This window comes from Dermacentor andersoni, chromosome 2 (genome assembly GCF_023375885.2).
Source record: "Dermacentor andersoni chromosome 2, qqDerAnde1_hic_scaffold, whole genome shotgun sequence".
NCBI classification, from domain to species: domain Eukaryota; kingdom Metazoa; phylum Arthropoda; class Arachnida; order Ixodida; family Ixodidae; genus Dermacentor; species Dermacentor andersoni.
Window position 1 is genome coordinate 173731848 of NC_092815.1, and position 72089 is coordinate 173803936.

At 45.9% G+C, this 72089-nt stretch overlaps 1 long non-coding RNA gene and 1 other non-coding gene across 2 annotated transcripts; one reads left to right on the forward strand and one right to left on the reverse strand.

The window, feature by feature from the left end:
- The first annotated feature begins 35649 nt into the window (after positions 1-35649).
- LOC129380144 (uncharacterized) lies at positions 35650-46474 on the forward strand. Its single transcript, XR_008614644.1, has 3 exons — positions 35650-35918; positions 41833-41919; positions 46140-46474. It is a non-coding gene; the product is annotated as an uncharacterized lncRNA (long non-coding RNA).
- Positions 46475-62421: 15947 nt separating this feature from the next.
- TRNAS-CGA (transfer RNA serine (anticodon CGA)) lies at positions 62422-62494 on the reverse strand. The gene has a single exon. It is a non-coding gene; the product is annotated as a tRNA-Ser (tRNA).
- Positions 62495-72089: the final 9595 nt, after the last annotated feature.

Consider the following 72089-nt stretch of genomic DNA (forward strand, 5'->3'; position numbering starts at 1 on the left):
TATATCTCAAAACTGTTGTCATCTTGAAAATTCGTTCCAAGTGGATCCGCCTTGCCAACTCCACGACCACCATTTGTTAGTTGCAATGTGGGCCACGTTGTAATTAGTTAAAAACGTAAATAGTTATCTATTATTAATTAGTCGATTTGGCAGCTCAATATATTGTACAAGCATTGTCTGCCGCTTCGCATAGACCAGCTCATGAACTAGAATTGTCATATCTGCCACAGGCAACTCAAAGATTTTTGAAATTGTTCGCTGAAACTCCCTGTATATCAACAGCTAGCAATATTTAATGCTGGACTACGGTTATGCTTGTCTGTTGAACTTATACAGAAATAAAACATTACCAGTTTCCTTGTTCAAGACCATAATCGCTAAATGTATGTGTTGTAGATACCTTGAAAATATGCCACCTTTTTGTCACATGTATTATTATTATTATTATTATTATTATTATTATTACGAACATATCCAGACATGACAAAAAGAAGGAAAAGCGGGCTAGCAATTCTCTCCTAATAGGGACACCACATCGACACGTTTACAGGGGAAACAAAAATGAAGAGAAAGAAAAGAAGGAGATGAAGGAAGAAAAAGAAGAGAGGAGTAAACAGTCACACAGAGAATAGCAGCATTACAGTCGAGGGTCTAGACTCGTGGTTGACAAGAACTCCAGGGCAGCTTTGTAAGCCTTATATGTAGCTGACCGCACGACCGCTCAAAGTGAACATATCTTAAAGCACTGTTCGTGTGAAATTAAGTGGTTGCAATTTTCTCAGGAGCACACAGCGAACTACGGAATGATGGACATTTTAACAGCAAGTACTCAAGTTTTTCCCCGTCGTAGCCGCAAGCGTGGCTCGAAGAGCTCGGCACACGTCCTTGTCGATGAAGACGACGTGCGACCTTAGCACTGCCGATGCGCAACTTGAGCTAGATGATGATGATGATGATGTGTGGCGTTTTATGGCGCAAGGGCCAGTTATGGCCAAAGAGCGCCATGACAAATGTAATGTTTAAAGTGCATTGTGAATGGTGTAGACAATGAATTCCTCATGATATATCTAAGATGGCTGTAAAGAGGCCTAAAATCTGTTGCTGTGAATGGCGTAAAATGTATTGTTGCTAAAATAATGACACGTAGTAGTGCTGTGGGCTATGGCAATGATGAAAGGCATGATGCGATAAAACGTTGATACGTTAAAGGCATGATGCGATAAAACGTTGACACGTTAAAGGCACGATGCGATAAAACGTTGATACGTTAAAGGCACGATGCGATAAAACGTTGATACGTTAGAGGCATGATGCGATAAAACATAACGTTGACACTTTAGCTTCAAGAATTTCTTTGAGTACAGGGGCTGTTATAGTGCGCCAAAAATTCCCTGGCCAAATTATTTCGAGAGAGTCTGTTTAAGCTAAAAACTCTAAAACTAGTTTCGGATTAAAAAGCGGTTTATTGCTGAGAAAAAATTTCGGGTGAAGAGGAATATTGTTGCGATATGCGGAAATGAAATACTTTTTCCTCTGTGCTTCTATTGCAGGGCATTCAATAAGAACGTGCACGACTGTGAGACTTTGGCCGCACTTACTACAAGAGGGCTGTTGCCCCCCAGTCAAGAGGTAAGAGTGAGTGCCGTAGGTGTGTCCTATTCTTAATCGGCAAAGGAGCACTTCGTTATATCGTGATGTTCTCTCCGATACCCAATATCCTAATTTGCGTTTTATCAAGTGCAGTTTATTTGATATCTCAGCATTCCACTGTTGCTGCCAATGGAATTTGAGCTTGTGACGCAGGTATGCTTTAAGATCTGTGGCTGGGATGGGTATGTTTATATCCGTGTCACTAAAAGCTACTGAAGTAGCTTTCTCGTCAGCAGCTTCGTAGCCCTTTATGCCACAATGGCCAGGTACCCAGCATAGGATGATCGTTTGTTTAGCACTATAAGCTGAGCATAGCAATGTATATAGTTCGTTAAAGACAGTGTTTTTATGTTTACATACGTTCATAAGGGCTCGCACTACACTCAGTGAGTCTGTGAATACTATAGCCCTAGTAAGATTCGTTTCCCTGATGTGCTTCACTGCAGAGAGTATTGCATATGCTTCCGCTGTAAAGATACATGTGTTGAATGTACCGGATATTAAGAATGCTGGTCCTAGTGCTGCGTAAGCAACCCCAGAAGAAGACTTAGAGGCATCTGTGTAGAATTCAGCACAAGAATATTTCTCCTGAAGCTCAAGAAAATGTGACCGTATGTGTGCCTCAGGTGCTCCTTTTGATATTTCTGCAAACGACACGTCACACTCGATAGTCTTCCACTCCCAAGTCGGTGGAAGCCGCGTAGTTGCCATTATGACATTCTCTAAAATCGGCGCACCTGTTTCTTCGGACAATGTTTCCAACCGAAGGGACAGAGGAGGTCTAGTGCCTGGGCGGTTACGGAAAAGCCTAGCCGTAGACAAGTCGTAAATAACTGAATGGCATGGATGATGGAAATCTGATTTCGCTTTGAGGGCGTATGAGAGACTTAAATATGTTCTTTGAAGATGTAGGGACCATTCGTTAGACTCTGCATACAGGCTTTCTACGGGGCTAGTCCTGAACGCACCAGTAGCGAGACGGATACCCAAGTGGTGAACCGAATCGAGCATCTTCACAGCACTAGGCGTCGCAGAGTTATACACAATGGCTCCGTAGTCAAGGCGTGACCGTATTAGGCTTTTGTACAAGCTCAAGAGGCATCTTCTGTCACTTCCCCAAGATGTGCGGGACAAGAGCTTCAGTAGATTCATTGTCCTCAAGCATTTCATTTTCAGATATTTTAAGTGTGGGATAAAAGTTAGTTTGGAGTCTAAAATGAGACCTAGAAATTTATGTTCATGACTAACAGATAGCCGTTCTCCATTAAGATCAATAGCGGGCTCCGGTATTACCCCTCTCTTATTGGCGAAAAGAATGCATGTACTTTTTTCAGGGTTTAGTTTAAAGCCGTTCTCGTCTGCCCACTTAGACAACTTATTCAGGCCAAGCTGCACTTGTCGCTCGCAGATACTAAGATTACATGACTTGTAACCTATTTGGATATCATCCACGTATACGGAATAAAACATTGTACGTGGTATGATAGTATGGAGCGAATTCATTTTTACAAGGAATAAAGTACAGCTCAGCACTCCACCTTGTGGCACACCTGTTTCCTGAGTAAATAGACGAGACAGGACATTACCAACACGAACACGAAATGTGCGGTTGCACAGATAACTTTGAATCACCTTCAGCAAGTTGCCTCGGACGCCCATTCCAGCTAGATCACGAAGAATTCCGAAACGCCAAGTTGTATCGTATGCTTTCTCCATGTCTAAAAATACCGATAGGAAAAACTGTTTGTGCACAAAGGCATCCCGGATATTTGTCTCGATACGGACAAGTTGATCTGTTGTGGATCTATGTTCCCTGAAGCCACACTGCAAGGGATCTAGTATCTTGTTACTTTCAAGAAAATGCACCAAGCGACGGTTAGTAATTTTCTCAAAAAACTTACACAGGCAGCTTGTTAGGGCTATAGGCCTATAGCTGCTGGTCAAAGACGGATCCTTGCCCTCTTTCAGAATCGGGATTATGAGTGCTTGCTTCCAGGCTGACGGGATGTAGCTGGCAGAGAATATGGCGTTAAAAAGGGAGAGGAGCGTTTTGTGTGCTTCGGGATGCAGGTGTTGAATCATCTCGTAAATTATTCGATCGGTGCCTGGAGCTGATTTATTAAAACTATGTAGTGCAGCCTGAAATTCAGCCATATTGAAAGGACGGTTGTACGATTCATTGCTCTTTCCTTTTAGGTCCAGAGGCCGTCTCTCAGCTTGTTTCTGGTATCTAAGGAATGCATCGGAGTAATGGAATGGGCTAGAAATGTTTTCAAAATGTGCCCCAAGAGTGTCAGCTTGGTCCTGAAGGGTATTTCCTTGCGTGTTTACTAATGGTAGAGGATGAGTTTGCCGACCTTTGATATTATTCACCCTATTCCAGGCTTTTCGTTCGTCAGTATAAGAGTTGATGCTAGAAATATATCTTTGCCAGCTCTCCCTTTTGGCACGGCGCCGCGTTCTTCTACCCTCAGACTTTATTTTCTTGAATATGATCAAATTCTCCGTAGTTGGAGTGTCTCGAAGGTTGTTCCAAGCTTTATTTTGATTTCTACGCGCTTTCTTGCAGTCATCGTTCCACCATGGAACACGTCGCTTACAGGACGATCCATTTGTTACGGGGATACATACTGACGCTGCATCAACTATGAACGCCGTGAAATATGTCACTGCATCTTCGATAGATAGATTACAGATGTCGTTCCAAGTCAAATGTGTCAGCTCCCTGTATCGTGTCCAATCGGCACAATCGACTTTCCACCGGGAGACATGTGGAGAGCACTCGTCACCTTTTGTTAGTTTTATGACAACGGGGAAATGATCGCTCCCGTAAGGATTCTTAATTACGTTCCACTCCAGATGCGGCAAGAGTAAACTCGATGCGATGCTTAAATCGATAGATGAGAATGTTTTGTTTGCGACACTGTAAAATGTAGGTTCTTTCCCATTAAGCAAGCAAGCATCTGTAGTGAGGAGGAAGTTTTCAACTAAGCGTCCTCTGGCATCACAACGACAGCTTCCCCAAAGGGTGTTGTGTGCATTAAAATCTCCAACGGCAATGTAGGGTTCGGGCAGTTCATAGATAAAGGTGTGAAATTCTGTTTTTGAAAGTTGGTAGTTCGGGGGGATGTATACACAGGTAATTGTGATCAGCTTATCAAACAGTACCGCACGGACTGCAACTGCATCTAGAGTTGTTTTAAGCTGTAGTTGCCGGCAAGCAACACCTTTATCTACTATTATTGCCACGCCGCCAGACGAGGTGAGGGCGTCGTTGCGGTCTTTTCGATAAACGGTATACTGCCGGAGAAAGTTCGTGCGTGAAGGATTAAGATGTGTTTCTTAAACACACAGCACTTTTGGACTGTACTTATGTAAGAGTTCCTTTATGTCGTCTCGGTTGTGGAGTAAACCCCTGACGTTCCACTGTATTATTTGTGTATCCATGATGTATGTGTTTTGTGCTGTGTGTCTAAGAAATATGGATTAGATTATCTCACGAGACCTTTCCAGGCCCCGTGAAACGAGATCTCTCTATCTTCCGGGCGCGCTCGAGGGAGCTGCGCCGTTCCTTCGGCGTCTGAGACGCCATATTTGTATTTGTATCCATCACCTCATCTGAGGCGGTGGATAGTGCCTGCGCAGCGGGCACGTTCGCAGGGGTGGTGGGCCTATCTGCGCGCGCAGTGGCCTTGTGTCCAACAGGCCCGAGGGTCTGCTGGTCCTCCTTTGTGGGGGCCGGTACAGCGCTGGCTGTTCCAGCCGGGGGGGCTGATGGCGTGACTGCCGTCACACTCCGTGTGACTTGGGCGGCCGCCGAAGGATGTAGCGCTGCCCCCCGGCGCGCCACATCGGTGTAGGACGGACTAAATTGGTTCATCGAGAAGCGCTTGCGCGCCTCTTGGAAGGAAAGGTTCATTTTTACTTTAATTTCGATGATTTGTTTTTCTTTTTTCCAGGATGGACAAGAACGAGAGTACGCGGGGTGATCCCCTTCACAGTTAGCGCAACGGATGGTGGAATTGCAAGTGTCGGACGAGTGCTCATTTGATGCACATTTTGCACAAGTAGTGCGCCCTCGGCAACTTTGAGAACCGTGCCCGAACCGCTGACACTTGAAGCATCGGCGTGGGTTAGGAATGTATGGCCTTACACGGAGTTTGCAGTATCCTGTTTCTATTGAGTCTGGTAAGTTGCTAGTTCCAAAAGTAATGATTATATGCCTGGTTGGTATTTCTTTGTTATCGCGCCTTATTTTTATCCTTTGTACCTTGACGACGTTCTGTTCTTGCCATTCTTCTAGCAATTCTTCTTCGGTAAGTTCGATAAGGTCATCTTCCGAGATGACACCGCGCACTGTGTTCATCGACCTGTGCGGGCCGACAGAAACGGGAATGTCTCCAAATGCAACAAGTTTCGAGAGTTTGTCGTATTGTGGCTTGTCGCGAACTTCGAGTAGAAGATCGCCACTTCCCATCTTCGTCACTTTATAACCTGGGCCTATTGCGTCAGTGATAGATTTGGCTACAAGAAATGGTGATATCATTCTGACTGTCTTTGTTTCGTGCTGACTGTGGACAACGTGGAATTTAGGAAAGGACACTTTCGGTTGCATGAAAAAGTTGAACTGTTCATCGGTGCGCCCCCTCTTCAGGGAGCGATCAGGTAATGGGGGAAAAGCTTCTGCCATAAAAAATTGGAAAATTCGGCGGCGATGGTGGCCACCCTCCACGGAGCCCAACAAGGGGACGCTACAGGATTCGAAGCCTGAAGACGCCAACCATGCATCGCCACTATAACCTACTATAAAATACCCAAGGTTGGATAATTACACCAGGTTAACCCTTGCCGCCAGGAAATACGGAAGTAAAAGACGTGAAAAGAGGACAGGAAAGATGTAAATGTGGGAGAGAAAGACGAAGATTGGAGAGGAGGACAGGAAAAGGCGACTGCCGATTTCCCCCGGGTGGGTCAGTCCGGGGGTGCCGTCTATGTGAAGCAGAGGCCAAAGGGGTGTGTTGCCTCCGCCAGGGGGCCTTAAAGGTCCAAACACCCAGCATCAGCTCAACCCCCAGGATCCCCCTTTCCCCAGACACGGCTAAGCCGCGCACGGCTACACGCGGGAGGGTCCAACCCTCGTGTGCTCGGGTACGTGGTGTCGCAACACACCAAACGCCTGCTGACGCAGACGCCTCTGCGGGGAACTTGAGCTAGAGAGACCCACTGCGGGTAATTAGAGCACGGCGAGTTAGAACACGGATACTTAGAGCACGGCCAACGATTTTCTTAGCGTACGACCGCGTCGCTACACTTTAATGTGGGTGTAAGCATTGTAGGTAGAGGCATGTACCCGCTAGCCACCGAATACCACACATTGTCCACTAGTAGCAGAACGTTTCCCCCATACATGAGCCGGGAACCGCACAAAATCCGGTTGCAGATTTTGGATAAATCGATGCCTCATACGCGTTTTCTTTTCAGTTGCCTTCCCACTTTATTAGGATAAAGAGTGAACAACAATCCCAAAGAGGGCTCCTTAAAAGAAGAGTCTTCAGTCCTTTGTGAATTTTTAGCAGCCCGGGGCTATTTTGAACATTCCCATGCGTATTGTACATCGTTGTTCTTGCACATTCTCTGGAAATTTCCATAAAACCACCACTTCTGCCCCCGAGTGATAAATAGCATAACAAGTATCCGCCCACGTTATTATTAGCTTCCTTAATATTTAAAGCACTAGACTAAAACGTCTGCCCTAAGCCACTGAAATGTCTATTCCTGAAACGCTGGCCTGGCTAGAATTCGTTACGAAGTTGAAGTATTCCATTTTTCTTCACTCATTTTCATAGCTCTACTTTTATGGCCTGCATTGTCGTTTTATCTATCACTTGTCAAAGTTCTTATTGCTACTCAACACGAACTTGCCTAAAACTAACCTCCCTTGCATTTACAGAGTGCATTCGCCCTTTTTTTATGCCAATCTGTAATAATTTTGTGTTAATCACTTCCACAAGGATGCCAATGAGCAGTGTCTTGTTCAATAGATCCAGCTGCTTGATCTAATGGCATATCATTCGGATCGAAAGAAACGTTACTACAGAAAGTTTCATTTCTTTTTCCATTTATTGCTTATTTTTAGGGCACAATTACTTTTTCTCAATGTTTCGCGCATACTGTCAGATGCAAGAAAAATTCCGTCATCGCCTGACAAGGCGGCGCCTTGCCCGCTTCAGGCCGATCGGGTAGCCCCATTAATAACTTCTTCGCTCTCTTCATCGGAACGTAAATTGTGTTGTAGACTTTCGCTGTAATGTTCGGGCGTTATCTCTGGGTTTTTTTTAGAAACCGTTCACAACATCGAGTGATGAAAGCCTAGCGCCTATGGTCACACGAAGGGGAATTCGTGCTATCACTGCAGCGGAATGGTGGCACTGTCTCTCACCCAACAGCAAAAAGGAGAAAAAAATACGGTTATGGCCATTGCGCGGTGAACGAATGCGCCACTGTTCTTTTCCCGATAAATAGCTATCTATTGAGCTAACATGAACGCCCCGCCCAATGCTTTGAATTGTAGTTGCTTAAGACGGTATACACCCATATATGCGTTCCCTTCACTCATGAATTTACGCTCGGATGTGCAGAATCAGTTTGATAAAAATTGCCGCAAATGCTGTTTTCCTTCAGGTATCCCGCAGACATCCGTTTCGCGGTAACTACATGGGAACCCGAGATAGCAAAACGCAAGACAGCGCAAATACATCTCGACATCTTCTACGCAGAGCCATCTCTACTTCCGCTACAGGTGTGCCAGTGCCCGGCATTGTTTTTTGGGAATCATGCAACGCTGCAAGCAACACTACCTAAATGCATTCACTGGAAAATATATGGGCATTCCATTCCATAACTCTTTCAAGTAATGAACTCAATTGATTTCCCTGCTTCTTTCTGTTGTGTTAAGACGACTAACATTCTCATGCTGTTTACGCGTTTTCGTAAGTGGGCTTTCTCCAACAACGGTCTATGCCTTCGTGCAACATTTTCGAGATGTGATCGTCGTCAAGCCCCAGCTGACTCTTTAATATGCACGTGATACGCAGGCGCCAAGGTGCACGTGCGCGAGACTTTTATGGCGTATGAAAGTCAAGATGTCGGTAATAGCACGCCATCGCATACAGCAAAAAAAAATGAAAGCACAACGAGGAAGCTACGCGTGGTAGTTTTTAAGATTAGTCACAAAAAGTTTGAAAGAAAGGCAGCCCTTGGTAACGTGGTAGGCAAGTGGTATCTTCTTTCACCTCGCTTTCTTTGCAGCGGCTGCAGTGGGTTCATCTGGTCCCTTCATAGGTGGAAACGCCGAAGTGCTACGACTGATGTGACGAAGTTTGAGGAGTGTTGAAAAAGTTGTGACACGGTCGGGCGTTCTTTAAAAGCTTCGTGGCGATAGCGTTTTCGACTGCGCTAACCGCCGAGGTAAGCTCAAGTGACGGCTTGGAAATTTCATGTCTGCGCGCCAGGCCAACGCCTCCTAGATTGATGGCCTGAGCACTGTATTTTATGATGTCATGCTACTTGGACCGAAATGCCAACTGTCGAGCATGGCGTGACGAAAGCGGTGACGTCAAAACCAGCATGGCTTACTCTGGAGCATGTCCATTAGATTCCAAGGCAGTCAGGCAAGCTAGCATGACGTCAAGGATCGAAGTGCTCCTGCTCATAGCCTTCTCACCACCTGCTCATGTGCTTGTGCTTGCTATGAGGCGTTGGCCGGGCGACCTGACTTTTACCCATATTTCAAGACTGCCCACTTGTAGCGAAATGCGACGTGTAAGGCTAGAACAATCGGCCGGTACCTCCACGAGAGATTCTTGTTCGTATTTGCCCCTGCGTCATGTGCATGCGAGAGAGAGTCGCGAGAAAAACTTGTGCGGAATTTTCTATAGAGCTTTGCGAGATCTGGGGACTTTTTGGTGCCGACTCTTTCTTATAATACGCCTTTGCCTAGGTGCTACAGATGACGACGTGCTTTGCTCACGTGTAAGCGCTGCTCGATCTACCTTAAGTTAGCATACCTTGAAGGTTCAAATTCTTACGAACTTCTGCTGATGTCGGCTTTTACACCTCACCACACAGACCACCATGTGCACCATCCTGGTTTGTATTTCCCGCCAACAAGCTATCAGGGAAAGTAGAGGCACTAATCAAAGTGATGCAATGGTGGGACTCAAATTGAAAATTTTTTCTCATTGAAAACGCAAATTACCTTGATAAAAATTTCCGTGATAAATGTTGTTATTCTTCTCAATGATATACGCTCTTCTACTTATTTTTTCATGGACCACCTTAGAGCGTTACTAGCTTCTAAACAAAGACAAAAATAGCGTTTTTGCAGAATTCAGGCTTTTATTTTGGAGCCTTTGAGCATCATATAGGCGAAAACAGAATTTTGGGAGATAGTAACGTGTAGTGACAGTTCTATAAAAGTAATTCCAGATTTTCTTCCCTAACCGTTATTTGTGAAAAATTGCGCAAGAACTATGGAATTTGCTAATTTTCACCTCGGTGCTAAGGAGTAAGAAACGTAAAATTATTTTGTGAGACTGTATTATAATGAAAGAACACTGTTCAGTTAACGCAAAACTCCAAAATTTGAAATAATATGCAAAGCGGTCAATTTTTCGCGAATTTCTTTTTTTTGCACCTGGTTTTTCATCATTTCCTGAAATTCAAATGGCGCTCATGTAGCCAAAAATGTTTTCCTGTTCAATATATTTTGCGGAAATACTGTTGATGTAACCCTTATATACGTGTAATATTTTCGTATTTTCTTAGAGAAATTATTTCTCTCGAGAGCCACGGTTGGGGCAGGTGGCATGGAATGATCCAATAGTGAAGCGTCATATTTCTGTCGTCAATGGTTGGCCCGTGTCATTGGTGACGCGCGTAGCACAAGGTTCGCCGGTTCGCAGTGCGTCTTCTGCGCTATGCCAGTACCGCAGTCCTCTACGACGGCAGGCGAACGCGCCCCACGGGCCCGCCTGCGTATGCACCGCCCAGCCATGAACAAGAGCTGAAGTATAACGTGCAATTTAATATTACATAATAAAGGACTCGCAGTAATGATATGCCATTATTCATAGGTCAGCAGATCAATCATCTACCTAAGTTCCGTGGAGTACTTAGTTGGGCGTCAACGGAATTCGTGTACGATTTTGACTGGACGCTTGTGTGAACGTGCCCGACTTGCAGAGACTTAGGTACAAGTGAGCTCATCAACGCCTCTTCTTGAGTCAGCAAAATTCCTCGTCGGACAATCTAACGAACAGTTGGACATTATAGGCATGATGCAAGGAACTGCAGTTCAAAAGCGTGTGCCCGCGTTGGAGAAGTTCTACGTTTTATAAAATCTAAATGCGCGAATTTTTGGCCTATGCCTCATCGAGAAGTGGGGCATAGTGAGTGACCTTTCGGGAATTCATAACCCCGACGCTCTACTGCAGAAATACTCGCAAGATTTCTCTGGCCTCAGTGAAATTAAGGATCCCACTTCGGATACAGTGTATGACAGTGATGCGCCATAGCCATAGTTAAGTGGTTTTATTCCAGGTACAGCATGTAGTACAGCCGCGCGTACATAGAGACCAGCGCTGGAGTCGCATCCAACTATGACTATAACGCATAAAGGGCCTATAATGCCACCGCTTACAGGTTATAACGCTGATGATATTTTGCACTTTTAATATTTATTAGTCTGAGATGATTCACCAGAAAGGCATGCGCTGCGATTCTGATGTTTCATGACATTTGTTTGTGGACTCCCATTCCAAAAATTTTGAGGAATAACTTAGTCAATAACGTAAAACCAGGTATAAGCGAATTTAGTGATTGAGTAATTTAGCAATATACCCGACATATGTGGCATCGATAAGCATATAGTATGTTCATACATAAACATATGAAGAGCCCAGCGGCGATGGCTACGTCTACGAGGACGGTGAATATTCACTTGCAGCGTCATATAATTGGTATCACAACCAGAAATAGCTCAACGTGGGAGCGGTGTCCTGTTCTACCCGCTGTCTACTTATTTTTAACTTGTCATGTCCCTTCCCTAGTGCAGCACAGAAAGCAGCGATCAAACCAGTTAATAACACCGCCTAGATTGCGCAACTCCTCGTTGTCTCTCTTACTTTGTCGCTTCTATATTTCATACATATGCAGTTTATAGACTTATGTTTTATTTTCCTTCATGCAAGATATATCCTCTGTAGCATTCTATAGCCCCAGAAGTGTGAGTCTTCGTGCTATGGCGAAGCGAGCGTCACCTTTGAAGCTACTGTGTCACCCGTTGTCTTGCTTTCTTTAGTTAATTTGTTGACTGCGTCCGTTACGGAGTTACGCGAGAATTTCGCAACCCTTAGGCTGACATTCTCATTTCTACTGCAAAGCCTTTATTGTTCTATACGAAATGGCCAGTCTCTGGAGAGTTGTACTGATAGTTCAGCTGAGAAGGGCGTGTAGAATTGCTGCTAAGCAATTAGTATTGTTTATACGGTTGACCATAAGTGACTCCAAACTGATGCTAATGGCTTGATGGTTTGAATATAAAGAGAAAATTAGAAACTCCGTCCTCCAATAGAGTGCGTAGTGTGCGATTGACAACGTGAGCTTTTTAATAGCCGAAGCAGAAAAACCCAAACAAGCAGACGCATATGCACACACCCGGCGCTGACTTCCAATAACAGTTTAATTCAAAAAAGTGCTGGGCATTATTGCTTCAGCTTGAAAATAAACTGCGTTTGGAAACTGTTGCTTCTAAAAATAAATTCCTCTTAAAAGTTGGCTCCATGTGTGTGTGTGTGTGTTTATGTGTCCTCTTGTGTCCGCGTTCTTTCATGCGTTAGCAGAATACCGTCATGCCCGCATTCAAAATACTGTTTCGTAATATTTTCGTAATTTTTTGAGAGAAATTATTTCTCTCGAGAGCCATGGTTGGGGCAGTTGGCATGGAATGATCCAATAGTGAAGCGTCATATCTCTGTCGTCAATGGTTGGCCCGTGTCACTGGTGACGCGCGTAGCACAAGGTTCGCCGCTCATCACATCACACACGCACATTGCGTTTGTGATGTCACCTAATTGCGACAGTAACAGTGATGAGTTCTCTTATTCATATTTTACAATTCCTGAATATTACATCTGAAGGCAGCAGGAAGCAAGGTGAGGAACCAAAATTGTTAGCCAGAATAGTATTTGAAGATGTTCTTGTCTTTATTGCTTACGCGTTGTTTCCACCAATTTAAGCTCGGCGAGACTACAAGATGTAAGTACGTTCGTTCTTATTGCAGAAAAACGACGTATAAACAGCTCTTGAGAGAACCATGTTAAGGATAATTCTGCACTTATTGAAACAATAAAGCGTGGGACCATCGTCGTCTTCCTCTTCAACTTTTCTTCTTGACGAGAGACAGTCCCCGTTTCGCAGACGAAGCCCGCTGTGAGAGCCATTGTTCTGCGACGAGATAGTAGTGTTTAAGGCGTGGAATACCTGCAAATTGGGTTTTGCTAGACTGCCGGCATGTACAGAAAAGACGTGCCAAAACGCCAGTTAGGTCACTCAAGCGATCTAAAATTGACAACGGGACAGCTTAATACGCAAACGTTTGTGGCACAAGCAGCGCCTGCACTGTTTCATTCAAAGGTACACTAAATCGCCTTTACTAAACGAAACCGGTTGATGAGTGCTATTGTACGACTGATTCGAGCATCGTTGCGATGACACCGTGCGAAGACTTACTATCCGGCGGACTTCTTCCGCGCAGCGATTTGTGGTAGGTCTTGGTGATTGATATCTTCGCTGTATAGGGATAACGGTAAAATGGGGCCAAGGAAGGCCTTCAGCGATCGAGGACACGTACATAGCCAACATGTTCGTCAGCATTTTTTTTAATCCTTTCAACGCAACCGTTGGTCTTTTGACGATATGGCGCTGAGTGCCAGAATTGTGCACCGCATATGAAAAACAACAGCTCTACAGCTTGGTCGACCAATTGGCGACTACCGCCACTTAAGACAACGGGGAGGTGGGTCATGGTCACAAAACAGCTGCAACACAAACAGCATGAGGTGACGGTATTGCTTCTGTTTCTGCGTAGCGGTTAAGGTGGTGAACATATATATTGACCCATTGGTTGTTTTCCAATGAACCTAAAAAGTGCAAAAGGGCCCGGGAAGTCAACACCAACTCATTCAAAGTGTGTATTCGCCGAAATGAGTGGGTGAAGGAGGCCTTGATGGAGCGCCTGAAGTTCGCCTATAAGGCAGGCATTGTCCGACGCTGACCACGTACTGAACTGTTGAGTGACGCATCTGTGGCCAGTGAAAGAGCTCCTGGACAGGCTGCAGCGTGCGGGCGAATCCCGGTTTACTTGTTGCTGGGAAGGTAAAAGCATGGCAGATATAGTTTTTCACTGCTTAGATTTTCCGGCACAACACGGAGGAAGCGAGCACCACTCACTGGGAATTTGGTTTTGCAGAGCAAGTCGTCAAGAATAGGAAATCGACAACTTGGTATCGAAGGGGTGGCGGCAAAAAGTAGAACTTAGAAGCTTAGGACTTTACGCTGTTCCTGCTCAACGATTACAACATCGGCTGATAAAGAGCAATAGCAGACTGACAGTCATCGACGCCGTCTTCACCGCAATTTGTCATTGCCAATGGCGGGCGAGAGATGCAATCTGCGTCAGCGTGACGGCAGCCATTCCTGTAGGTTTCTACAAAATTCCATTCTATAAGTCGTGAAGACCATTGTGCGAGACGAGCAGACGGATGTCGACGACTTACAAGGCAGCGTACAATATGGTGGTCAGTTATGATTTTTAATGAGCTACCGTAAATATAACAACGAAATAAAGAACAGCGGCAATATATTCTGCTTCCCTTACATACTTTTCGCTCCGAATTGCTCAGGCAACGACTGGAATAAGTAACAACACGTTCTGATTCAGTGTATCATTGTCCGATACTTATGCCAATGACGCCAGTATGGGATATTTCTCGCCGCGTTGCAATTTGTCACCAGAAGTGCTTGTCACTCAAAAAGTAAAAGTTGACAACGGAGTAATATAATTAATTGGAATAATGTTAATGTGTTGCTCTGAATTTATTTTTTACTTGGCAGGTTTTCGAGGGCCTTCGGGCCGGCCTTGCACTTTCCGACATCGACAACGACGGTGGCCTTGACTGTGTAACGGCTACGCAAGAGGATTACAATGCCAGCGTGCCAAGTGTAACATACGCCTGGCATCTCCAGGCCGTAAACGGACATAAAGCGTAAGCTTAATTTCGGCTTAGCCAGGTATTAAGTTATCACTGAACAGCAGACCGAGAGAGTGTTCATAGTCTAAGATGTAGAGTGTCGTAGCTTCACATGTATATCATACAGAGGCAGATTTACTTTGCGGTTTAAGACATCGAAAACATTTTCAGATGTCAACAATTTTTCACCCTGCATTAAATTCAACTTGTGGTATCTCCTTATTTAACTTCCCTAAGCAGAAGGGATCACTCTAGGTTAGTCATTGCTTATCGCGATACGAAAGTGCTTACTGTCGAATTTACCGATAAGGTTCGCAGTGTTCGCTTTCAATGGCTCTTCTTTCTTTATGATGGCTCTTCTTTCTTTACAAATATAATCGTGATCTGCTTGAGCCGCAGGCTTTAAATAATAAAGGCCACTCTTTAATTAATATATTGGGAAAGGCAACTACAGGCATAAGAAGTGCACAATAACTGCTCCAAAAGTTGCATCTCCCCGTTGGTGGTTTCTCGACAGGCGGCCTCCCGCAAGTTTCCAGCCGGCCTCGTCGTGAAATTCTTCGCCCATCACTTGCACATGCATGTAGGCATCCGAGCTTGTTGTCGGAGCGGACGACTCCATCTCCGAACTGCGCGACAGTCGCCGGGGTCGGCGGGCGCGAAGTAGGTGCCGCTTGTAGGCCTAGCTTTGGCGGAGCGCGCCTAGGCTATCGCATTCGGTCGCACGGCGTTGACACGAGAAGTTCGATAATTCGCCGGAAAATGACTTGCCTTCGGTGCTTTCGGTGTCTGTCGATGCCGTTCGACTTTAGGAACACATTGGTGAAGAGGAAACTTCGGTATTTGCTAATTAGCACTGCGAGAAGGCTCGAAAAAGACGGAGCCAATGTGAAACGCGTCCATTTGCCTCGGCCACCGCAGCGCCTCCCTCGGCATGCGACAAAAATCACCCTTTTGGAACGACGAAAATCAAACCCTGTGAAACAGGCTTTAGGAATCCTTTCAACGCGAACGCGGAGTGCGGTATCCATCGTTGAGGCAATTGGCACACTGACGTCGTCCTCGCACGAGTGAAAATAAAGGCATCGTTTCGTTCAAGCCTCCGAAATTGTGCGATTTCTTTTGAGATAGGTACGACGGTAAATACGCTGCTCATACCACACGGTAGAGAAACAACACACGCGCAGCTATCCAGTACATTATAATGCCGCAAAGGGATAGCACAGCAAAAGTGATCGGAACTATAGGTTGCCAACAGCGCTCTTATATTTGCGCTGAATGACTAACCACAATAAAAGCCTAAGACCTCACGTGCGGTGAAGCCCCGCATACGGCAGGGCATCGCGACCGACGCCGTTTCGAAACATCGGAACGGAGGTCGTTGAGAGGGAATTAGGTAGTATTTAGGCTTGTCCAAGGCTTTTTTTAAAATAAATACGTAATACATTCCTAGCAGCCCGCATACTCGTTCCTAGGCGTTGGGGGTTATCAAGAAAGTAGGTTCAGTGCCCCTCTAAGAGTACTCTGAATTCGGACATTCTGGTGTACTTTTTCTGAATTTGAGCTACAATCGGCCGCTTAATTTTTTTCGAAACATTAAACTGTAGATTTGGCAATCAAGCCGTCAGGCCCTGTCTTTTGGCGAACTGAACATAATGCCAAATTGAATTATTTTTATGCATGTCTTTTTCATATAAGATTTTCCCGATGATTGCAGGTGAAATATTTACTTCTATGTCCGCCCCGGCGATGCCCCTGGCCAGGTCCTTTTCAAGGACAAAAATGGTGAATATCTTCTTCCGGTCAAGAAGAAACGCATTACATAACTAGATGCTGTTATTAAAGAAAGAAACAAAGAAACGAGAAAAATGGTGCTGCCTAATCGCATCTGATTATATGAATAAGCATCGCTTGAAAGAAAAAACAAGTTTTGCGCGAAAGGTCAACGTTCCGCTAAGAATAACTGAAAAGAAACCGATAAAGAAACGTACTAAATTTGTGGAATTTATGAAAGATTATTCAGTGAACGAAGTAAGTAAATATTGCAGTAAGTAAATATTTTCCAATTATCTGCTAATGTGCAGTGTCGGCAGATAAAACAAACAATAACTTAAAAGAAAAAGGCGTCCCTTTTTTGTGAATTGCTTACCCAAAAACACATATGTCACAAAACAAGGTTTCACGCGTTGTATGACGAAGTGCCGCAAGATGTTGCTACCAGCTTTGTCACTGGCGTCCACATTTACCGTAATCCGGCGCGTCTCTAAAGAGTGATATGTGTGGGGGCAAGCTCAAGCGTTCCCGTGTTAGCCGAAATGAATATTTCACACTCAGCACATAGTTCTCGTATTCTGCAACGTCTGTATCTTAGGCGCTATCGTCATTATAACGTTACAGCGCGCATTGAGACACACAAGCAACTAAAACGTCTTTGGACATCGCAGTGTGTTAGAACGGAACGATAATACCGTACCGTATACTGCGCTTTACGTACGATGACTTTGCACTGCTACTCTCTAGTCTTGTAAGAGCCCGGCGTAAAACACTTTCGTGTTAAATAAACTTGCTTGGATCCCTGTGTTATAACGACGAAGCTGGTTATGCCCTCAGCTTTGTAATTCTATCTTCCATACTTCTGCGGGAATCTGCTCATCTGAAGACCCCGTGTTATGTTTTCTCGCGTAAAGACCATCCACCTAAAGTTAGGCCGTGCCATTGTAGGACTGATCTCCTTGATTATTATTTTTTTTCCAATGACTATTCTCGCCTGGAATTAGCTGGCGCATGAGGTGTACGGGCCCACCGTACACCACTTTACCACTCACCGCAATCGCCTTAATGGTGCTGCTGGTCATGTCGAAATGCACATTAAAGCTCAAATAAAACGTAAAACACGCGTATATTTTCATTGGTTAGCGTTTTTCTCTTACGAGCCATGTCTTATGCTAATTAGTAACGACGTCAAGGTCAGACAGCACTCACTTGCTATTTTTACGTGTTTTTCACCGCTCTATAGTCAATTGAATCATCAGTCAAGAGATGAATGCTGAAGAATTTTTACGTAATCGCAATATCGTGCCTTGCTTAGTGATTTCAAGCCTGACTCTCTTGAGCCGCAGTTACACGAACAAAATCGGCGGATTCGTACTTGCTCAAATACTTCGCAATTTAAACCTGTGGTTAGCACTTGCCAAGTTTCACCTTTCATCATCTTATTGGCCTGTTCCTTTGTCTTTCAAACAAGCAATTGTTGACTGACACTTTAAAGGTTGTTACTGGCTCTCCGCCATGTCAGCAAGAAACAAGCGGCCAAATGTGTCATCGGTAAGTCTAATCTCAAGCTGAGGTCAAATCATCCGTGCATTTTGTCGTAATTATTGAGATCGGTTGTTAGTTTTCACGCTGCTAGGATACAGACACGGCACCAAGCCGCAAAAATGGTTTGCTTTCTAGTTAGCAGATGGCGCAACAGCCTTAGCATTGGTGATGCGTTGTCGATGCGAAACGCTATAAAAGCCTAATTATTCACTGCATCATTACTTTACTACCACGCTCTAGCGTGGTACGTGATGATGGTAGCGATCAAACTCCAAGTAGACGCCGAGCAGACGCTGTGGCGCAGGTGAACATTTGTACTGGCATTCGTCGAGAAACTTGGTAAGGAGGTTGAAAGGTAACTGCAGTGAAAGTGCACCGGTAAAGCGAAGCCCCGCTGCCGCATGCATTTAAGCGAAGTTCATGGTTACGGCGACCAAACATTTTTGCATCATTACACCAACCATATAGCATGTAACACGATGCCATTCAGATGCTGAGCAGACGACGCGGCTCGGATGAGCACATCTCGAAGGGCATTCGGCCTTCCTATTGGCTAAGAATGCGTGTAGCTTCCACAGTGATGCAACCAGCTTGTCAGACGGAGTAGTATCTAGCGATAAAATTGTTCCATGCATTTATTATTCAATATATTTTGCTCCATACGTACTGCAACTTCTGACAAACACACAACAAGCGCGGCTTCTCGTACGTGCCAGCGAACTCCAGTGAGAACCAGTGCACTTACAGCACATATCAGGGCGCCCCGGCATCATGTCAGTGCAACCGGTGACTCGTCGAATGTGACTCAGATAATTTCAAGCGATGTCACTGGTGTTCCATTGACGTGCCAGCGTCCCCGGTGCAATCTAGTGCTGGTTTCACATTGGAACTCAATGTATGGTATGATATGGTAAAACTTTAATGAAGTCCTGCAGGTCGTGTGTCTTCACGAAGCGGGCCGCTCCCACGTGGGAACCGGAAGGCCGAGCCTCTCGGCCGCATCGTGGGCCTGCTGGACAGCCCAGATTTGGTCAGCCAGAAGAGGGCTGCGGAGAACCGCCTCCCATCTGGCCGAGCTGTTAGCGATGATAGAGTGTCACCGGGCACACCGCCAGAGCATGTGGTCTAACGTGGCTATTTCTCCACAATCGTGGCAGGTAGCATTGGTGTAAATATCCGGATAGATTTTATGTAAAAGCGACGGATTGGGATAGGTATTCGTTTGAAGTAGACGGAGCGTTAATGCTTGAGCTCTATTGAGGCGCGGATGAGGAACAAAGTAGGTTCTACGGCTGAGATAGTAGTGTTTAGTAATTTCGTTGTAGGAGGAGGGCGTGTCCCTGTTCTTTGGGAAGTCGGCTTCCGATGGGTCGAGGGTAGCGCGGTGGGCAAGTTCACGCGCAGCCCCGTGAGCCGACTCGTTGAGGTTGGGAGGAGCACCCTTTATCTGACCCTGTGTGCGGGAAACCAATAAATGAAGTGGTGCGTGATTGCCTTGCCCCCAATGTAACGCGCTGGTTTTTGCAATAGGAAACGCAGGGCGCATAAAGTGACTACCCATTTCAGGTTGCCCTTATGCTTTGCATGCGCTGCAGATTACCTCCTAGATATGGCGCAGGGACCATGAATGCGTTCGGCCGCGTGAACAGCCATACACAGCCACGATTGTGCTAGAGGAGGAAACGCGTGCTCACCTGACCCACCCCCAAGCACCTGATCGCTTTAGTGCGTGCTAACCTCATCTGCCCCTTACCATGAGCTTGTTCACGTGACCTTGACTTTTTCACGTTCCCGTGATTTGGGCGCACGGGAAGGGGGCGTGTCCAGCCGGGAGTCAAACCCCATCCTCCTCGTCTCCGCTATCTCGTGCTTTCCTTCGCATCCACAGCAATGGCGAGCTGAGAGATTCTTAACGCACTTATATGTTATACGGAACATCAGGCAGGCATCAATGGAGAAAAGTCGCCTGCAGCGTCCAGATAATTGATATCGCAATGAGACTGCGGATGTCAAACGAAAGTAAAAGAATCACAGAAGTGGAGTAGGTCAGTAAGAACACAAAAAGTTCACTGAAGGTGGCGGTGTTAAGAGAATGTCGGAAAGGGCACAGAAATATGAAAGAGGTCTTGCCATAAACGAGAAATCAATATAATTTCTTCAATAAAGCTAAGGAGGCTAGGATAAGCAAAGTCGAGATACACAGCTACAGCGTTGTGGACACACATCGAGGGTGGTACACTGCAGGCCAATAAAGAAATAGTCCCTTGATAAGGACTAAAGCTATAACGAAAAGAAAGCACCATTTTCCTTCCTAAGCGCGCTTATGTCAAAAAGGCTTCATCCATATGAGCAGAAGTTGGAATGGACCCGTAAAAATAATTTAATTGTGGGCTGTTACGTCCCAAAACCCCGATCTGATTATGAGGCAGGCTGTAGTGGGGGACGCCGGAAATTTGGAACACCAGGAGTTCTCTATCGTGCACCTTAACCTAAGCACGCGGGTGTTTTTCGCCTTTCGCCTCCATCGAAATGCGGCCGCTGTGCCAGGAATTCGAGCCCGCGACCTCATTCTTAGCAGCCCAACACCACAGCCACTATCCAACCACGGCGGGTTAGAACGCACCCGTAGCGGCACCACGTCTCAAATTGCAAGGGTTCCAAGACCAGCTTGTGCTGTGCCACAATGGCGCGACTTCAACTCGCCGAAGCGTGCAAGACATTCGAGAACTGGATCGAAAAATTCAGCCATACTTCCTTTGCAAACGCATACAAATTTATGTAATGCTCCGTGATTTTTAGTCCAGTAGACGGCGACGAATCTGAGACGACGGCGCACACCTCCGAACTACTATTTTCTCTCATGGAGTACTCGGTTCTCTAAAAAAATATTCACGGAATTTTCTGCTAGGGATATGCATTGAAAGTGGTCACACAGGACATTATATAAACACATGCAGCCCTGTGTGATGCATGTACTTCATGAATTTGCTGTCCGTTATCCAACAGATATAGTCCTTTTCAACATTATGTATTACATTGGCCTCAATGATCGAGGTTTTTATATTTTACGAGTTATTTAAGCTATTAACAGAATTTAGCGAAGACACTCTATGAATGTCCTTCATTTATGCCCTAGTCCTTTGAAAAGCGCTGATACCTCACTATAGGTAATGTGTACTGTAAACATAATACGGAACTGTTCAAATTAATATTTGTCCTTGTTGATGTCCACACAGCTGACGATTCCATCTATTGATTTTATTTTGGTTTTCTTGTTTCGATTCCTACGTACGTGTACAAAAATTTTATGTCTCCATGTATACTGCCTTTTTGTTCTGAGTAAGGTATTTGATAATATATTCACTAGCATTGTGGAATGCTGGCATGAGTACCCTGGCAGTTGAGGCTTGCCTGCGTTCATTGCTCCTTAACCCGAACGCAATCAAGCCAAACAATAACACCACATTTTGCCATAGTCGCACTATCAGACACGAGATGGACAACGTGTCATATGTAGGCAGTTGGTCGAGCAGGTACTTTTCAAACCTGAGTTTCAATCTGACACTATCAGGCACGAGAGGGACAACTCGTTGTTCGTTTGTAGACAGTTACTTCGAAATGTTGTTTTCTAACTAGAGTTTCAATCTAGAACTATCAGACACGAGAAGGAAATCTTGTCGTACCAAGAGAGTTATTACAAAAGCTGACCTCCCAAACTAGAGTTTCATTCTGCCACTGTCAGACACAAGTGGGACAACCTGCAGTAAATACATAGTTATTCCAAAAGGTTGGTCGGGAAGCCCGAGTTTCAATCTGACGATGTCCCCTTTTGAAATGCAAGTGCATTTTTTTTTCATATGGCGAGCTTAGCTAACGTAACACACGTAGCAGAAATGGAAGCAGTTCGGGGCAGCGGGGTGAATTCTTCAGGTCAACATAGTCGGCGTGTACAATTATTCCTCCACTGATGTTTTTATTAGCTGGGTTTTGGTGCGTGTGGGAAGTAGATAGGCGGTCCCGGTGAATCAGCCCTTCAGCAGCAGACGAAAGCGACGTGTCCACCTAAGGAGGACGCTTACAGAATAGCACCCTCCCTCATAACGACAATATTGTTTTTGATATCAAGACAGGATGACATGGGCGCTATGGCCAATATCGAAACACTGCGAATTCTGTATAAAAGGTCGGCACAATTGTTCCAACACTATACTCCGCTCTAATGGTAAACATGCAACGACTTCCTAGAATATCTGTTGTTATCGGAGTGTTTTGTCTGCCTCTTATTTTGGGCAAGGCTAAGAACCAGCTTCCGCCCGAATTTCCGGATGTGGGAAAGGTGAGCGATTGATATTGCCTGCTAGCGCTCATGTCCATTTAGTCTGGAATATCACTCGCTTTTGTGCCCACCGTGTTGTGGGTAATGGCCGCACAGCATTCTTTCAGCTTGTTTCCGCAGTGTCATTTCCTGGAATTTTGTCATGATAACCACGATGCTTATGATTAGTTCGTATGAAATTTCTTTAGATTTGGTGTGTAAACAATTCACCTAAGCTGCGTGAGCTAATTGGGTTTTCATTACTACTACACTACAGAATTGAGCCTCTATCCGCTTTCTCCAGGGAAGTTAGCCATGCATGTGGTGGCAACATCGTTCCTATGTCTAAGAACTGCCGGTACCTTCACGACAGATTCTTGTTCGTATTTGCCCCCGTGTAGTGCGCATGCGAGAGAGTCGCGAGAAAAACGTTTGCGGAATTTTCTATACAGTTTTGCGAGATATGACGACTTTTTGGTGCGGAATCTTCATTATAATATGCGTTTGCCTAGGTATTACGGACGACGACGGTCTTTGCTCACGCGTAAGCGCAGCTGAACAGTCCGTCCAAACGGGATTACGCCAACGGTCCCAAACGTGGCGCTCGAGAAAATTAATTTCTCTCAAATTATTACAAAAGAATTACCAGTCTATAAGCATTTCTTGAACAGTATTTCCTCAAAATGTTTTGGATGGAAAAAAAATTTTTGCCCACGTGAGCGCCATTTGAATTTCACGAAATTACGGAAAACTAGGTGCAAAAAAGAAATTCGCGATAAATCTACCGTATTGCGCATTATTTCAATATTTCGAGTTGTGCTTTGTCTTAACATTATTATTTCCTTATAAGCAGTTTCACAAAAATCTTCGTGTTTTTTCCCCTTAGCGCCGAGGTGAAAACGCGCAAATTCTAGCGTTCTTGCGAAATTTTTCACAGAACACAGTAATCAGCGAAGAAAATTTGAAACTACTTTGGAGAACTTTCCATAAAACGTACTATGTTCTAAAATTGTATATTCGCCTATGGGATGTTCACAGGCTCCAAAATAAAAGCCTAAATTTTGGCAAAAATGCTGTTTTGGCTAATGTATAGGCGTTAGTGCCGCACTAATGTGGTCCATAAAAAGAAGTAAGCAGAAGAGCGAATGTCATTGTGAAGAATAAAACCTTTCTCCACGGAAATTTTAATCGAAGTAATTTGCGTTTTCATTGCGAAAAAGAATTTAGAATTTGAGTCCCACCATTGCATTATTTGGGATGGTCCTTCCACTTCACCTGGTAACATGTTGGCAGGAAATGCAAACCAGGGTTCGGCACATGGTGGTCTGTATGGTGAGGAATGAAAACCGATATCATCAGGAGTTAGCAAAAATCTAAATCTTGAAAGTACGCTTACTTAAGGCAGATCGACCTCCCGAACTTCTGTATATGGCTCCCTCAGGTAGCCAAATACAGTAACTTTAGTCACAACTTGACCTGCGCGCTGTGTAGCGTCGATACGTGTAAATTTTGCATTGCAGTTGCATTGTATTCCACCAGGTGTCCCGACATCTAGCAGGTGTATGTAGTCGTTGCATGTTGCATGCAACTGGGCCTGGTGAACTCACGCAGGCTAGGTGACTGTGACCGCTTCGTTTTAAAGGGGATGCAAATAAATTATCATCGTCAGAAGCACCAGCATCGCATTGTACCAGGGGTCAAGGGATGTGAAATGAGCGCCGCGTAGTGTGGATACCTGTGTTTACTTTTCGGCACACGTTATTGGGCCTCTTCGTAAGGTACGAACCCTCAAGTGCGTGCTGCCGAAAATGAAGCTCCTGACGAGGCGCTCCTCCAGCTCACGCTGTGACTGTGCTGCGTGTGCCGGGCAGTCCTGCGACTTTCTATTACGCCGCAGCCATATGTTTAAAAAAAATGTGGACAAGCTTATGTAATAGGCCTTCCCTCGTTCAAGCTATGGCTTCAGGAAGCTTGACACGTGCGTTGAATCGCGTGGCCACAACTTACATGTAAAAGCTGCAGACCACCACCAGTCATCTTTTCCTGGTATAATCTAGCGCTTTGAGACGCTGTGTGACATTGCATCGCCTTTGCGATTGGCGCAGTTCTCAGGCAGAAAACATGCGCTTGGCGTCACGTGTTGCGTGACAGTTTCATACACGTCAAAAGCGACAGACATGTTTGCCATGACGTTCGTGCGGAGAGGTTCGTGTCAATCCGATGCATGCGCTGGACTACACAGCCCCATGAAAAACGTTGATGTTACGTCTTGACAAGAAAATGCAGAGAGAAACGCACTGTGGTACGAAACAATAGGCTTCAATTATTTTAGCCATCAGCTATGATAATTGTTGCACGTTTCACGAGTCCCTGTTTTCACGAGGTGGGAAAATATGCGGCGGGAACATTTTGACCGATATATTAGGTGACTGTTGATCACAGAACGATCAGACGCTTTCCATTCGGACTGTTTTGGAAAATTATACGCCAGCTATTTTAGAAACGTTCCTCGGACCATGGCCTGGTGTATCTGAGCTGTACTAAACCATAAAGCTTTGCTCTCTTTCTTCAAATCCAGCAGCCTAGATGACCTGTTCTGACGGATTGAAATAAAATTTGCAGTTTCGCCAGAACTATGAAGCACTGACTGCGATAGCACGGCTTAGCGTTGCGCTTGAATTTTTCCGGTGGTGTTTTAATTATGCGCAGGTCTGACTAACACGGACCTGCGTATAACTCTTAAATGCTGCAACATGTAGTGTAGAGCCTACAATGACGCCGCTCAAGGGTAGAACGCTGATAATGTTTTGCACTTTCAATGTTTATTCGTGTGAAAAGATTCACGACAAAAGACATATGCTGCGAGTGCTATGTTACATTTCATTTATTTGTGAGCTGACATTCTCAGAAGTTTGAGAAATAATTTAGTCCACAACGTAAAACCAGCTTTGAGCAAATTTAGTGATTGAATCATTTAGCAATATACCCGACATATGTAGAATCGATAAACATATAGTATGTATATACCTAGATATATGCAGAGCTCCGCAGCGATGGCGACGTCTACAACGGTGAAAATTCACTTGCAGCGTAGTATAATCGCTATCATAACGTGCGGCATATAATTACCATCAGAACATGGGAGCCGTAACCTGTTCTTCCCGCTGTCTACTTCTTTAACTTATTCTGTCCCTTTCCTAGTGCAGCACAGGAAGCAGCGCTCAAACCAGTTAATAACACCGCCTAGCCTGTGCAACTTCTCGTTCTCTCTCTCATTTTGCCGCTTCTATATTTCATACATATGCAGCTTATAGACTTGAGCTTTATTTTTGCCTTCATGCAAGTTATATCCTCTGTACCATTCTACAGCCTCAGAAGTGAGTCTTTATGCTACAGTGGAGGGTCACTTCTGAAGCTAAAGTGTCACCTGTTGCCTTGCTTTCTTTAGTTAATGTGTTCCTTGTGTCCGTCGGGGAGTAACGCGATAATTTTTCAACCCTTAGGGCGACATTGTCATTTGTACTCCAAAGCCTTTATTATTCTATACGAAATGGCTAGTCTCTGGAGAGTTGTACTGATAGTTCAGCAGAGAAGGGAATGCAGAATTGCTGCTAATCAATTAGTATTGTTTATATGGTTGACCATAAGTGACTCTAAACTGATGCTTATGGCTTGATGGTCATTGAATATACTGAGACAATTACCAACTCCGTCCTCCAGTAGAGTGCGTAGTGTGGGACTGACAACGTGAGCTTTTCCAGTAGCACAAGCAGAAATACGCAAACAAGCAGACGCAGATGCACACACCCGGTGCTATCTTCCAACAACAGTCGATTTTAAAAAAGCACTGGCCATTATGCCTTCAGCTTGAAAATAAACTGCGTTTGGAAACTGTTGCTTTTGAAAATAAATTCCTGTTAGAAGTTGGCTCCGTGTATGTGTGTTTATGTGTCCTCTTGTGTCCGCGTTCTTTCATACGCTAGCAGAATAGCAACAAGGCCACATTCAAACTATTGTGCGGTTGAATGCATATTGCATGTATGATGTCACCTGACAGTAACATTCATAGGTTCTCTTATCCATATTTTACAATTCCTGAATGAATATTACATCTGAACGCAGCTGGAAGCGAGGTCAAGAACCAAAATTATTAGCCTAATTAGTAGTTGAGCATGTTCTTGTCTCTATTGTTTACGCGTTGTGTCCACCAAGTTAAGCTCAGCGAGACTGCAAGATATAAGAACGTTCTTTACTAGTCCAGAAAAACGACGAATAAACGCCCCTTGCGAGAATAATGTTAAGGATTACTGTGTGCTTACTTATAGAAAGAGGCCAGGCACCATCCTCGTCTTCCTCTTCAACATTTTTTTCTCGACGAGAGACAGTACCCGTTTCGCACACGAAGCCCGCTGTTGAGAGCCATTGTTCTATGACGGAATAATAGTGTCTAAGACGCGCAACATCTGAAAATTGGGTTTTGCTAGACCGCCGGCATGTAGACAAAAGACGTGTCAAAACGCCGGTTAGGTCACTCAAGCAATCTAAATGCACAACCAGCCAGCTTAGTACGCTAAATTTTCTGGCCCAAGCTGCGCCTGCACTGTTTCGTTCAAGGGCACACTAAATCACCTTTACTAAAGGAAACCGGTTGATAAGTGCTATCGTAGCACTGCTCCGAGCGGCTTTGCGATGCTACCTAGTGAAGACGTGCTATCCGGCGTACTTTTTTGGCAAAACGATTGGTGATTGGTCTTGGTGATTGAATCTTTGCTGCGTAGTGAAAACGGCAAAATGGTGTCAAAAAGCTATCAGCGATCTAGGGTACGTACATGGCCAACATGGTCGTCAACGTTCGTTTAATCCATTCAACAAAAGCGTGTTTCATTTGACGGTATGGCGTTGAGCGCCCGAATTATGCACCGCATAGAAGAAACACCTGCTCTACAGCTTAGGCGACGAACTGGCGACTGTGGCTACTCATGATCACGCGAGGTGGGTCATGCCGCAGAATGCCGAAATGCCACAAAACAGCTGCAACACAAGCAGCGGGAGGTGAAGGTATTGCTCCTGTTTCGGCGTTGCGATTAAGGTGGTCAACAGATATATTGACCCATGGGTTGTTTTTCAATGAACGTAAAAAGGGCCCGGGACGTCGACACCAACTCATTCAAAGGGTGTATGTGTAGCAATGAGTGGGTGGAAGTGGCTTTGATGGAGCGCTTGAAGGTCGTCTGTAACACTAGCATTCGTCGAAGGTGACCAGGTACTGATCTGTTGAGTGACGCATCTGTGGCCAGTAAAAGAGCTCCTGAACACGCTGTAGCGTGCTGGCGAATCCCGGTTTACTGGCTGCGGGTAGATCAAAGCATGGCAGATATAGCTTTTCACTGCTTAGATTTTCCGGCTAGAGTAAGGTTTTCGCTGAGTAAGCGAGCACCACTCAATGAGTAATTGGTTTTACAATGCAAGTCGTCAAGAATACAGAATCGACAACTTGGTCTCGAAGTGCTGGCGGTGAAAAATATAAGTTACAAGCTTATGTATTTACGCTGTTCCAGCTCAACGATGATAACGTCGGCTAGTAGTGAGCAAATGGAAACTGACAGTCATCGACGGTATTTTCATCGGAGTGTGACATTGCCAATGGCAGGCGAGAGATGCAACCGGCTGTAGGTTTCTACAAAATTCTATTCTAGAAGTCCTAAAGTCCATTGTGCGAGATGAGCAGATGAATCTCGATGACTTACAAGCCATCGTACGGTATGGTGGTCGGCTATAACTTTTAATGGACGACTGTAAATATTACAACAAAATATCTGAACAGCAACAACAGCCGCGAGATATTCTGCTTCCATGACTCAGATTTTTCGCTCAGGATTGCTCACACAACTGGGGTCCGAAGCAACGCGTTCTGATTCAGTGTATAATTGTCCGATACTTATGCCAATGACGTCAGTATGTATTTCGGTGGCAAAAGAAACTCAACGGTCGAAGTGACGCAGGATAGAGCGCCACGTAAGTAGGAACTTGAGTCGACAGAACTACACTTTTGATGGAGGTTGCGGGGTACCCCGCCCCTCCTCCAAACTCCTTACGTGCGATTGTCTGCTTTTTGACAGAAGAACGTTAGCAGAGATGATCGACCTGAAAGAGAGCCCGCTGAAATGCTAACGCTCGTAGAAGAACCTCTGTGGTCCTCTTTCTCATTTTCTCGCCATGTGGCAATATTTCTCCAGAAGTGCTTGTCACGGAAACAGTGAAAGTTGACGACGGAGTAATATACTTATTGGAAATAATGTTAATTTGTTGCTGTAATTTTTTTATTTGGCAGATTTTCGAAGGCTTTCGGGCAGGTCTTGCACTTTCCGACATCGACAACGACGGTGACCTTGACTGTGTAACGACTACGCAAGACGATTACAATGCCAGCGTGCCAAGTGCAACATACGTTTGGCATCTCCAGGCCTTAAACGGACACGAAGCGTAAGCTTAATTTCGGCTTAGTCAGCTATTGAGTTATCACTGAACCGGAGACCGAGAGGATCTTCATAGCCTAAGATGTAGAGTGTCACAGTTTTACACGTATGTCATACACAGACAGATCCACTTTATGGTTTACGACATTGAAAAGTTTTCCCGAGTTCAGCAATTTTGCACCTTCCATTAAATGCAACTCGTGGTAATTCTGCTTTTATTATCGTATCTCCTTATTTAACGTCCCTAAGCAGAAGTGATATAGCGATACGAAAGTACTTTCTGTCGAATTTACCGACATGTTCAGCAATCTTAGCTTTCAAAGGCTCTTCTTCTTTGAGTTTGTGCGTACAACTATAATCGTGATCTGCGTCAGCCGCAGGCTGAAAAGAAGAAAGTCTGCTCCTATGTCTACCAGTTCTTAATTCATATATTGGGAAAGAGAACTACTGGCCTAAGAACGCTACAAGAACTACTCCAAGATATTGAGAAAGCCATGTTTTCGGGAGGCAAATGGCATTCATAAAGTGTTTAAACATTCTGGTAACGTGGGGAAAACTCCATGAAGTGTAGCTTACTAAAGACGGGGCGGTGTGTAATTTAGACATGTTCGAGTTAAGAAAAGTTTCTTGCCAGAAATCACGCGGAGCAATGCTGCAAATGTGCTTTTCTTCCGTACCGCTGTGGGCTTGTGCGTTATGGACTGCATAGGCTACATAAACGGTGCTAAACCGCTCAGTTCCAATCTGGATAAGCATGTAAGCTAAATTCAGCGGTATGATCCCGTTGTACGCCACGCCAACCACTTGTGCGGACATGCGAGACAAGTCCGCCGCATCCGTAGCAGAACTAGTAGCGCGCATGGTTCTACTGCCTGAGCTGCGTGGTTTGAACGTCGCCGCTGGAAAGCCGCTGGAAAGCCGCTGGAAAGCCGCTGGAAAGCCGCTGGAAAGCCACTGGTCTGAGAGACGTTTATAAGCGGCTCCTCCGAACAGGCGAACAGATTTTGAGGGGTTGGCTGCTTAGCAGGAATTGTGCGCCAACCACTATACTTGCTTTGCACGGACTAAATCAAAAGAAAAATAAGCACCATGTTACCCAGCATGAATTGGGCCTTACCTGCAGTGCTAAGGCCCAATTCCGTAGCGGTAAGGTTAGCCCAAGGTGCTAACCTTACCGCTGATAAGCATGAGGTAGTGGGAACAAAACGCGGGCAGGGTCGTCGCATTCTGGAAATACGCTCATGCACCTTGCATGGGTGCAAGTCAGAATCAATTCGGAGTCTCACCGTACGGCGTTCCTCATAATCACATTGTGCTTTGGGGACATCAGATCACAGAAATAGATATTTTACAGGTGGCCTTAAAGGGCCCCAAAACCACCCAAAAGTCGAATTTAGTTGTGCTGTTCCCGTTGTGCACGAGTCTGCAACGAACACGTAGCCACGAGAATATTTCGAAATAATGCTGTAATGGCGGAGTTATACGCGTTTGATGATTGAAATGGTGCCCCCGCTCGTTTCGCTCTTCGCTACGCTCCATTCGCCGACTGGTCGCCTCCTCGCCGAATGCTCCTCCAAATGTCACGTGAAATACGTTATGCAGCCAACGTGATTTTCAAAACACTGTCCACTTCCGGTTACCGATACTCCCCACTACTCGGTTACTCGCTGTTGCTGCCGTGCCGGCCCATGGTCCTGCGAAGTTTGCCGCAATGGACCCTGTGTCTCGACGACGTCTAAAAAGGCTCGGCAATAAAATATATCCGTATGGTGAAACGCCGCGTCGAAGTACCTCCACTGAAGATGAACGGCCACCGTCGCCGCCTTTACCAGATCGTGACGACAATAGGAGTTGGTACTTGCTTCTGTTTTCGCCAACTGGCTGTAAGACGGTTCACGCTTATGGCATCATCAATGAAGGTGTGTGGGGGGCAAGGAAGTGGCGCCCAAAAACAGTTAAATCGTCGTTGCGCTTTTGTTCTACCGCAACTCCAATGTGCACAAGCACGACATTGAACAGGACATCATGAAGAGGCAGCCGGTGTCCCGTCGTTTCATTTTTGCAGTCGGCGCTTCTAGAGCCAAATACCGAACGCGGATGCCTTCCATAGCCATCGCAAAAAACAGTCGGACTATGTTCGCGCAGCTCATCAGACCGCTAGACACGACTGTGTTGGAACGCGAGCGATTTGGCACTTGCGTTGCGGGCCGTGCTTACGGATTGGCAAGTGCGCACAAGCAATCAGCACGAAGAGGGAGAGCAGGGAATGCGCGTACCTGCCAAGGAGGTTTAAATGAAAGTGCTGGAGCGGAGGTCGCCAATAGCTACCTATGGGCGGCGAGCAACTTACCATAGGCGAGAAATGGTTATACCCGTGGCGCGCCCGCCGCTTTGACTGCGTCTCCCTGCCGTGCTTTTTAACGGTTACCATGAGTACGAAGGCGGAAGTAGTCAATAATATGAAGTCAGATCGCAGATAACAATGCTGGCACCTTTATTTTGTTTCTCATGGGTTTCTCCTTGCAACCATCTACACCGGTTAAGGTTCTGTATGACTAGTATTTAAAAATAATCAGTTCATGGTCGCCTGCGTACTGATATTCCGGAAGCCCGATGTTAGCACCATTTAGAAATAATTCTTTATTCTTGAGAAACATGATTTTCTTTGTAATGATGCTTTGTAGGTGATGCAACTGTCACATCTTCAACAACTTTGTTAACTCCAACACTTCGTGGCTGAAGTACTCTGGGGCCTCGGTGGTGGTCGGTTCCTTTTTACCTGGAACGAGAATTGCACTGCTTAGAACTACTGTATTTATTCACTGCATCACGTAAAGCAAACACAACTATAGGAACAGAAAGACACAAAAGTAACACAACCCAGCTGCTTGTATATTGCCCAAACGCCGCTACTTCACCTCTCGTAGTTGCGTGCAACGCTTTTAATTAAGACAATTAATACATCAATCGATGACGAAATTTACGGAGTCATCAATTAAATTCCATTAAATAGCAAACGGCACGTTCGTTTCCTATTCGCGCTCCTCACCAGTGATATTAGCCAGCACAAGGATGTGTGCTCATTGACTTTTTCAGCTGCTTTGAAAATGAGTCGAACACAGTCGGACAACTTCCCTGTCGTAGCCGTCTTGTCTGCGCGGTCTGGTCAAAACAATCCGACGTGAAGTTCCTCGAACGTATCTAATCGCCATCTTCTGGCTTCCAGCCTTCCCGCCGACAGCCTGCTCCCACGTGCTTCGCATATTTGCTTTCTTAGGAAACCTGTACGGAATAAAAAAAAACAATGAATGTGAGATGCGGAATTAGAGACAGATAGCGAGCTGTCAACAGGCGTTGCGAAAGTCAGAGAAGTTTTCATGAAGCTTAAAATGTGCTACTTGCAAGTGAAACATAATCCCAGATTTCTGTTCTGCTCAATTTGTGCAACCGTACCCAACGCACTATGTAACCACTACAACGTCCGGACGTAACCACGGTGACTACGCATTGTGGCTACCCTGGCTGAAGGCGCGTTTTCCGCCTACAGCAAGGTGGTGGTGCGCGGTTTTAGCTCAGGGGCGCTTCCTCCGCCCCAGCAAGTTTTATTTCACAGTCATTTGTACGTGCAAGCAGGCTGACCGGTAGTCGTAGGTCCATGTTCGACCAATCGACAACGTTTGCTCCAGATGACATCACCAGATGCACCCTAGCGACGTCATGACGAGAGCTGAGGATACTGGACTGTCCCGGAGAGAAGCACTGGATTGTTTTTGGATCTCGCGGCACGCCCCTTGCGTGTAGCGCTGCAGCGTTTCGTATCGTTGATCTTGAAGGCATTCTAAACTCGATGCGCGTGTTTATTTGAAATGCTAAAGAAAATATTAGAGATGGTTTAAGAGCCCTTTAAGCAGATTTTCCTTCTGATGCATCTCTTTGAAAGCGAAGCTTTCATTTCCTGCTCCCTGCGCGCCCCTCTGGGGTTTGGTGTAACTTCTCTATAATAGGCATGTTGTGTAGCACTCATTGCTGACCAACAAAGTATAGTGTCAGTGATGGAAACTTTGTTCGGCGTAATGAAATAGTTAACTGTTGGCTTGAGAACGCACCATCGTTCGCACCATGCCACGTACTACCCTGTCAAGGCAAAATCATGGCTAACCAATGTCATGAAACATGATCAGGCCGTTTCATTCAGCCCCGCACATCATTCACGTTCTCAATACATAAAACAAGTAATAATAATTTGTTAAAACCCGAACCATGTTGTTCCGTCACCAAAATCTGCACCCTAATGACAGGAGCGACGTGGTTTATGAATTCATTACAGCCCAGCGAAAGATAGACGAGCTAAATTTTATTCACATTTGGTAGCCACTGCTCCTTGACACTATCAATGCATTGTGAATGTTTCATGAATTGAGCTGTATTCTTCCAAATGCTACAATGGTGCACCTTATAAAGTACGCGGAGCCTTTATGGGAGAACACGACGCAGGTCCTCGAAGGTATCTTTTACATAATCGGTTGCAACGAAAAGCAGAACCTAACATTACACAGGGTGTCTGCTTATCCATCTGATAGCAGTCAGCAAATAACTTTATGTTAGAGGCGAAGTTTCTCGTGCTCCACGCAAAATTTCCATTTTTGCCGGAAATATTGTTACAAGCAATTACCGCATTCTGAAAAACGTGCTCACCAGGGCGACGAAGAGGACCATCGAAAGAGCTCATGCGTGGTTGTGGTTATTCCGCAATCTCGCTTTTTACGAGGGCTGCAATGTGGGCTTGTTGGTAATGCATCTTCGAGGGGAGTACGGTAGCGCGATGAAACGACGGGACAAAAGAAGACACATAGGGACACACACAGCGCTAACTTCCAACAATCAGATTGTTGGAAGTTAACGCTGTGTGTGAGTGTTTTAGTTGAGCTCCGCTCCGCTAAGCAGCTAAACGGAGCGGAAGCGCGAATGCGCATGCGCCGTCCGCTTAGCCGTAAGCGGGCTAGCGGAGCGAGGAACACGGTCCGCTAAGAAGCTGCCTGAGCGGAGCGTGCTGCGCAGCGGTTTGGCTAGCGTTGGCGTTAGAAAGGATTGGATTGGATGCTGAAAGCAAGCGCGCTGGCTATCACGTGGCGTTCCCCAAGACGGCGCTTTATTTTTCATTGCATAATATGGACCGGTAACGCATTACAAATGCACGTCTAGATACTTCATGGAGAAATAAGTTATATATACGTATATATACGTTTTACTGTATAACAGTGATCAATAGGTGTTTTTATTTTCTTTCATTACCCTGAATTTCGCCAGGGGGCGCTGCAACTACGAAAGGTCCGCTCCGCTACGCTAAACGTATAACTAAAACGTGAAAATTGGCCGCCGCTCCGCTGTGGCTTACCGGGGCAGCTCGGAGCGGAGCGTACCGTAAGGACGCTCAACTAAAACACTCTAATGTGTGTTCTTTTATCCCGTCGTTTCATCTTTGAACTTGCTTTTCACTTCTGTGTAGATGTATTGCAAATATAATTTTGCCGAATGTTTATCAACGTCACATTTTTGGTGGAAGTGCGGGGTAACAACTGATTACGACGGAGCTCCGCAGCGGCCATCGCTTGGATTTGTGGAAGGGCAACTGTCTTTCCTGGCGTTGCATGGCTACTGGTGCACGCCACGTCGCAAAAACGACATGATGAGTTTTATGAAAGGGTTGCTTCCTTAGCAATGTTTCTAGCTATCAGTGTAACCCTGGGGGCGCGCGTGCTGTTAATATGCGTAAAGTGCTCACTGAATATTCAAAAAGACGTAAACACTGACCTGAAATATTTTTGATATGTTGAACTTAGTACCATAGCACTCTAACAGACACGAATGTCGTGCACTTTTTTGCACTGTGTCTCGCGCTCTTTGTATATATTACGAATCTGTGCCAATAAGCCAAAATCTATATGCTGCACTACGTAGCATGGCAGCGTAGCGCACAGTAAACATGACATACGTTGTTAAGATTATATTTGGTTGTTTATTATTAAAACAGAGCGCTAGAATGTTTGTATTAGTAGTGTAAAGACGAAAGGTTGGAAGCTATCGTAACTATCATCCAACCTCATTTACAAGCGTGTGCCGCCACCGGCTTTAACAGATTATCTTAAAATGGGGCTCTGAACCACAGATTATGAAAACCTGTGCAACCGGAGGAATCGTTACAGTTCCTTCACTGGAAACTAAATCAATAATTTCAATCTGTTAACCTAGACATGCACTTAACCTTTACTAGGTCAATGTTAGAGCATGCTAAGAGGAACGATTTCCAACTGGATAAATCGACTAAGGTAAGAAAATGCAAAGTAAGGGCTCAAGGTTGAGTCTAATCTGGTACTCCCATATGGATTCGATTAGCAAAGTTTTCTGCTTGCTTGAACTACAAGCATTAACCTAGTACTCAAAACAAAGGAAATCTTTTCCTTTTCTTTCTTGTTAAGGGCTGTTTGAATGTCAATAGAATACTACATATTAGAACACTACATATACACACTCGTTCCTAAGCGTCGGGTGTTATCAAGAAAAGTGGTTCAGTGCCCTTTTAAGAAGGCTCTGGATTCTAAGATACTGATGTACTTTTCCTGTGCTTGACCCATAATCGGCCCCCTTTATTTTTAAGAAAACTTTAAATTGTAGCTATGGCAATCAAGCCGTCACGCTCTGTCTTGTGGCGAACTGAACATAATACCAAATCCAATTATTTTTATGGAACTCTTTTTATATAAGTTTTTTCTTATCATTGCAGGCGAGATATTTACTTCTATGTCCGCCCTGGCGATGCCCCTGGCCAGATCCTTTTCAAGGAGAATAATGGTGAATATCTTGTTGCAGTCAAGAAGAAACACATCATATAACTAGGCGCTGTTATGAAGAAAGACACAAAGAAACTAGAAGAATGGCGCTGCCTAAAAGCTTCTGGTTAAATGACTAAGCATCGCTTTAAAGAAAAGGCAAATTTAGCGCGATAGGTCAATGTTCCTCTAAGGAGAACTGAAAAGAAACCGATAAAAAAAGCGTGCCAAGTTTGTGGCATTGATAAACGTTTATTCGGTGAACGAAGCAAGCAAGTCCGGCTATGCTTATAAGAAATATAAAACGTGACAAAAAAAAAAGAAAGCAGCACTTCGGTTCCATGGCGCCATCTAGCGACGCAGAGTTTGTATAAAGGGGACGCAGAGTTTTTATTGCAGTAACTAAATATTTGCTAATTATCTGCTGGTGTAAAGGGTCGGTAGCAGTGCAGCTTACAAAAAAAGAGTCTCATTTTGATGAATTCTTTAGCCAAAAACACCTATGTAACAAAGCAAGGTTTCGCGTGTTGTACGACAAAGTGCCGCAAGAAGCTGCTACTAGCTTTGTCACTGGCGTCGGCATTTGCCGTAATCCGGCACATCCCTAAACAGTGATATGTGTGTGCATGAGGTAAAGCGTTCCGGTATTCGCCGAAATGAATATTTCGCACTTAGCACATAGTTCTTGTATTCTGCAACGCCCGAATGTTAGGCACTATCGTCATTATTACGTTACAGTACGCATTGAGACACACAAGCACCTAAAATGTCTTCGGTCATCGCAGTACGTTAGAACGAAACGACAATACCGTACCGTATACTGCACTTTCCGTCCGATAACTTGGCATTGCTACTCTCTATTCTTGTAACAGCATGGCATAAATCACTTAATGTTAAATAAACTTGGTTTGATCCTTGTGTTTGAATGACAATACAAATTACGCAGTAAGCTGTCTAATTCAGCCTTCCATAACCATGCGGGAATCTGCTCATCTGAAGCCCCAGTATGATGTTTCTTCGCGTAATGACCGAAGCGTTGACCGTAACTTTATAGGACTGATCTCTATGATTGTAATTTTTTTACAATAACCATTATCGCCTGGAATTAGCCGGCTGATGAGGTGAACGGGTGCACCGTACACCACATTACCAATCACCGCAATTGCCTTAATGGTGCTGCGGGTCATGATTGAATACACATTAAAGTTGAAGAAAACCATAAAACGCGTAAATTTGCATTGGTTAGCGTTTATTTTTACCAGCCATTCCTTACGCCCATTAGCAATGACGTCAAGGTCAGAGAGCACTCAATTGAAATGTTTACCATGTTTTTCATCGCTCTATAGTTAACTGAATCATCAGTCAACAGATGAATGCGGAAGAATTTTTACATAATCTGAATATGGCGTTGTGCTTAGAGAATTCCAGCCTGACTGGCTTTACTCAGAGTTACACGGATCAAAATCGGCGGATTTCGATCCGTATAACAAGTTCAAAAGACTTCAGAATTTAAACCTGCGGTTAGCACTTACCAAGTTTCACTTTTCCTCATCTTATTGTCCTGTTCACTTGTCGTTCAAAACAGGAATTCTTGACTGATACATTAAACATTGTTTACTTTAAGTTCCAATCACGCATTGAATTGATGAAGGCACAATTTCTGGACGCTAATAATACCAGCATAGCGAAAGCAATCCGCAGTTTCAAAGTCATCATTCCCTGAGTTAACTGTGAGCTCTACATATAATTAGTTATTATTGCTTTTCCCCCCCTACTTTCTCAGCTAATACAAAACATGTAGCAGGTGTCCCCATTGTCCTTGGTCTGGTAAACTAGGCAAGGGCTTTACATTTTCAGAAAATTGCACGTTACGTCATCCGTGCCTGCAAAGTTTCGTTCATACCGTTAATCACCACGTTATACATGCTGTATACTCATGTATTTACGCGTTTTGGGAGAAACAACCTGACAATGGCTTTCCACGTGGGAAAATTGCGGGGTAGCGTGCATACTTTGCAATATCATATGGTGGAAAAGCTTTAAGCTGTATTTTTTATTATTACAGGCGAATAATATTCCTACTACAACTGCTCGACAAAAACAGCTTAGCTAGAAATTTTACTTGACTCTGTAAGGTTGTACAAAATGTGTGCGTTCTTCAGATTGCCATGGGTGCTAGTAACGTAAAGTTAGGGTCCTATAACGAAGAACTATTCCAATCTGCTTTTATTCCACTATCCTGACGTCAAATTTACGGGACCGCCGAAGCAAGCACCAGGTGGTGAGCCCCAGCATTGTCTTAGCACCCAATCAAACGCTCGCCTCGTTTATATCAGGTCAGTTTTGTTTGCTTTCCAAACGAATAAAAGTGCCTACATTTAGCGATTTTTCTTATCTCATTGGCTGGCAAGAGGCGAGGAGGACAATCAAGTGCAGTGGCTTTCCGTAGGACCGTGCCAACGCCGTGAAAATAGATGCCTGGATCAGCAGGGCGGTGACGGCATGTGTAATTGGTCCTCTTCCCCTTACTTAGCTGGCGGTGGCTATCGAAAATTGAGGCGGCGTGCAAGGGAAAGTAAAGAATGCCGCTTAAACGGATCCTGTCATAACAGACGCTGAAACGTCTGTCATGCGTCGTCACAAAAACCGCGATAGCTTCCAATCTGACACAACGTGACATGATGAACAAAATTCAAATAGTTATTTCTGATTCGACCCCTTTTCGCCACTAACCTTCTGCTATTGGCCAAAAGGTTTCAGGCTGCACCCACTGCACCTGTATGTCACTCGACGCCACAAAACCACAAAAGCTAATTGTGTCAAATTGACGTATCCACGTTAAATATGCAATCAGATCCCGAACAAAACTGGATTTTTTTTTCTGTATAGCCGCAGACTGCCCCGTTCCGAAAGGAGTGGAATATGGCTGCCGCCGACCGCTCAGACACTGGCTGCTCGTTTGTGCCGGAAAGTACAGGCTTATTTGCGTACAACAAAGCTTTCGCGTGACACTATAATGTTATCGAGCCCTTTCAGCACGTAAACCCATCCCTCTGCCAACTATTCTTTGTTGAGGATGTGTTATAGCGGCATTTGTAATTGTCCATAGTAGGGCGCAGCGATTTTAGACAAGCCACCGCAAGCTAAGTAAGAGAAAGCAAACCAATCGCACAGACCGGCACGTCCCTCTTCACCCGGTTATCGATTTTCAGTGCACTGGCTCAGCCCCACTGAAGCCCTCTCCACTTGAGCGTGCTCCTCGCCTCTTATCAGCCAATTAGATGAGAAAAATCGTTCAATGTACGCAATGTGTTTCTTTTCAAAGCAAAGAAAAGTGACCTCCGATAAACAAGGCGAGCGTTTGATTGGGTTGTTCAGGCAACACTGCTAGTCACCACTCGTTGCTTGCGTCGGCGGTTACGTAAATTTGGCGTCAGGAGATTGGAATAAAAACTTATTGGAATAGTTTGAGGTGATAAGGCCCCATGTAATATCTTGTCAATATTTCACTCGTGTATTAAGAATAATTGCTGAAGAGCAGGTCGTCTTGACGAACATTGTAGCGTAGCAATTCGAAATGTCCCGTCACACACGGCAGCAGCCTCTTCAAAATTATTTAACCTAACAGTGATAGAATTCCCGAGATAAGAATTTCGGGAATTTTAGCCAACCAAACACTTTTCCTGTTAGCATCCCTGCCTGCTTTCTTTCTTGCCTCTTTTTGTCCTCCCAAGCAGCTTTACAAACATCCGCACCAACAAATGCATTATTGTATCTCAAACTAAAGCGAAAGCTTTATCTCGGGGCATCCTATTACTGTAAACGGGAAATCGGCAATCGTTGCTTCAAGCAACGGTTGCACCGGGTTTTATGAGTTATGTTGAATTTAGAAGAAAGCGCTACAATGTAGTGATTTTGGAAAGTGAATTGTTTATTTAGGCTACAAATTTTTTAATCAAGAATTCATAAAAAGAACAACATTCGTAAAAGAAAAACGAAGTATACAACTCTATAAGGTAGCAAATAAAAACGATATTTAGGTTCTGTAAACTGCACCTAATATTACATGTACTGTGAAAGATGATTTATCATGAGCCACCCTGAAATATACGAAGAAGTTGTGAATATGCCCTTTGTAAAACCGTTTCAAGCTTTATACCAAGTTCACACAATTTGCAAGTTTGTACATGAAACTTTTCCACGGTATATGCTCCAACGGATGCTGTTTATAGAAATTCGAAATTTCTTTTTGGGGCTGAGTTATAGACTTCTAAACTTCGTGTTTATTTTCAAGTTTACTGATTTCCGACAAATTTTCTGGATAATACCGTGCCCGATATCAAACGTTCTTGCGGCACCACTTCAACTTTCTCTCCTAAGGGAAACAAGATTTATTCAAGTTGGTTCAGCGGATTTCTCATAAAGGCCTTCCTGTGTTTTAGATATATTTGAGTACCCGGCATAGGAGACAGGTCCGAGCTAAAATTTCCTCTTAAACCAATGCAACGCACCCTTTCTATACAAAGCCATGAAACAGAACGCTGACCTATACGCATGCTCGCAGACACAGTGACGCACAATTAAAAAAAAGCAAGGCACCGAAGTAAAAAATTCCAGGGAATCTTCGACGGAGCCGTTCTCTTGACTATACCCTCATCTGGAATGCCGACGAGCACTCTGGCCGGATGTCTAGCAAAATCATCCAGTGCTTGCCAGCTGAGCAAGTAGCTAGCGACTTTTGCGATAAGCCTGACACCAAGGTGCACTCATTCGCAAGTATCGAGATAAAGTAACAGCCTCACGGCGCTTCATTTTATTGTATTCTCTTTTGTTGTGTGTCCTCGCATACTTTAGGAAGAAATTCCAAATTTTTATAGTTGGTACGCCACGTCTTGGTGAAAAAAGGGAAGGTGAAAAAAGTGTCCCTACTTGCGGGGTTTGGCGACAGGACATTCCCTTGGCAAGGCCACTACCGCATGTACTGCCTTTTGTCTGTGAAGCACGAGTTCATGCTAGACCGTGCGGCATGTTTTGCCAGAACATGTAATTGTTTAAGGTTAGGGGTGGACACTGGACCCTCACGTGTACCCTGATGTTTTCCCCACATGACTCTCGCGTCTCCTGTAATGCCGGTTTACCACATAGCTGCGTCCCGCCGCCTTTCCGTGTAGTTAAGAATAGTACAGAAGATCCCGAAAATGTTGTGCTGCTAACGCCACCTAACGGCAGCGTTACTAGGGCGGAAAAGGAAGTAGTCTCTTCCTCTTTGGCTTGGGGTTGGTGGCGCGCGGACGGCGGCGCGCTCGCTGACAAGCATCGTAAGACTGTCTCACAAAAAACTTCGAAGCGGAGGACCGGAATGAAACAACACGATGGCTCGAACCCGTCATCACTAGCGGGCCTGTACACGCAAACGATTTGGTGTTGGAGTTCGGCATGGGGCGAACATATCCCTTCAATCTTCTTCTGCAGTTAGTCGGATTTGCTGGCTTTGTCAGCGCTCATCGGCATGCTCTATTGGTAGTAGGTCGGCTGGCTTGGTTCGTGTATAGAAGACGCAATAAATGCCGTTTTATTTGTTCCCACTACTGCGTTGTCGTTCCTGTGTCCCAAGAGCACGTCTGATACATCTAGCTCTAAGTGGCGATAAGTATTGATGTAGCGAAGGGCTCATACTTGTTGCACTCCAAAGTGTTGGACCTCATTTTTCTTTACCTTCCAACATCCTAGTAAACGCACCACACTGATATGTGAACCAGTGGTTTAAGTCGTGTCTGGTGCCGACGCCAGCGCCGAATTTCGGCTTCAACCAAGGCCATTGTTGGGCGCGGCGCGAAGCAGACTAGTGTCGTCACAGGTTCGAGCTGCACGAACTGCCTGCAGAAAACCCTCTGTATATAAAGCTGTGGCATTTAACCGTCTCCATCTCCTTGCAGTCGATGGGCCTCTTCATGAGGGTACAGTATTCTACTCTGACTACAAGGACTGCATCGTGGTGGATTTGCCTTACGGAAATTCCCAAGGTAAAATACAGCTACACTGCTAATCACCTACTGGCTTAGGAATACTTTTTGGACTGCACTTTTTGACCAGCTTGGATTTCAATGAAACGCTATAAGAACGAATAGCATTCCAGTGAATGCACTGGTGGTTTATAATATATTCAGTGCTTTCATTTATGAAATGACCCTAACATTTAAATGAAGCAAGTACATAAATACATATTGCGACGACACTGCAACGACACTTAAGCATGAAATCATTTGGATTACGCAACATCGACTATGTTTGCTTGACTGAAGCCCCTGAAATTGCCTCGCTGATACCTGCGGGCAGTTTCGCAAAGAAAAAAGCATGGTGCCAGTACGACAACACCAACAACGACACAGTGACTCACTCTTGGTACACGTGGAGTATTTGGGGAAAATGTCACATATATATATATAATACTACTTATTGCTGCAATGTGCCAGGAATGCTAACGCACTAAACAGATACTGTCATCTTCTTACGACAATATTTTATGACAGTAAAACCACTATGGGCTACACTGATAAAGGCTGCCTGGTAACTATAGTCCAAAAAAAGCACTCTCTGTTGTAATTGAAAATTTCTAGACCATAGCAGAAGCAGCGGCAGTATTAGTTGCTAGAAACGTCGACAAGCTGCTGACAAGTACTTCGTAGCGAAGGCATATCGACGCGCACTGGGACGATTGCACCGAAGAACACAAGGAGAAGCACTTATCTCTATAAATTTTACTTTGAAGCTGATCGCTTTAGTTTCTTATGTCTTTGTGACACGTGAACGAGGCAGAATAGCAGATAGTTCTATTACAACAGGTACTATTTTCTCTATTAATGCCAGCTTTATCTCCGAAAACTCGCGGTAGTGCAGCAGCCACATGAAGCGAAGCTTTCGGAATGCCTGCTAACTAACGACCTCAGTCTCATCCTCACGGCACTATAAAGTATAAGTCCCGAATTCTATGTCGACTGCATCGGAAACGAATCTCTCAAGAGAATAGCACTTCCTTGCAAGTAGCCAATGGAGGCGAAATTTCGTGTAGGATACGTGCATTGCGAGATTCTTTGGTAATACCAGAATTTGCTTGTTTATTTATTTATTTATTTATTTATTTATTTATTTATTTATTTATTATACGTACCCTCAATTGCCGAAACCTTAAATAGGGAAGAGGGGTTAAAATTGATAAAGCAATTGAAAATTCACAAAAGAAAGGTGGGAACATAATACAAGAGTTAAGAAATGTAAGAGCACTGGAAAACATGAATCATAAACAAAAACTGACCTGTCATTAAACAAGTATAGTGTCTTGTACACCGAAAGGAACAAAACAAAAAAAGAAAGGTAAACACCAGCGGTTAATAATATTCAAGATGCGCACATAATGTAAGGTGCCCAGAGAATGTGCAGCACGCGAACAGATATTGATCTTTATTTGAGATGTACATGATATATATTGTAACAAGAAAAATAAATATATCCAGAGTTAGTATCTCAAGAAAAATAATGAAACAAGCATTTTCGAAAAAAGGTACTGTCGGTGACAGATGCAAAAGAAGGCGGCAGGTGGTTCTAGTCTGTAGTTGTGCGTGGCATGAAATAATTAGTGAAAGGTTTCATACTGCAGCAGATGCAGCCGGCTTTATTTTTGTGGTGAAACCCAGATGAATAATAGGTGGTCGTTGAAATGAGCTGGTCTCTCAAATACATGTGATTGTAAATTTTGTGGAAAAGACAAAGACGGACAGCGTTTCGGCGTAGTCACAGCGACGGCAATGATAAGCTATTTTTCAATAGGGCTGGCTGTGCGCTTGTAATTAGAAAGGATAAAGTGAGTTGAGTTATTCGGGACGAGTTCATGGGCTTGAGATAGGTGAGCTTCTTTAAGATCACAGATTGAAGCTGCATACTCTAATTCTGATCGGACAAGCGTCTCATACGTGAGTATATTTAGAGAGGCAGGTGGTTTACAGAAGTTTCGTTGAAGATACGCTAACATGCGGTTAGCATTACAGATTATCGAGTGAACGGGGAGCTTCCAAGTCAGCAGATATGAGAACACTTAAGTACTTATAGGAAGATACTGTCTCCACTGGAATATTGCTTAAGTTGTAAGATGGAGGCCAAATGTTCTGACGTGAAACGCGCATCATTTTACATTTGCTAAGGATCAGTTTCATTTCCCAAGATTTACACCAAATTGCGACAGAATTAAAGTCAGCTTGTAAGGCCTGCTCGTCACTGAGGTCACGAATTTTGCGGTAAAGAACGCTGGAGTTTGCATATAAGTGCAATATGAAGACACTTAATTGGTTGGGCAAGTCATTAACACATATTAGAAAAGTAACGTACCTAAAAGAAAACCCCGAGGAACACCAGATGTTACCTCAGATAGTAGTTAATCGTGGTCTTTAATAGTAACATACTGAAAGCGATTCGCAACAAAACACTCGAGCAATAGTAGTAGATCAGTTTCCAACTTATGTAAGGACAGCTTATACATTAGTAATGGTGACTTACTTTGTCGAACGCCTCGGAAAAATCAAGAAAGTTACAACTAGCCCAGGAACCCTGATTGAGCATAGCATGCAGTGAATGCGTGAAAAGAAGAAGTTGCGTTTCTCAGGGAAATGAGCGTCGGAAGCCGTGCTGTGATGATGTGAAAAAGGCATTAGTTTCAAGAAAGGTAAAGCTTGGCGAGTATGATATATACTCCATTATTTTGCAGAGAAGGCTAGATAAGGAAATGGGTCAGTAGTTTCGTCGGGAAAGTATGTTACTACTTTCGTATATCGAAACCTCCTTCCCAGTTTTGCATTTCTGGGGTAAGGCGCGATTGTCCGAGGATTGTTGAAAAAGTTTGCCAAGAGATGCAGCTGTACTTTTGTTTGTTTTAAGAATGTTGAGTTGATGTGGTCGGGCCCACAGAACGACGGCAATTTTGACGAATGAATTCTCTTCCTAAAGCCAACAGAATCTATAAGACTAGGAAACATACGAGAGCAATCAAGATTAGAGGAACCAGGACTGTCAACTTCCAAAACCGAAGAATAAAATGCTACTAAACACGTTGTTAAAAACTAGAGGGCAATCCTTTGGCAAAACGGGCTCGCCGGATTCATCACAAATAGAAATATCGCATTTAAGTTTGATATTAACAATGGACCACTACTGCATATTTGGTAATGTGTCGCCAAAGAAATGCTGTTTAGCAGCGCAACGGCCGTTAGTATATTCTGTGTGTGCAGAAACATACGAATCCTAGCGAGCATCATTTTGTCGCGACTTAGCCAGACGAAATAGGCGCTTTTATTTACATAAAAGGTACGCTTGAGTTCGGTTATACCATGGTGCTGTAGCATTAGTACGAATATTTTTCAGAGATATATATGTGTGGATAAGCTCAATAAATTTTGAGCAACACATATCCCAGTTTTCTTGTATCGAACGCTGATAAAAGTCGAGCCAACGCTAGATAATTCTAGATTAGCTGACAGCTGTTCATTGATAATATTAAAATTGGCCGTACCATAATCATGAATTATTTTTAATTTTGATTAGCTGCTTGGGCTTGGTGAAGCCTTTAAATCGAATTGGAGCACAGCGTGGTAGCTTAGGTCGGGCAGTAAAGTGATAATATAGAGGAGTTCGGGGTGAGTAGATAGTGTTAAATATAGAGTGTTAGCATAATGTGTGGTACATCTAGATGGGCTGATAACGAGTTGAGCGAAATTGAAACAAGTGCAAAGGTCTAAAAAACTTTGGCATAGTGAAGAGGACGGAGAAATTACGGGATAAGCGCCGTGCCAAGAGATGTTTGGAAAATTAAAATCACCTAATGATGTAATTGGCTAACAAGGATAGCAAGGTACAAAGCTGTTGATCACGTCATGAAGCTCGTCGATAAATAATAATGCAGAATATGGAGGGACAACTTGATCTTTGGAATAACATATCCGCCCAATTCGGCGGATGTTTCAATCGCATCGGAACTGAACCTGCAATAATTGTAGTCCTCTTAGGTTCAAAGTTACACTCTTGTTTACTCATACAAATGGTAAATACAGAGACACATTGCGTGATTTATTTTTAGAGATAGCTTTCAACAGTTGAGAGACTAAAAAAAAACATTTATTCGTTCTTGTTCTGCTGTTTAATACCACTTGAGCTGTTTTGTATTATTTACTGTTCCAACTGCGTTTTTTTGCCTCCACAGAATGCATGTTGTGGATATCTTGGGAAGCAAAGAACAACGTTCCTCAGCGTTGTACAGACGAATATGAAGACAAGTGCGAAGACGCTAAACTAGCATTTGATGATGAGACCTGTAGCCCTTTTTTGAACGTCAATGGATCATAGGACGGTTATAACAGGGGCACATGATTATTATTCATTGCACTACGGCACGTCGCCTGGTTAATCTGTCCAAAATAGGTTTCTCACGCTTTCATGGCGTCTAGCACAATTCTGTAAAACACCAACTACATGCACAATTTTGATTGATCCTGAGGAGCAAACTTTTGAAGCTTTCAACAATAAAATCGCTACTGAAATTCACCTGAGTAGAAGCGAGAAATCCTTGCCACGTCGTATATTTATATCTTTTGCGCGCCATTGCACGCTAACACAGAGTATCGATACCTCGTAGCCCAGTCCGCGATAGTGGCCGAGCGACTACAGCATCGTTTAGTTATGCTCGGTGAACTAGATTCCACATGACCAAGCCCCACACATCTGGAAGTCTTCCTTTTTACAAGAAATGCTGCCGCATTACGATAAAAACCTCAAAGTCGAGCGAAGCAGACTAAGCACATTAATATCATTCAAACAAACATAACAACAAAAAGAGCCACGAACTCAAAACGAAGATATTTGTTGGCGGAAAACTAATTTTAATGCGAGGAAAACAGGTATGACTCATAGCAGCTTGCTGCTAACGTCCTCTCTTCCCATCTTGAACCGGCATGAGCGACCAACGAGAGGGGAAGCTGATGTGTTTCAGGGTAGCGTTGTCTCTAACGGCAACTCCAGTTCAAAGTGGGGTGCTAGCAGCAGCGCTATACAGCGCTGAAAATAGTTTGCAGTAGCTTACGCTACGACTTCGTATCAGGAAATTCACCACTCATATTGAGGAACATTTGTCGACATTGTGGCCTGACTGGTTGGTTTAGTGTGCCCTAGAACGTGGGAGTTCCTGAGCTCAATGCTTTTTCAACTAGCGTTTGCCGGAATACCGGCCACACCAAAGCTCTATAATGGCTGCACCCATCGGACTAAAGAAGGTGTTGATACAAGCAGGAGCTCGATATAGCGTACAATTGGATGGTATATTTTTTTTTTGTGGCCTCCCCATGTTGTACTTTGTCCACTTATTTCAGTTTCACATTCCTAAGGCTAGACAACGTCGATGCTTGTGTTGTTTTTCCGTTCTCGTGAGATGTAAGTGTCCGTGTTTGTCAGAAAGCTGCGAACACTATGGCCCTAGCAATAACTGTGGCACCAGCGGCCGCTGTCACTCTGCAAGTACCTACGTCGACAAATTGTGGCACTCTACGGTAAAGAAAAGTGGTGTATTTTGGGTGAACTCATTCACATTGCTGCTTAGTGACCTCAAGTGGTGAAGCTGGAAGGCGCTGCATTGCACATGTTTTATCGTAAACAGCCACCGCTGTACATTTCTATGTTGCCGGAAGCAATTTATCTTGAAATAGCAAAGCATAAACTGCGTAAGGCATTACGACCATTTAGCGATATTTACCCTTTACTACTTCAGGTAAACAGTTTTGACTCGAAATATTTTTGCCCATTGTTTGGGAGGAAGCAGACGACCTGCATAGCGCTCGGACGTGGCTCAATGTGGCTCCGTCGTTTTTCGTTTATGTGCGCGGCTTCGGATATATCCGAGCTCAAAACCACTTAGTGTTTTTCAGTAGCTCACGACACGAACCGTTATCAATTTGAAATGCGCCGGCCGCTTCTTGGCAGATTGTCCGTTGCGGAGATGTGCCATAGTATGGAAATTATAATCATCGTTAACACGCGGCCACCTTCGCAAAGAGCTAATTGGCGATAGCAAGTTACGTGCCACCTGCTTCATGACAAGCAAGTCCACCATAGCTGACATGTGCAATTGTGCCGCCGGTTTTTAGGTTAAGGTGAGCAAGATCAGTATCGTCATAAGCAACACGCCGACATGCTTTTCGGTTGACCACCGGCTGTTGGTAAGTGCTACAGCATGGAAATTACAATAAAAATCAACACGCCGCGATCATCTGTAGGCGCTAGTAGGTTGCACAATGTGTACCGCCCGCATCTTGGCCAACCCCATGTTGTACGTATGTGCCATAGTATGAAAATCCTCGTCATGACACGGGATGGTCATATTAAAGAGATATTTGGTGTGGCACACGAGAATGAAGTATCGGTGCGAGGCTTAATGTTTAATACACCAGGCTGCCGGCAGGTCCAAGTTCGAATGCCACCGCCGGACGCGCTTCTGGTTTTTAAGAGTAAGTTTGAATCGGCACGTCCAGAACCCGAAAAGTTACCGAGCGTCCTAGAAGAAACTATGGAATGGTAGGCAAAGAAAGCTTCGCTTTGGGAAGTCAGCGCTGACCGACGCAGCGCGCTATTCTCGCGTCAAGCACAGTGACATGGCACCGCTAAAGCTAGGGTGCCAGGAAGTCAAACACGTTTATGAAGCAGCGACAAGCCACGCAAACGTTGCTTTGGTACAAAGCAATAAGGTGAAATCTTGTACAGATTGTTAAGCTCCAGCTCGGTTTATGGCAACGACGATGCCTCCTCTACGTTTACACGCATGAACTATGGCGTGCTGTATTTTGATTCTGTCGGTGAGCAAGACCTACAAGCAAATGCAGTTCGCGCTGTCTCGCGCTTGTGTATGTCTGTTAAAATGCGTATATCGAGAATGAGTCCCTGGTTCTTGGTTAAGTAAAGCTTATGTCGCAGAGAGGACAACCCAAGTGCACACTGGAACATGAGAACGGAGAGTGAACGGCGTTTTTACACGCGCCGATTGCAGCACCGTACCAGAAACCAAAGCCAAGCCCGTTGATAAAATTAGTTTCGCGTAGTCCTTTTTCTATTTCTTGACGAATATTTGCCGCTTTGACCGAATCTATCTATCTATCTATTGAGCCACCTACGTCTCGGTGCTCTCATGATGGTTTCGCTAACTTGGTATGTACCGAAATTGGCATAGTATGACGACAGTGTATGACAAACGTAAATGTTCAGTCATGACATGGATATCGTGATGTGTGTTATGTATCTCATAAAACAGCCGCTTGTGTGTTGGTGCGCTCATGGTGCTTTTGTTAACTTCGTATGCACCAAAATTATCATAGTAGGACAATAGTGTATGACAAACATAAATGACAGATCATCACGTGAATATCATGACATGTGTATTATGTAGGTCACGAACAACCGCCTGTACGCCTTGTGCTGTCATGCTCGTTTCGTTAACTTGGTAGGCCCCCCGCGCACTGCTTTGCATAACATTGCTTCCCACAGGGAGTGGGATCTGCAGGCTTTTTCCTTGCTTAACTAATGAGGAAATTCGTTCAAAAGCAGTCTCGCCTTACTGCAGGCGCTTTCATAGCTCCCTCGCTGCCCGAACTGTGGCGCGCAACACTGGGGGCGCATTGCAGAACTGAAGGTGAAAACGCAGAAACTGGCAGCTGATATGCTGTGCTGCAATGGGTTTTGCTTTTCCGGGTCGCAGGTAAGATGGCGGGCGGTGCTTGTGCGGTTGTCAACAAATCGCGCTTTACATATTGAATATTCCCCATTCTGGGCCCCGAATTCATACAAACACCTACAGTTTACTAGTACATATATTCGTAAACGTAATTCTCTGAGGAAAATGCACCAGCTCACTCGTTATACCCAGGCTGATCTGTAAGTAAACGTCAGGAGTGGTTATTTCTGCATTCTATGTGGAGTATCCACCTTTGAGCACGAATAAATACATCATCGCAATTTTTTTAAATTTCAAGTACGTGTAATTTGCTCTCCTCTAGCCGACGTAGAGCAGTATTATAAATGATTGGGCTATAGTCGGCAAAATGTCACCCAATCTGCGTTGCGTAACCTAACTTTATATAGAATATGCATGGGAGCATTCATTCCTCCCATCATTTATTTTACTTGAATAGTGGGATTTCATTGGCGCAAGGCGTAATAATAAACCTATGAAAGCCACGTAGAGAGATAATTTCACAGAACCTAAATAACACTTTCAAATAATGTCTTTGAAACAGCCAATTGTAGTCATCCGGCAGATCCGGCTTCTACCTGTCATTATCAACTACACACGCGAGGGCACAGTTAAAGGTATCCCGCATCAGGCCTTATAACAAGAGCCGGTCATATGGGATGCGTCACTTTGTCGTCTGTTGTCTATCGCCAGGGCCAGGTGGCGGACGCTGTCCAGGCCGCTCCCACCTGAAGACTCCTAAAAGATACATACTCTGGCGGCATAGGCTTGCGGGGTAAACAAAAGACAGACAGACGGGAAAATAAAAATCACTGTATTATTTGACGGGTTCCATTTTAGGTAGAGGTGGTGAGCACGGACTTCAAAAGCAACGAAAGCTGGAGCTCCACAGGAGCAGGTCGACCCAACCAGTCGATTAGCCATGTGGGTCGAACGATTCTGACCACATCCTTGCGCTCATTGTGCTTAGGTACTGACGTGCGTGGACTAGTGAATTCGGTGAATTAAGCCGCAAATGTACGGTGCTCTAATGATGTGTTTCATATTCTGCCTAGAAATCCAATTAAACTTAGCTTATGGTGCTACGAGGTTGGGTAAAGTTCTGAACTAGTTGGCATCTTGCACCAACTGCAATTCTAGTAACGTCGGCCGGGGCATTGCTAGTCGGTGGGTACAAGTACATCGGATAACGGGTTGCGGTTGGATCACGAAGCCGACTCGTCCTTCTCGTAACCATGTCGTGGCATCCGTAATTTAACAAAACGACCCTCCAGGTCACTTGAACGAAGCCTTTTGAAGAAATTTCGCCATGAACCTAACAGTGCCTCAAAAGAATATGAAAAGAAACGGAAAAGGCGTTCTGTTGCCATTCCGTATACACGCCGATTTGCTCATTCATTAAAGAATGTTGATTCTAAATATGACGTCCCGGTAGAATTTTCGGCTCCTCGGAAACTATCGCGCATTTGTGCGCGCCTGTCTTCTGTAGGAGGAAGAAGAAGAAGCCGACTAGTGCGGTCGTGCAAACATCGGCTCCCGCTTTGATCAATGTTTTTGCGCCGAATTTCTGTGCCACCCCTGAGAACCTGGTGGCGATCGACGCCTCATGTCACAAGGATTACGTGGATGCCCATTTTTTGCCGGTGGGTCCATTTTTCGCCTTGTTGAAAACTGTTTTCTGCGTGCCACGTAGAAAAGGTGCCAGCCCCTGACTCGCGCTGCAGGCCTAGGCCTCACGCGCACGACGGAGTGAAGGCATGGCCTCCGGCTTAGCTGTTGAAGGCATGGAGATCACCTCGGAGGAAGATATCGGATGGATGACAACCATCACTCGCCGAAGGAGACGCGCATTAGCCGCTGGCGGGAAATCCGTGGCTATAAAGGATACCAACCATGGCGGGAAAGGTAGTCGCCGCACGACCACCTCGCAGAACGTGCTTAAGCGCGTCGCTACCGCCTCTAGGATCCCGATGCTACCGAGGGATCACATCAAGATAATTGTCCGCCCCCGTGCCTCCCTCGACGTTAAAAAGTTCAGCCTGGTACATCTCTCCAGAGCGCTGGCCATGGCAGCAGCCTTAGCGCCGGAAGACACGACGGAGGACACGTACTGTCCGAACGGCTGTCAAAACATCTTGGTGGTATCGACTCCGCGGGAAGAAAACGCAACAGCTTACGCCAAGGTACGCAAGATCCATACGAGGGATGGACCCTTCGAAGTGGCGGCCTACACCGCAGCAGGAGAAAATACATGTAAGGGTGTTGTTCGCGGTATCGACCTGGACATTAGCGACGCGGAACTGAAAACCCTTTTCGTCAATCACCGAAATCCGGGCCTCGTCGAGGTACGTCGGATCAAGCAAACTACAACGGTGGTGGTACTTTTTGAAGGACAAAGAGTGCCAAACCACGTTATTTGTGGTAACGTACTCATGCCCTGTTACCTCTACCGACGACAGATAGATGTGTGCTACGGCTGTGGTGAGATCGGACATAGATCCGACGTGTGTCCCAATCCGGCAAGTGTTAGAAAGTGTAGGGGCTGTGGAATCACTTCCCCACCTGAAGATCATCATTGCGATCCCAAGTGCGCTATTTGCGGTGGCGCACACCACACTGGGCCCGAAAATGCAGTCGAAGATTCCAGATGTCTTATATTGTGAGGCAAAGGCGTCGAAGGCGCCAACGACAGCAAGCACGCTGTACACAGGTGGCCGACGACATTGAAGACAGCGACAATCCCCAGCGCAAAGGGGTCATGCAAGAAATTGACCCCAACTTGCGCTCTCGCACGAGAGGACGCTCCAGCTCACGAGGGCGCTCCCGCTCCAGAGGGCGTTCTCAATCCAGAGGACAACCCAGCTCTGGAGAATCTTCTGGTGTTGACCAGCAACCCCGAGGACCTGGGGCAAGATCGAGGTCCCGTTCACAGTCGATTCCAAGAGCAACCTGGGCCAATCGAGTCAAGAACGGAGGCCTTGGGAAACCAGGACAACCGACAAGGGCAAGGTCTAGGAGTACTAATGGTAGGGCACAGCCGGAACGTGAGTCAAATCCCCGAATATTGGCATTAGAATCAGAAAATCGGAAATTAAGGCAAGAGCTGTCTGAGCTCAGGGAGGCTTTCAAATCCTTTAAAGAAAGGTCCGAAACACCCCGTAGTCAGATGGAGACAACGGCTCCAAAACCATTGGCCGGCAAACCTAAACGTAAAGCCCCCCACCCCGTTCCCATTAGCGAAACAGAGGAGGGAGATTTAGAAACCTCTGAGGCAGAAGAGATGGGAGAGATTGAGGCACCCCCCAAACACAAAAAAGTCAGAATAGCCCCAAGGTTAGCCACAATAGACAGGACTCTGGCGAAAATCATGGAGCTCATCACTAATCTAGATGCTCGAGTGGGTCAACTAGAAAGGCCCAAAGTTAAGGCAAAGGCAAGCGCAGCGGCTGCATCGGCAGTCCACGGAGGCACAAACGGTAGCCCGAGCGCGGACTCTAGGGGTTCGGGTAGTCAACCAGTGGTATCATAATGGCTTCAAACGACAACAATAACATTAAAATATGGCAGTGGAATTGTGCGAGTTTCCGAAGGCGCAAGGCTCCCCTGCAGCAGCTCATTAGATCGGCCAAAGTTAAGCCGCACGTTATTCTCTTACAGGAAACACTAGCTAAGGAGGATATCTCTCTACCGGGTTACAACTCCGAAACCTTGACCATTCCAGGGGGTCGGGGAATAGCGACTTTGGTTCGAAAGGGTACCTCCTATGAAACTCACGAGCTTCCCAAGTACAAGGTTGGTCTAGAAGCACAAATGATCGAACTCATCCTGAAGAACAAAAAAGCAGCTAACGTGTATATAGCTAACGTTTATAGCTCTCCGCAAGATAGGAAAAGGGATTTTAAGACCCTCTTGGGCCGCATTTCCAGCAAGGCAGATACATCCCCACTCGTAGTGGCTGGGGACTTCAACGCTCCCAACAAAGAATGGGGCTATGGTCATCAGAGCGTCAAGGGTACTAATTTAGCAACCACGGCAAGTGAATTAAAATTTGCTCTTATTACAGATGCTAACTTCCCCACGAGAACTGGTACCTCCACTACCAGAGATACAACCCCCGATCTTACATTCCTTCGGGGAATTGAAGGCTCATGGGACAATCTGCAGGAGAATTTAGGAAGTGATCACTACATAATTGAAGTCATCTTACAGACGCAACCACCACCACTAAGGAAATATGAATACGTGGACTGGGATCTCTTCCGTAAGCTGCGAAAGGAAACCAGCATAGATGACGAATCTTATGAGGAGCTTTTAGATCAACTAAAGGCGACGGTTAAGAAAGCTACTAAAGTAGTCTCAACAGAAATCGAAGTTCCAAAAATGGACTCCAAGTTAGCTCACATGCTGGAAGCGAAAAATGCCCTTCTAACCAGATGGAAGAGTCACAGACTCAACAGAAGACTTAGAGCCAAGGTCGCCCAAGTTAATCGTGATATCGAAACATACGCGGCTCAACTTTCACGTCAACAATGGGACGAAACTTGCTTAGAAACAGACGGCAGATTGCGCAGAGGAGGCAAATGGAACCTATTGAAGAGCCTACTTAATGACAAGCTCTCCAGAGGTACTACAAACCTCGCCATAAACAGGCTCGTCAATAAACAGATAACTATAGGGCGGACAACAACAGAGGTCGCAAACGACCTCGCACACATGTACCTGCCACTTAAAAATGAATATGAAAACGAAGAAGAAATAAGCGAACCTTACTCCGGAATATCGCAACCGGACTTGGACAGTGACTTCACTGCGGCTGAGATAAAGCATGTACTTTTTAATTTAAATGGGAGATCTGCCCCGGGTCCGGATGGCATCACAAATAAACTTTTGCGAAACCTGGACGATGATGCCATAGACATAATCACGGTCAAAATTAATAGTCGCTGGAGATCCGGCACTGTCCCACCGGAATGGAGGGAGGCCAAGGTGACGTTTATACCGAAACCTGGCAAACCACTAACAATGGAGAACCTCAGGCCCATATCACTTACATCCTGTATTGGCAAAGTAGCCGAACATGCTATTCATAATAGGATAATAGAACACATAGAAAACCAGGAGCTTTTCAGACACAATCTCATAGGCTTTCGGAAGGCATTATCCACACAGGACGCCATGCTAATGATCAAACGGGCTATTATTGATGACCCTAGCAGGGACGTAAAGGGCCTCCTGGGTCTGGATCTTAACAAAGCATTTGATACGGTTGCACATAAACATATCCTACATGAAATCTCAACCTTGAACCTGGGAAGCACTTTTTACAATTATGTGAGGTCCTTTCTAGCTAATCGGACAGCTCGGGTCAAACTCGGGATAGTCACAGGCGGTCCATACAATTTAGGCAACAACGGCACACCACAAGGTTCAGTATTGTCCCCACTCCTCTTTAGCATTGCCATGCACAGGCTCTCGGAGGAATTGTCCAAAATCCCGAGCTTGGGGCACGTCATATACGCTGACGATATCACAGTGTGGGTCCCAAGGGGGTCACTCGCAGCACTAGAGCAGACACTACAGGCAGCGGTAGACACCACAGAATCCTTCCTTAAGGGCACCGGACTCAGGCTATCATCTAGTAAATCTGAGCTGCTGCTCTTCAGACAGGGGAGACAAGGTGTTAGAAACCTTGTGCCTTTAGAAACTCTGCAGGCCTCAAGGAAAAATGCAGGCCTCAAGGAGGACAATCTCATCAGAGCATATCATGCATTTTTCATCAGTCATGTGACGTGCATTGCATCATACCTGAACTGGGGGAAGGGAGAGAAGGCTAAGCTAAACGCACTTATACGCTCCGGACTCAAAAGGGCTCTGGGACTCCCGCACGGAACGAGTACCGAACTCCTCAACAAGTTAGGACTTCATAACACTATAGATGAGCTCATTGAGGCACATTCGATGTCACAAATTGCAAGACTCTCCAACACTAAGCCAGGGTGTAAAATTCTAGATGAAGTCGGAATACTGCCTCGAGGAGGAGACGTCTCTAAGTTCAAAATACCCAAGGAGGTGGAGACACAATTAGTTGTAGACCCCATACCTAGAAATATTCATCCTGTGTACAACAAGGGCAGAAGAGACGCCAGGGCCAAATGCATTCTGGGTAAACTGCACCAGCAACACAGCTCAGCTCTTTTTGTCGATGCAACTAGTTATGGACCGGGCAACCGCTACGCTATTGCCGTGGTCAACGAGAGCGGTAAATTAATAAACGCGCCGTCACTAAGAACGACCTCCATTCATGCCGCCGAAGAAGCAAGCATAGCACTTGCAATTACAATGAGGAGAGGCTCCACGATTTTCTCTGATTCCCGTACAGCTATTAGGAATTACTCAGCCGGCTTCATCTCAGTGGAAGCACACAAGTTACTTATACACAGTTTTAATACTCATAATTACGGCCAACTGGATAGCTCACACCTAGTCTGGTTTCCGGCTCATCAGGGCCACTCGGTCAGCCCCAGTGGCTGCAATCCTAACGAGCAAGCTCACTCTGCTGTGCGAGATCTCACATGCCGCGCATCAGATCAGGAACTGCTCCAGGATGACTGCGGCTCCTACAAAGACCCACTTACTACTTTTCACGAGGTCACCTCACACTATAGGGAAGGCAGGAGGTTTTTTCCTCCCCCCCCCCCCCCCCCATCAGAAGCTCAACCGAGCTCAGGCAGTCACATTAAGAATGATTCAAACTAAATCTTATCCCACACCTTTCGTGCTTAACAAGATTGACCGGGACTTTCCCGCGGAATGTAAAAGTCGTGGACACACTCCGTGTCTATTTGATCATTTGTTCTGGCTGTGCCCCAACCAAAGGGCTTCGGATCTCAACAGTGAGGAGGACTGGAGTCGGCGCATATCCAGCGAAGTCCTCCAAGATCAACTCCTGGCCGTCCGAAGAGCTCACGACATCGGGAAAGCCTTTGGCCTACCGGTGCCTACGTGGGCCGAGCCACCGACTTAGCCTGGGGGCTTGTGCCCTCGGACCCTAGTTTCTCTGGACTAAAATAAAGTTCTTGCCATGCCATGTCTTCTGTAAAAAAGGTCGATTGTGTAAAGAACGACATAAAGTATTTCTTGAAAAAGAAAATGTTCCGCTGGCGTCGTATATAGGATTTTTTCAGCCTGCGGCATATACATCGTCCAAAGTGGGTGTTGTGCAAATCATTGCTTGCGAGAACAGGCTCAATCATTCATGAATAGGACAGGCTCTCATTTGCCGTGTCACTCCAAGGTGTACACGCGTGCATGTTTGCTGAAAAACAGATGCATATTATGAAAAAAGTAAGGATACGTTGGAATGGGAACAAGCAGAAGCGATGTATATCAAAGTTTGGTGACCAGTGTATCAGCGTAGCGTCATTGATTCTTCACGAGAATGAATATAGTTTCCTGGCTGATAGGAATCTGATTAGATTTGATTTGCATTGCATGTGACCTCACCTGTATATGTTCCTGTTCTCATGCCTGAGGTTATAAGTGAAGAATCGGGAAAAATAAAAATCAGTTGCGAGGGAGTGACTGTCCGTGTCTTTTATTCTGTTGTCTGTGACTTCGGTTTTGCGCCTAAAGATTATTCCTAAAAAGCCCTCAGGGGCGTATAGTTGTTTTCGGCGTTATAAGCGCTTTCCTTGATAATGGTGAGAGGCGCATGGTTCAAGCGTCCTTGCGTCTGTGCTCATGCGAGGTATTAGTTTTCGAGGGGTTGTCAAGCAATATCTAAATGGTGACCGCGTTTCCTAAGGCGATCTAGCTTTCGTATAATTGAGCAAATACATAATGTGCATGCATGCCGATATTTAATGTGGAAGCAACAGTACGAAAGTTTCCCGCATGGCTCATATGAGCGCAAAGCCTGTAAAAACGAAACGCTGCGCTACATGCTATTTTTGTACTTATGCACACTGCTTATCAGTATTTTCTTGCACATGATAGCTTGTATAATGCAAACAACTTACTTGGCTTTGGCAGCCCCATAGAAGCAGCAGAAAAAAAAGAGCACGTACTCAGTGCTCACTCTCTCCCTTTCTCTTTTTTCTATTCCCCTTTCCCCCACCCCAGTGTAGGGTAGCAAACCGGATACTCTTCTGGTTGACCTCCCTGCCTTTCCTGTCCTTGCTTTCTCTCTCTCTCAGGGCTGAGTTACCTATCTCGAAAGCAGGTGGTTATGGACTATAAAGACCTGTTACCTCTCTACGATACTTTCCTGTACTTCTCGCCCTGCATTCTTTTTCTAAGGAGACTGTAAGGCGGTTAGATTCTGTACCTTTCTTTCTGCGCTACTGGCTTTGCTAAACTGGCGTGTCAGCATGTATAAAAATATGGATGTGTAGCGCCCCTAGCCTCAGGCTCTGGCCGTAGGCCATAACTCGTTCCGAGTGCAGCGCTCGTCAAGGAGGAGGAAGTTAGTTCCCGGCCGGGCAACGTGCGCATTGCGATATAAAAATAAAAAGAACTGTTCAAAACCCAACGCTGCCGGAGCTGGGTCACCCTCGCATTAGGTCCGACAGATTCGGCGACCCGCTAAAGAACACGCCGCTCCAGCCCTCCGGCCTGAATCCTGCCGGCTCTACTATTCTTCCTACTGGTGACGACGCCCAGGGGGCCGTCTAATCTAGTAGTGCTGCAGTAGCCGCGTTCCAACACATGAACCTGCTAGCTTTTCGTCCCGACAAACCAGGCTCCTGCAGGTTGCGGCGCACTTCCGTCTACGGCATATCACCAGCCAACAGACTAAGTTCTTACATCTGGTGTTGTCCTTACCTCCGGACATAGCCGAGGACTTGTCGGTTGTTATCACCTTGCCGGATCCGACGCATCCATTTCAGACATTGATGGTGGCTATCATTTCCGGTAAGTCAGAGTCTGAGCACAGCAGACTCCTGCAGCTCCTCACAGCTACCGACTTCGGTGACAGTCCCGCTTCACACCTCCTACGCATGCGCCCATTTCTTGGTAGAGTCTCCACCTTTCAACAGCGCAAGCTGCTGCGTGAGTTGTTCTTCCAGCGCCTCCCGCAGAACAAGGCCCCAGTTCTCGCGGCTGCGGGTGACGTGTCATAAGACTAGCTCGCTGAACTGGCTGACCGAGTTGTGGACTACACGCATGCCCCTGAGCCTCAGCGCCGTTACAACTCCGTCTCCGGCTACTGCCTCAGCCTCTGCGCTCGCGAGCACAGAGGGCCGTCTGGACGTCTTTATCAGACGTCTCTATGACCTCGCACCTTTCTTCGTCGATGTTCTGGTCCCGCAGTTGCCCCCCGGCGCCCCTGCGCTCTCCAAAGTTTCAACAATCCGACGCGTGACGCGACAGCTAGCCTTCGGCTGTGTGTTGGTACCACCACGTATTCGGCATCTCTGCTGGCAAGTGCACCCGTCCGTGCTCCTGGTCGGGAAATGCTGCGACGGGCCACTGACGGTGGCAAGTAGTACTGGCCGAAGGACATGCCGCCTATTCTACTTTTTTCAGAAGATCAGTGGCGCTCGTTTCCTTGCCAACACAGCATCCCAGGTTAGCGTCATCCCGGCCGATTGTGCAGATTGTCGTCGCAGAGAACAGAGCTGCTCGCTCCAAGCGATAAAAACTCGGCGGTGTCTTACACTTGACCTTGGGTTGCGCCGTACGCTTCGCTAGATTTTCATTCTTGCTGTCTCGCAAGCTGTTCTCGGCGCTGACTTCCTCAGCTTTTTCAACCTTGCGGTAGACATGCATGCTCATCGCCTCATCTCAGCAGGCGCCTCTCCATCACCGGTGTGCTCTGCACCGCCTCGCCGACGGGGCTTCAAGCTCTCACACCCGCTTCGCCGTACGCAAAAATCTTCGTTGATTTTCCCAAGCCTACGGAGCCGCATACCAGAGAGTCACCACTGAAGCACTCACTCCCTCCCCACATCGTGACCACTGGAACCTCCATATTTACTCGGTCCCGCCGACTGTGTAGAGACCGCCTCACCAAGGGTCGCTGCGAGTTTGTGCCCATGCTTGAACTCGGCCTTGTGTGACCTCCCTAAAGCAACTGCTAAGCGCCACTACACATGGTGAGAAGGAATCATTTTGGAGACTGGAGAGCATGTGGGGATTAGCGCACTCCGAACCCCCTCATCTTACCAGACCACCATCCACTTCCGCGCATACCAGATTTTTCATCGAATTTGGCTAGGTGCACAATCTTCTCTAAAGGCCAAACCTGGCCCTTTCGCCATGAAACACAACACATCACCATCAATCTTCTCTAAAATTGGCTTAGTGAAAGCTTCCCACCAAATTCCTGCGGAACCCGCTGACGTTCTGAAGCCAGCCACTACCACCCCTATCGGCATATTAGCGTATGTAAGGATGCCTTTTGGATGCTGCACAGACTTTTTCATCGCACTGTCAACGAGGTCACGCGAGGTCTCGACTTGCTCGTTGGCCTACCTTGACGATCTCCTCGTCACAAGCTTATCTGTCCCCGAGAATGAAGCTCACTTGCAAGCCCTTTTCCAGCGGCTTGATGATTACGGTCGCGTCATTAATCCGAACAAGTTCCTCTCTGGCGTCGCTACGACCGAGTTCATAAGCCCCACAAGGTATCGGGCCTCTCGCCAACAAAATCAAGGCAATTCAAGATTTCTCACCCCCGGCTTCACTAAAAAGACTCAGAGAATTGTTTGGCCTACTGAACTTTCATCGCAGCTTTCTTCCGAAGTGCGCCAATTTCCTGAAGCCTCAGACCGACCTTTCAACTATCAAAAAGGATCCAGCTGCGCCCCTTGAGTGGACTGAGTAAGCTACGCCTGCCTTCGCACTGCCACGAAGACGCTGGCAGACGCCACCATGCACATATATCCAGTTTCTGATGCCCTAATTCGTCTCATCTCCGATGCCTCGAGCATGGCACTCGGTGATCTCGAGCAACACGTATCTGGTTGGCGACCTCTTGGTTTTTTTCTCGCAAGAACTGACGCCACCTGAAGTGAAATACAGCACATTCGGTCGGGTATTATTTGCGGTGTACCTCGCCATTAAGCATTTTCGTCACGTTCTGGAGGGTCGGGACTTTCACGTTGTCACAGACCATAAGCCCCTGACAGTTGCCTTCCATCAGAATCACAGCAACTACACTGCGCGGGAGATCAGCAAACTGTGATTTACCTCCGGGTTAACAGTCAATCTTCTTCATGTGGATGGGCGGGAAATACTGCTGCTGATGCACTCTCCCGTGTCAATGCCTTGGCGGCCCAGCCACCAATAGACTTGGAGCGGCTACCCCGGGCAACGACCCTGAGCTGCATCACCTTCGGTCCTCATCCACGTTCCTGTCCTTCACTGAGTACCCGCTTCCGTTTTCTTCCTCGTTGATGACGTGCAAGACGTCCACTGGTGTTCCTTGACTCTTCGTGCCTTTGGATTTTCGTCGCGCGATTTTTGATCAACCGCACAACACGAGCCACCCTGGAAATGGTGCGAACCAGACGCTAGTCACAACTCGCTTCCTTTGGCCTAGCGTCAATGCAGACGTCCTTCGCTGGGCGCGAACCTGCCTTCAATGAGAGGTTCACCACTATACCGTCACGTGTAATTCCCCTTTCCGGCCTCCAGACGCGAGGTTATCCCACGACCACCTCGAGATTATAGGCCCTCTCCCGCTATCACTTGGGGCCTCTTATCTCTAACATGTGTGGACCGCTTCCTCGGATGGCCAGATGCGTTTCCCATTACAGACATTACGGCAGAAGCATCTGCTACGGCTTTCATGAGCGGCTGGTTGTCGTGGTTCGGATGCCATTCTGTCGTCACCACCTACCGAGACCACCAATTTCAATCGGCCCTATTCACCGCGCTTGCCAACATACAGGACGTTCGACACACCCATACTACCGCCTACCAGTCTTCAGCGAATGGCATTGTTGAACGGCTTCATGGACAACGGAAAGCTGCCCCCTCCACATGCCTCGATTCCTTCATCTCTCTGGGCAGTCACATCTAAGCTCGTCCACTGGGTGGCTTCTCTGGCTTCCGTTCTACAGAGGAGAGCCCCGTAGCGACCCTGCCTCAGGCCCGGGCTGTAGGTAACAACCGCCCGTCAAGGAGGAGGAAGTTATCCGCCGCCGCGCAGCATACGCAACGCGATACGAAAAATAAAAAAGAACAGTTAAAAACTCAACGCTAAAGGCGCTGGGTCTTCCTCGCATTAGCTCCGACAGATACAATAAGGAGGTGCTCAATAGAACTTCTCGTAAACTATGGTGCCTTTGCCATTAATTCTTCAGCGTTTGCTCACCATGGGCAACATCATGCTTGAATATGAACGACCTTGGCCAGTTTGCGTGAAGCAGGTGGTACCTCACTGCCCGTTACTGCCACAGGGTCTTGGTATGGTATATGAATCTGTACTTTATTTGCCGACGGGAAGCTAGAATGAAACAAAATTAGGAGTACACATGAAGCTGAGTAACAAAATCGTCTATCTTCCTTTGGAGTCCGCACTTTCGCGGCTTGTCTGAGTTGTATCTAGAATGGTAGATAATTACTTCAAGTGCCGCAGTGCCAGACATGCTTGACAATGGCCTTATCATACTATTATTTACTGTGATATCATGAGAAGCCAACAAACACTGACAGCAAGGACAACACAGGGGAAATTACTTGTGCTTAATAAATGATGTAATGAAACGATACATTAATTGAAATTAAAGTGGATGAAAAAACAACTTGCCGCAGGTGGGAACCGAACCCAGAACCTTCGCATTTCGAGTGCGATGCTCTACCAATTGAGCTACCGCGGCGCTGTTTCCCCGTCCACTTTTCTTGGGTATTTATGTGTAATAGTAGAACCCTGGGAGTGTTAGCCAGCGCCCCCACTCACAGACCTTGGCGGCGGACGTGGAACGTCCTTCTTGCCGCAGGCGTCACGAGAACGTGATCTTTTCGGGTGAAGGCAACTGGTCAATAAACCCACGCATGCTACCTGAAGGCATCAATGTTGCCGGATTCGAGACACTCGTTATGCAATAAACGAGAAGAAAGGAGGTTAACCGAGGGGCCCGATTTTTATGATATGATTAATAAACATCGGGCTGTACTGGGGGAGGGGAAAGGGGATGCAATAGGTGAGAGAGAAGGATAAAGAAATAACAACCTAAACACACACACGCACGTACACACGAACTGTTTCTGTGGGCACTGCCACGCAGCCTGCAAAGGCATTCCTAGTCTTACGCAGTGTCGCCGTACAGTCCTGCGTCCCACAGTGTACAGTCGCAATTTGTCAGAGAGTCCCGTGTTTTTCCAGTATCGCAGCAGCGCCTTCATAGCACATCGCGCTGATGTTCGCGTAGGCCAGTTTCCAAGGATCTTGTTTTCTGAAATTGGGCGCTTGTCCAGTTTTTCTAGGGTGGCTGAGAGGACCGCTCTTTGAGGGTTAAAACGAGAGCACTGACAAAGAAGATGCTCGATTGTTTCATTGCACCCGCAGAAGTCGCAAAGTGGGCTGCTGGCAATTCCGATAAGGAAGGAGTAGGCATTTGAAAATGCTACTCCAAGCCATAGACGGACTAGAAGGGTGCAGTCACGTCGTGGAAGCTCAGGTGGAATACGGAGCTGTAAATTAGGGTCCAGTGTATGAAGGTGTGCACTTGTGAAATCGGATGAATTCCATTTTGCTAATGTCAGGTCATGCGCAAGTGCGGAAAGTTTTTTTGCTGCGTCGGCTCTCGAAAGAGGAATGGCAACGCAGTTGACGCCGTCATGGGCAGATCGGGCAGCTGCGTCTGCTCGATCATTGCCATGTATGCCACAGTGACTAGGCAACCACTGATATATTATATCGTGTCCTTCGTCAACTAGTCGATGGTGGACTTCCCTGATCTCTGCGACGAGCTGCTCATGTGATCCATGGCGCAGTGCTGAAAGTACACTCTGTAGGGCTGCCTTGGAATCACAGAAGACTGACCATGCGTGGGGTGGTTCCTCCTGAATGAAATGAAGAGCCGCACGCAGGGCAACCAATTCAGCAGCTGTCGTGAATGATACATGTGACGTTTTTAGCTGTATTTTGACGGATCGTCTTGGTACCACCACAGCGGCAGCTGCACTTGCAGATGTGACTGAGCCATCGATGTAAACGTCTACGCGGCCACTGTGCACCTCATGTAGAAGTTACAATGTGGCCTGCTTAAGGGCAGACGAGAAGATCCTGACGGACTTGCACCGTCTGTCGGTCGAACGGCGAAGACTTCGGCCTGGAGGTTTCAGCCTGCCGACCACATCTTCAGCTGTCTCCCGGTGCACGACCACCCTCCTCCGTCTTCCAAGCCACTCTGCCGCCCCCCGAGCTGCCTCGTCCCTCCGTCGCGCTCAGGCGACCCACGTGACCAAACGGTCGGGCGAGACGGGAACAATAGGGACCGCTCTCCCCCAATCGCCGTGCAAGCGGCGCTGTAGCTGGGGCGGCACTGGCGGCCATCCCGAGAGGAACGCGGGCATGTACTCTGTGACAGTATGTCAGGTGTGTGCACGAACCATAAAGGTGAGGATGTTTTTGCTGCAGGCATGTAGTTCGATGGCAATGAGGTACGATTGGCATCAATTATGTGACTGAAAGTTGTGTGTGGCCTTTCTGCGGGTAGAGCGGCAAGATGGTGCGAAGGTATTCGGGCAACGTGCCGAATATGCGCCCTGAGAGCGTCGGTTGCCAAGTACGTTGATATTCGATGATCTCGAGCTATGACAATTGTTGCCGCTATATACGCACACCTCGGAAGACCGAGACACGTCTTTATGGCTTGAGCTTGTAGTCCCTGGAGTACACGCAGGCTTGTTTTGCATGTGTTACCAAGCACAGGGAGGCTGGATCTTGTGAAACCGAGGAACAAGGCGTTATAAAGCTGCAGCATTGACCGAACCGAAGTACCGCATGACTTTCCGCCGAGAAATTTGAGGAGATGTATTATTGTCAATAATCTCTTCTTCAGGTATGAAACACGCGGGCTCCATGATAGGTCGCGGTCAATAATTACCCCTAAAAAGCGGTGTTTCCTTGTATTTGCAACTGCCTGCCCATTCAAAATTACAGTGTAACGCTTCATTGCCTTCCGAGTGAATGTAACAAGGCAGCATTTCTCTGAAGACAGCTCTAAGTTCTGTTTTCGCAAGTACAGTGATGTTAACGTAGCTGCCTTTTGTAGCCGTGCTCGTACCTGCAGTCGTGTTACAGCAGACGCCCAAATGGAAATGTCGTCGGCATATATTGATACATGAACTGTGTTGGGCAAGCATTTGACTAGGCCAACAAGCACTAGGTTGAATAGCGTCGGGCTCAACACTCCGCCTTGCGGTACTCCACGAACGTTTGGTGTTGAGTCGTGGGGCCATCCTCGGTTATCACGAAGAAATGCCTGTCGGTCAAATAACTGCACAGCCACTGAAAAGTGCGGCCACCGATCCCGGCTTCAATCTGAGCACTCAACACTCAACACTCAACTTTACTAGCATGACGTTTGACATAGCAGGCTGATTAAGGGCTACTGCCGGAAGGTCAGTTGCCATCGTTCACGGCTTAAAATTTCTTAATCACTAAGTAGTCCAATGCATATAGAATACTACGCATGCTGCAAACAACAGCGTTTTCTCGATTGTTCATTGCACTAATTAAGCATCGCTCAGGTAAGTTGTATGTCATAGCTTGTTGATAGATGCGATTATGGAGGACGTATTACCGTTGTCACCGTCATTATAATTGGGTTTTAAATCCTATATACCATTACCAGAGAGAGGAATAAAATGCTGGCCATCTAGGAGCTGTCACTGAAAGGAGCCCAATGGGTGTTTACTCTTTGGGAAGGATGCTATAACTACAGAAAGCGATAATAGGAATAAGGGGAGTAAAGATAAAATTAGCAGTACAATGTCAAATTACAAAAACCGAAGTAAGATAACAGGAAAGGAATAGTTTACCGCTGTAAGAACGAGCTTCAAGATAAAAGCAAAAAAGCACTACAAAAACGGAGAGGTGCGATGACTGCCAATTCGTTGTGGCAGTGAGCCGATTAAAAGTGCTCGTATAGAGAATATAAAAATTCGGCAGAGACGCTTAAGACTGTTTGCGTGTGGGAATGCGAAAGTATTATAGTAATGTTTGTTAAATGTTTTCTTTTTTCGAGGCGCTCCTTGTTTGCGCAAGCTCTCATGTGCGTCTTAACTGGGTCTCGGTAAGATCAAAAAAGTTACAGTTTCGCCGGAAAGACGAACCATCGACTGCGGTAGCAAACTAACAGATAGCTATACGAAGTAACGACAGTAGTTTTATCGGCCATATAAACTTTTACACATTCATTAACCAACTTAATTAACAAGCAAAGTGTCACGCACGCACAGGTAAACATGAACGCAACTTGCTGTCAAAACACTGAAGTGAGGAATCGCGGCAGCAGCCGCGGGCAAATTGACCTTCGCGCTTTTCTCGCTTCAACGAGAACGAAATGTTGAAAGCACAGAACACACGAAGCTACCGCCACTACGTGCACTCTTCAAGCATCGCAGGTCGCTTTGACGATGAGGACCGCACGGGCACGCGCTTTGGCCACGTCGAAGGTCGCTTTCAATATACGGCACCCGCACCGCCACCCCGTAAGGAGCAGCCGCTGGGGAAGAACTCCCCCTCCACCCTCGCCTCTTCCCTTGACTCCCGCGCGGTAGGAGAGTGCACGCTTGCGCCCCTCCTTCGTCGCTCGCGCACGCGAGATCGCGTTCGTCGGCTCACCCTCGCCAGCATTCTCTCAGAGATATATAGCGTACTGCGCGCGGCGATGATTTTATCGCCCTTCGTCTTGAAACGGAACCTCCAAGCGACGCCGACGGCAAAAATAAATCGAGTGTAGAGTTACGTACGGTTAGGGAAAGTTAGGAAAAATAAGAAGAACTAGACAATGGTCGAGTGGCCCGAAGGGCGCTCTCCCGCGTAGGCACATCGTGTAAAAAATTGTGCGAGGGCGCTTCGAGCGAACTGGATTCAAGCGGAGACGCGCTTCGCGGCATATTAAGCGTAATGCCGTTGCGGGCGCTAAGACCAATTGCGCGCGTACGCTCTTTTAATGCTGTTTTATTTCGACGGTAAATTTATATTGACACCCTTTTTTTGCTACGTATACATATTTTGAGGTCATCATCATCATCAGCCTGGTTTCGCCCACTGCAGGGCAATGGTCTCTCCAATACTTCTCCAACTACCCAGGTCATGTACTAATGTGGCCATGTTGTCCGTGCAAACTTCCTTATCGCATCCACCCACCTAACGTTCTGCCGCTCCCTGCTACGCTTCCCTTCCCTTGGAATCTAGTCCGTAACCCTTAATGTCCATCTGTTATCTTCCCTCCTCATTACATGTCCTGCCAAGGCCCATTTCGTTTTCTTGATTTCAACTAAGATGTAATTACCTCGCGTTTGTTCCCTCACCCAATCTGCTCTTATCACTTAACGTTACACCAATCATTCTTCTTTCCATAGCTCGTTGCGTCGACCTCAATTTAAGTAGAACCCTTTCGTAAGCCTCCAGGTTTCTGCGCCGTACGTGAATACTGGTAGGACACTTTTCTCTTGAGAGATAACGGCAGCCTGCTGTTCATGATCTGACAATGCCTGCCAAACGCACGCCAGCCCATTCTTATTCTTCTGATTATTTTCAGTCTCATGATCCGGATCCGCGCTCACTACCTGCCCTAAGTAGATATATTCCCTTACCACTTCCAGTGCTTCGCTACCTATCGTAAACTGCTGCTCTCTTCCGAGACTGTCAAACATTACTTTAGATTTCTGTAGATTAATTTTTAGACCCACCCTTCTGCTTTGCCTCTCTAAGTCAGTGAGCACGCATTGCAATTGGACCCCTGAGTTATATATGGGTTATATAACACGACGTTTTTGATTTTGCTGTCGTTGTCAATTGCGTAGTCTGCTATCGAGTGCGTGTTCGTAGCGCGGGCGCTTGCGGACGCCCAGTTTCTCTGGAGAAAAATTTGTGCAGTAATATATTTTACAGTTTTATTTGCTTTGGTGCACCCGTGACTCCCTTCGACCGGTAGCAACTGTAATTTAGCCACGCAAACTGCCATTTTTAACATTGTTTTCTAAACGTAACTCGTAATTTTTGCCACAGATCGAAGCCGCCGATATATCTGCAACATGAAGCTACGTGAGAAAATGTTATTGATGTCATGTCATTTTACACGCGCTTCGTGTTGGCGGAATATTTATGAGGAACAATGATCAAAGACATTATTATAGTGTAATGAACGAGGCTTATTAACTGAGTGACATGAAGAGATGCAGATTACCAATCCACTTCTAGGTAAAGCTAAGAGTGCGTAGACATATATATATCCATGATATATGTCTAAGGGAAGAGTGATCAAATATTCTAAATACACTGATTGAACAACTGAAAACTCCCGACCGGAATAAGCGTGTTTCCTTTCAAAGCTGCAACAGCCGCAGGTGAACCAATCGACTTTCCGCGAAAGAGAATCAATGCAATCATTGGACGTTAATACGAAGAACGGTGTTAGGGAAAAGACATTACCTACGTAGCCAGACTGCATTAGGGAGGCCGGGAAGCCTTTACCAAAGTAATCTTCGCGGCTTCTTTGGCGATCTCCGTCAACGTGCCAGCAGGTTAAATGAAGCATAAACATTCTAATCAAATGGTATCTGCTATTCTGATCGCATTCGACTTCAGAATCCACTATTGAAAGTTACCGAACAGTCGTTTCCGTTTGAGTGTAACACATACCAGCAATGTTGAAGTCTCGAAGGTGAGGGGCTGATGCAAGTGAGGACTCCTATGCCGGATGGTTGTGCTGCTGGTGAGCCGCGGCTGTTGCACAGAGTCGCACCAGTTCGTGAGAGAATTAACGCACGGGTGCTAATCGGTTCTGCTGAACAAGTTCCTAGCTGTCATTCAGTATAAACGCCCCGTTTTGGGGCAGCCTGTAAATTTTCTAACTGGATTTAGGCGAGTAATTTTTTTTTTCAAATTCACCATGTCTGAAACGCATTAAAATTAGGTACCCAATGTCACATGCCGGGGTCGAAAAAGCATTAGGGAAAGGCCGGGCATTGTGGTCACAGTAGAAGGTACCACGATACCGATAGTGGAGAGCCTGAGAATACTGGGACTCCGCATATCCGAAAACGGCCATAACGGAGAAACCATTAGACTACTTGACAATAGTGTTCAACAAACAATCAGACTAATAAAGCGGATATCTAACAGGCACTATGGCATGAAAGAGCACAATCTCATCCGATTAATAGAAACATTCGTAATCAGTCGTATTGTATATGTGGTTCCTTACCTCAAGCTCTACGCTGCGGAGAAAGCCAAGATAGACTGCATTATTAGAAGGGCGTATAAGCAAGCCTTGGGACTTCCGGCAAATACGTCAAACGAGAAATTCTTGGCGCTCGGCGTGCACAACACATTAGACGAACTTATTGAGGCCCAGAGAGTAGCGCAGTATGAAAGGCTTACGCAGAGTTTGACGGGGAGACATATCTTAGATGACATCGGAATAACCTACGAATCACAGCACGGAGTGCGGAGAGACATCCCAAGGACAATAAGGGAACATCTATCAATACCCCCAATCCCCAGAAACATGCACCCGGAGTTTCACCAAGATCGAAGAAACGCACGAGTGAGAGCTCTCCACAAAAGATTCCGTAGTGCCAGGGACGTGGTCTATGTGGACGCGGCGGAGTACGCAAATGGACAGAGTATGTCGATAGTTGCTACAAGTCTAGAGGGTGACTGTAGAGTTAGTGGGACGGTAAAAACTTGGAAGGCAGAGGTGGCGGAGGAAGCTGCCTTAGCACTGGCAATAGCCTCCACGGAAGCTAACATCGTAGTAAGCGACTGCAAGACAGCCGTCAAGAACTATGCAAAAGGAAGAATTTCGCCGGAAGCACTGAGAATTTTAAACAACTTTCGTGAAGATCGCGACATTCACATTATATGGGCACCCGCACACTCCTTTCTTCCCGGGAACGAAATAGCGCACAACCTGGATCGAGAACTGACAGGCCGAGCAGGTGACACGCAACAAATACTGGGAACGGAGAGAGACCGGATGACCAGCTTTCACGAGATCACCAAACACTATAAATTGGGAAGGGCCCATTTCCCCCCGGCACACTCCTCGTTAAATAGACGGCAAGCGACGGCATGGCGCCTCTTACAAACAGATACATATCCGAACCCGGTGGCCTACCACCGCTACTACCCGGACCTTTACTCGGATAGATGTAGATTCTGTGAAGAAAGGGCGGACCTACAACATATGGTTTGGGCTTGTCCTCGTACACCCATACAGAATAAAATAATTAAGACCAGAGAGCAGTGGGAGACCGCGTTGCTCAGCTGTGCACCGGAAGACCAACTCAAGGCAATCCAGCAGGCCTAAGATGCCGCCAGGGCCCAAGGGCTCGAGGCCGTCATTTAGGTAGAGGCCTAGGTCTCAAATCTGCTGTGCACAAATAAAGTTTATTCCTCCTCCTCCTCCCAATATCGTACCACACTTATCTTCTTCAACGGACACAGCAGACCTACATATATCTCTATGTGCATGCGAGGCATGACATTCCGTTAATTGCTTCATTGTTGTCCTTCTACCTTCTAAAAGTGCACCGGATAACTGAAAGCCGCCGTTTGTATTGCAAACGCTACTTAGTTGAGCGGACTTACTTTTGGGAATGGCATTACATTTACGTATGAAGTGTAACGTAAGCGTAACAGTTTCTTTTTCATTCAGAAATAAGACTAGAGAATAATTTCTTTCCTTTACACCCCTACAAAAAAAAAAACCGAAGGACGCAGCTATTTATTTTTCTGTTTTATTTATACGATTATTAAGCACCCTGCTCCGTTCTCACCATCTGGGGTTCTTTAACGTGCACCTAAACAGAAGCACACGCGTGTTTTGCGATGTCGTTCCTATCGAATTCCGCGACCTGGTTTGAATCTGTGAGCTCGAGTCTAGCAGCGCAACGTCATATCCACTATGTAGCCACTAATTAGGCGACCGCACCGTTTCCTTTTTTCTTTTTCCTTCTTTTTTGTTCTTTTTGTTGTTAAGCATGGACTGGACAAAAAATTTCGCACGGCTTACGGGCCAGAGATTAACACATATAATGACTACCTAAAGCTGTTTTTGGCACCCAAGGTCCGACCGCAATAAAAGAAAGCGCACCAGTTACTCCTCATTTTGTTACGCGAGGAAGACGGAAACATGAATGGAACGTTACACTGCAGTTTTTTTTTTTTTCTATAAGAGTCCTTCCCGTAAATCTGAGTGCAGGGCACCGGGCGGGGCAGATATGCTTTATTTAAAGCGTCAATCAGGAAGTTTACATATGGTTTTCCGTTTGCATTTCGCAAGACCTACTGATGGGAAAGCTATATGCTCAAAAATACACATGATAGGCACATGCTGCTTTAAGAACAAGAAAAATATTTCTTCGCCAAAGGGAACCGCACAATAACACAGTAGAATGAGAGCCCACAGTACGGCACAATGCACGCGCAATCATCGAGCGGCTACAAAAGAAATAAAGTGAAATAAAGAGAAACAGAGGCATATATGCCTAAGCCTTAAATACATGTCATGTGCAATTATAAACAAGGGTTGAGCAGCCCGAACGCATTTACCAGCGAGCGAAGTACTACGAATCACACTTCCGGGAAGTATCGCCAGAAGTTTCCAACGGCGCGACCTTGATGCGGCCCAATCAACTGCGATCGCAGGGCCGCCTCTGTGTTTTTCGTCGTCGCGCGCCTCTCTGAAAAGCATGCGCCGCCCCACCCACTCGTCCCACTCAACCGTAATCGAGTACACTCGACTATACGTAATCTGGCATATGAATCAGACTCTTGTGTTTTGAATTCTTATGTTACATTGAATGATGTCATGTTCAAGTACCTACAATATTGTATTTTGGTGGAGTATAAGCGATTACAAGAAGTATGGAAACGTTGTTGCCATACAAACTGGTCCAGGCATGTGTTGGGCTGGTTGCCTGAAGCATCCGCTAGTTATCAAACAGAAAATGTGAAAAACAATGTTACGTTTACTAATATACAGTGTTCGAAATAAATTAACTTTTACATATCGTCGAATATAATTGCGCAATGAAATCAAAGCGCGCCAAGCTACTCGCCGCTCTTGCTTGTCCTCGAGGAGTTCATAAATCGAAGTAGCGCCCAGCGGCGTTCACTTGGGCAATAACGCTTTTTTTATACAGTTATCGTATACACTCATGACGTGGCGCCACCTCCTACCCATTGGCGGCGCCGGCACGTGCCCAATGACGCACACATTATGCCAGACG